The 72,089-nt window shown below is 26.9% G+C and overlaps 2 protein-coding genes across 2 annotated transcripts; both read left to right on the top strand.

Moving 5' to 3' along the window:
• Positions 1–11,727: 11,727 nt before the first annotated feature.
• On the top strand, positions 11,728–16,452 carry LOC108783458 (uncharacterized). Its single transcript, XM_018552026.1, has 6 exons — positions 11,728–11,749; positions 11,956–12,225; positions 12,623–13,091; positions 13,475–13,574; positions 13,732–13,857; positions 16,399–16,452. The coding sequence occupies exons 1-6, from the start codon at positions 11,728–11,730 to the stop codon at positions 16,450–16,452; spliced, it is 1,041 nt and encodes a 346-aa protein (XP_018407528.1).
• A 2,340-nt stretch (positions 16,453–18,792) lies between these two features.
• On the top strand, positions 18,793–38,327 carry LOC108783456 (uncharacterized). The gene is made up of 12 exons (XM_018552025.1): positions 18,793–19,241; positions 19,869–19,930; positions 24,800–25,069; positions 25,145–25,613; positions 27,333–27,432; positions 27,526–27,651; positions 31,503–31,632; positions 32,059–32,285; positions 32,415–32,876; positions 35,862–36,174; positions 36,683–36,960; positions 38,151–38,327. Exons 1-12 carry the CDS (start codon positions 18,793–18,795, stop codon positions 38,325–38,327), a joined length of 3,063 nt encoding a protein of 1,020 aa, XP_018407527.1.
• Positions 38,328–72,089: the final 33,762 nt, after the last annotated feature.

The following is a 72,089-nucleotide window of genomic DNA, read 5'->3' as shown; positions in this document are numbered from 1 at the left end:
TTTATATGTAACTTCTCGTTTTTACTCTCTTTCTCTCTTTTTCACATACAACATATTTTTTAGTTAATATCTAATAACTGTTTTATTATTTGTTTAAATAAAAGTAACTTTTTAGATACTGAAGACATCATGTGGTTACATCTCATTTTTATTGGCAAAACGTGGTTGAAGATTATATAGTTATTCATGAAAGAAGTAAATGTATGTTTGCTTTAAGTTAAGTATAATTACGAGTCTTAGACAATCTAAGTTATTACGATAAAAATAAAGAACTGTGTTTCATGGACTACTTAACATTATAATTATTAATTATATTATTAAATTTCCTGTCATATAACGATATTATCAGAAATAATCAGGATATAATAAGTAATTATAGTTACGTAACGCCATTACTGTTACGAGTTACTTTCTTTTGTATCAGACTGGTAATGACGTTACTTTTTTTTGTAACTGTAATGATAACCTAGTTACATTCTTTTTCGCTAACAAATTTTACAGTTCTACCTCTATTGTTATTTTCTATATTTTATAAACCTATTTATGGCATAAATTTTGCATATTTAATTTTCAACTTTAATCAACATTTATATAAATTTATAAATTGTTATTTTTAAAAAGTAGTTTTCCCCTGGAAAATAATTTAATAGTAATAAAATTTTTAATAAACCAATTATATTTATAATTATTATATTACGAGATAAGATTATGACGTGCATTTAGTATATAGATACGAATGTACTACACAGCTACAAAAATAAATAAACGATATCATTTATCAATAAAATTCTTTATAATGAAACTAAATCAAAAAATTTATATTTTATATATTTATTAAATATATAAAATAATTTATAATTTATATATTTATTAAATATATAAAATTTTTCATATCTTATATATTTTCATATTTACATAATTTCGTATTTTATACTTTTATTAAACAATTTCTAATGTGACAAATATTTTATTGCCCAAAAGTAACTCGATGGAAGTAGACTCCTGTGTATTACGTCCAAAGAAAAACAAGAAATCGATAGTACAAAAGTATAATACAAAATTTCGTCTTAATGTTTGTTTTTGAATAACATTTTCTTTAATATAATAATGTTTTATAAATTTTTTGTATTAATGCAATCTGTGTTTTACCAAATTAACATGGCACAATAAATGTATATGTGTGTGTATGTATGTGTGTACTTACGTTATTATATCTATATATGAGGTTTATGACTTGCTTCAATTTTGATAATATAATTTATCGACCTGCTTACACGTTCAATATTCAGATACATTAAAGAACTTGTTATTTCACTGAAAGAATACGACTTGCCTTTGAAAACCATACCTTATAAAATAACGGTATTTAAACAATAAAATTTTATCACTGGGAGAGCATGAACAATTGAAAAGTATAAATTATTATCCAATCTACACATAATATTACATTCACTCATTTTTATCACTTTTACTGCGATAATGAATATGTTTTCGAAAGAGACATTTAAAAAATATTATACCTACGTATATACTAATACAGAAAGTCTCATTAAAGATGCAGTAGCCTTATACTTCTTGTTTCGCATATATAATGAAGCAATAAAAACATGCAATTTAACTTTCCAAGTGAGTATCGGCGAATTTATAATGTTGTGCAACATTTTTATCTCTTATTTTATTAGACCAGACATAAACGATTTTTATATCTCGAACATTTATAAAATTTTTTTTCATGATATCAGTAGCTGTAATTGGTAATAGCATTCTTAATATTTAATGCCACGTTTTACAGAGTAGTTGAGTTCCTACATTTATATGGAGAGGATATGTAATGATCATTTAACATCATACCGTGGAAAGAACAAGACATTCTGTAAGTTTAGTTTTCAACATGGATATTACAAATCCTTTAGGATACAGAGGTACTGACTTCATATTACATTTTTCCCATTTATTAATCGTGTTTTATATACACTTTTCGGCAAAAAGAGCCACTAAATTCTTATTAGATTAATTTATAAGACTAATTTTTAATACTTTAAGTAGCAATAATTTAGTGATAAATCATATCAAAGTAAATTAAAGTTTAAAGTAAAACTTGTACATTTTGCTTGTTAAATGAGAAAATCGAAATTGATTCACAAAAACCTTTTATAAAACGTTGAAATAATATTTTGATAAGTAAAAAAAAATTTTTTTCTTTAAATTGTTGCACTGTTCAGGTGAATTGGCTTCTCACGATACAAAAATGTATGAGTTTTTATGTTTACTGGATTTCTAGTAAATACAAATAAGAAATTAAATATTTTTTTCTCGACTGCTGCCAACCAAAGATTTGCAAAAAACGTTGACAATATACGTTTCATCGACACGTATCGGTTGTAAGTGAATATTTCCCCGTAACTCAATAATATATTTCTTTATCAACTTTTGAATTCTTATGGACTGAGTTTGGTTTATAATCTATAATTATCATTAATTGTACTGTTAATAAATAAAAATATTTTCGTCAACACAACACACACACACACACACACACACACACATGAGGTTTTGATTGGTTAGAATGAGTTCTCGTTGTATGTTTTTTGGTTAAATCTAGGTATATTAAATCAATCAACTAATGAAATGTATTGTAAATAGTGAACTTTAGAGACTAAGGGTCATGATCTGTCACTCATGGTCGTGACCTTGTCAACATATGTCAAGGCCATTGGAGCTGGATCCATTTTGTCAATATTTACCCGATAATTTTTCATTAAGTTATCGCTATTCAAAGATATGAAAAAATTTTTTTTAATTTAGTAACTTTTTTCTCGGCGAATGTATCTATTTAATTTGGAATTATAAATCAATTCTTCACTAATTGATTTACTGACATCATTGTTTACTTTTGTTATGTAAAAATATATAATATTATAAACATTAAACATTAAATATGAATATTATTCTTACAACTTTATTATCTACGTTGCATAATAATTTATTAGATTTCATGTGGGCAGTTAATATACATCGTTTAGGATTCGAAGTGGTGGGCTTGTGGCCTAAATCTAATAAATGCACTAAGAAAAGTTTGTGCCCAAAAATTTGGATTGGCATCATTATTATTTTATTAATATTTGTCTCTAATGTTCCGACGATATGTACACTTGTACAAATTTGGGGTAATATGATACTTGTAATCGACAATTTACATACAGCATTACCCCAGATAATGGTATCAGTGAAATACGTTATCTTTCTAAGGAAACGAACAGGTATGTCCAAAATTATATAAACTAAAATATTTAACATCATACTTCGTTACTTTGTTAAATCATTTTTGATAAATAGCTGTAATTACAAATATATTTTAGATATTGTAGTAAGAAACCAGAAATTATATTTATTATGGAATTTTTGATTTAATCCTACATAGAGCAATTTATAAAAATAATTTATAAAATGTCCACACACATAATTCTCTCTTCAATGCGATAGTTTACAAACAACATAAGTCTAAATAATAAATATTTTAGCGCTTTTTTAACAATTTACATTTTATTGATAATTATTTATATTTTCAAGTTTTCTCGTCAATTATAAATATGATGGCAGAAGATTGGATGGCATTTAAGCTGGATGAAGAAAGAGATGTGATGATAAAACGAGCACGAACAGCGCGATTAATTATGATGATTGGATATGCTTTCGTGTTAACATCGTTCTTCACAGTAAATATTCTTCCTTTCTTTGGCATTCACGTATTGTCAGTAACGAATACCACGGATCGACGCAAATCATTACCTTTAGAGACGTATCCCTTCTACGATATAGATAAAAGCCCGCAATTTGAGTTAACGTTTTTTATTCAGACCATGACATCGTTTCTGGCAGCTATTATTTATATGTCGGTAGATTTGTTTCTAGTTGTAATCGCTCTTCACATTTGTGGCCAGTTAGAAAACTTTAGATATCGATTAATTAATTTAATCTCATACAAAGATTTTAATAAAATCTTAAAAGATATTGTTGCAACTCACTTACGTCTTATCAGGTATGAACTTTTATTTTGACAATATAACGTTTAACAATATTAATTTAGAAATATGTTATTAATATTTTCTTTCGCACATTTTGAAGTTTGAATGTGAAATTTTTTAATACATATGTTATCGGTATACACTAGATATACTGTAATTTTTGACAAAGCGCTCTTGTGTATATAGAGTGGACTAAACTGAGTCTAAAAGTTACCATTTTACATCTTTCATATTAAATAACGAGACATTTACTTATGAAAATAGGCAAATTCAGCCGTTTTCTCTACTGTTTAAATATACGTGCAAAAATATACTGTTTAAATATACGACGAGATAAGATCGTCCAGTAAGATGATTGTCGTCGCTAGACATGTTAATACCAATGTCACTTATAAACAATATGTTTAGCGACGAAGAACGTGCATCTCTCTAGGTTTTATCTCGTAATTGTATTTGACAATAAGTGAGGCAAATTTGGCTATTTCCAAAAATTAATTTTATATTATACAATAACTCATTATACGAAAAATGCAAAATGGTAGAAGATTCACAGTTTATAGTCCGCTCTATATATAAAGAGCGCTTTGCCAAAAATTACTGGACATTCTATATACATATCTGTGCGTGCGTGCGTGCGTGCGTGCGTGCGTACATATTATAACACAAATGTTAATGTTGTGTGACACTATGTATATTTTATTTACTTCCCAATGCAATGATCTCTCCTGTTATATTTTAATAACCCTTACACATTTGCAATTGTAAGACTTGTTAGTCAATATCATTTTTTTAGCGTATATAATTGTAATAATTATATTAATAATAAATATTAATAAGGCTTTATGATAAAACAATATGAACAAAAGAAGGGCAAAGAGCCACTAATATAACAGAAAACCTTAATTCAAATAATATCAGTATTACAAAGAACTAAAACAAACGTTTCAACACTAATCGGGTCATTCTCACAATGTTACAAAGAATATGTTACAATAACCGTTCGGTGTCGAAACGTTTGTTTTAGCTCTTTGTAATACTAATATTATTTGAATTAAAGTTTTCTATTGCATTATTGGCTCTTTGCCCCTCTTTTGTTCATATAATTTAATTATATTAAAATAAATAAACGGTCTATATCGAACTAAATGAATTTAATGTTGTTCTTAAATTTTAATTTAACGAAACGTATGTACACATCTACAATAAACTTTTTTCTATTTCACACCGACATCCAGTGCATTGACTCGACTAGGCATTATTATTTCTTCTTTGATTTTTATCTCACGAGTCTATATAATTAATAATTTATTATATCTTAAATTTTAATTTGCATTGCAGAAAAACAAGCGAAATTTACTAATTAATTATATTAATGTCAGTACAATTTCGTTAGACAAACCTAATTAGGAATTTAGCAAATTATATTGAATATTCGATAATCTATGTATTATATTTTATGTTTAACATATTTCTGAATATGTATGTACGAGGGTAGTTTGATAAGTAAAGTTAGAGATAACAATTTGAATTTTGTAATATAGTTTGTTTTTCGATATAGTCGTTCTTCTTTGATTAGTAGATCTTCTTTGCGATATCTTCGAAATCTTCAATATACTCGTTTACCTCGTGTATGACCCTTCATTTGACTCAAATTTTGATCTAGCCAGAAAAGAGTTGAATTTTGAGAGGGTCTGTTTAATAATTCTCAAACAATAAGTTACTGTCAGAATGACTTGCGACCCTACAATATTCATCCATAGATAGGAGGGACACTTTACAACTACATATACAGATGTCGCCGTTGCTCTCTATTAGTATGCGCGACCAAGTTACTTATCAAACTCATCCTCGTATATACCCAGTATGTCCCATAAGTTCCCGAACAAAATTTCTGCAAATCGTATTTTAATTAACACGATCTAGCGGAAAACGCATGAACTACGTACGTGGTATGAATTCTTGTAAAAGACCTCCCAATGTTTTATCAGTAACATGTATGATTGCGGAGAACTGCCGTTTTGCGTAATTCAAGTTTGTGTACCCTCGTCGGATTTTTGAAGATGGAAGGAAGAGCTGCGATCAAATTTTGCGTAAAACTGCGAAAATCATTTACAGAAACACTGGAGATGTTTCAAATGGTTTTTGGTGTGAATGCTGTATCTCGTACTACGATTTACACGTGGTTTCGATGTTTTAAAGACGGTCGCGAGTCGTTAGATAACGACGAGAGGTGCGGAAGGCCGGTGACACAGTGTACCGTAGCAAACATCGCAGCTGTTCGTTCTCTCCTCACCGAGGACCCCCACCTCACTTTGCGCGCAATAAATAAATGGTTAAACATTTCGAAAAACACGGTCTCGTTAATTGTTCGCATGAAGACATGAAGCGGAGGAAGATTTGCGCGCGCGTTATGCCCCATTTTTTGACAATGCAAGGCCGCACTCGGCGTACATTCTGCAGCAGTTTTTCGCGCAACAACAGATTCCTGACATCAATCACCCGCCGTATTCTCCTGATTTTTCTCCAACACTTCTTTTTATTCCCCAAGGAGAAACTTCAGATGAAAGAACGTTTTTTTGAACATATTAAAACGATCCAAAGTATCGTGACCAAGGAACTCAAGGCCCTCAAGGCGATTCTAGTTAAGATCTACTCCCACAGCTTCGATTCTCTGTTCGACCGTTTTAACGCGTGTTTAGCTTCGGAAAGGGACTATGTAGAAAACTACAGTAGGACCTCTTTATAATCACACGCTCGAAACTAAATGTGACAATATTATCTCTGCCCCAAAGCAGGACTGTACGTAGCCTTTTTAAGAACATATGTAGCACTCACTGAGAGAAATGTTTTGATAACTATTTATTTTATTGAGATGTGACTAACAAAACAGATTTCTTCAGTAAGAAAGCTTTTGACACAATTTGACGAAATACCATATTTTCTTACCACATCTTTAATTTTTTATCTGGAAGCAATTTCCTTAATTATATCTGTTGCTTATTATTATACACTTCCTCTTTTGTTTCATGTTTACACTTAAAAATAATTAAGCAACTAACAATTATGCAAAATAATTAATTTATAAGTTGTAGGTTATTCCTAAAGGTTACAATTGAACACAAAAATACGAACCTAAGTGCGTCTTATAAGTAGACAACTGCGCATTGTTTACTGGGCTGCGTTCGGAAATATTACCTAGATTTCCCTGAGTATCATCTTATCCTTGTTGTTCATTCAATGTTAAACAAGGATAAGACGATACACGGAGGTACTCGGGTGATAATTCCGAACGCAGCCTGCGCAAACAGTTGTCATGGAAACGCGTCACGTGGGTTACAAACGTGTGCTTATACGGAGGTCGACTGTGGACTATTGGGAGGTCGTAACTATAAAAAGGTTCTACTGTAAATAGAATACAATCATTTATTTTACTTGCGTATGAAATTTTGTTCGAGAACTTATGGTATATATTGTGTAGTATCTATTGTTTTGGTTTAATGTGCTAACCATTTTAAATAATTTTATTTTAGATTTGCTGACAATATCGAAAATACTTACTCCTTGTTGATGTTAACATTGATCATTTATTTTGGTGTTGCATTTTGCCTAAATGGATTTTTATTTACTTTTGTAAGATTTAATAAAACAAATACGAGAAAATGTTTAATGGCATATAATGTAAGGTAACTTTGATATGTATGCCGCATAAATATAGTAAATAAACTTAAAATTAAATATTATTTACTATATTTAAGGTAAATAATACCAGAATTGAGTGTTATTTTATAAAATTATTACAAAGGTAGTTATAAGTTATACTTTATATTTTACCTTATATATATTATATTTGTTATAAAAATTGAGTACAAAAGTATAACATAAAAGGAACAAACGACAAAATATATTATAAGAAATAAAATATTCAAACTCATTGTTACTCAAATTTTACAATAAAAAGTAACTAATAAGTAACTTCTAAAATAGCATTCCGAATCCTGAATACTAAAAATATAATAAGGTAAATAATTATTAACAGATACTTCGTGCTATTTATTATTATAAAAATATCAGAAATCCCTATATCAAAATATTCATATTTCACATAAGAAAAGCTTTTTAAAATCTTTATTTTTTTGCCATATACATATAGTATATGTATATATATAATATATACCATATATATATATATATATATATACAGGTGGAACATATAACTATTTATGAATAACAAATCTAAGCATTTGTATTTTGCTGCACTTCTTTCTTTTACTGTCCCTTTTTATATACTACCTAATAATCATTAAGCCTGTTGCACTCCCTACAGTAATCATTCTGTGTAAGTTATTATATATTTTTGCACTACTTTAACATTGACATATCATCAATTCAACTGACATTATTACTGTGAATAATATATTGCGAAGAATATTACTACGTCGACCCGCCATCAGAGGTCTATAGATATTCGTTAAGATTCTCGCAAGTGCTTTGATACGCGTATATCTGTATATATAGAATCTCGATTTAATAACTAAAACAGGCGTCTAAGGTAGGCTTCCATTACAATACCTTACTGATGAGTCCAGTAGTGGAAGCCGAGACGAAACGCCAACATTACGTGATATTCTTCGCAATATATTAGATTGATTTAAAGATTTTAATGAAAATTGGCTCATTGCCCTTATTTCATTATATTAGTTGAATACTTATTGAGCCTTATCATAAATATTTATAACATAGAGATATATTAATAGAGTGGTTGCGTTCAAATTACCCTCACTCTAAATTTTTCTGATTTCTGAGCTGTATATCTCCGCGCGGCTTAAATATCGAAGTTACTCTACGCCCCTTTGCTATCTTAAAATTTATTGACCGAATGAGATAATATAATACCATAGCGGACTAAGCTAGGTCACGGGTGCTTCTAAATAATTGTGTGTGAATTTATATACTACGAATGTAATTCTTCGATTGCACGCCGAAAATTTTCAGAATTGAAACGCAACATTATAAATAAACTACCGCGTAGTTATATCACAAGTTAAATTGACTAACAATTTAACATTGTTGATGTTGTTTACGCATCTTATATCGATCTTACTAATGTTTTATAATCTATTAAAAACTATAAATAATTAATTTTTAACTGCGAAAAATAGTACCTCGGCAGGGAGTTGAACTCTAGCATTCCGTGCGAGAGTCTTAAACTTTTAGACTATAGAGCCTCGTTTCAAACTTGCGTTTCAAGTCTGAAAATATTTCGGCGCGCAATCGAACAATTATATTCGTAGTATGATATATAAATTCACGCACAATTATTTAAAAGCACCCGTGATCCAACTTAGACCGCTGTAGCATTGTCTCATTCGATTTGAAATTTAGCATTCCAATAAGAATTGATATTGTTAAAAATTTATGTTTTAGATATTTAATGAAGTAAAAATAGATAAAACTGTTATCATACAAGGATATTTTTCAATATTTATGCTTCTTATTTTATTGATAAATACTTTTCTGTATTGTGAAGCAGGAGACCTTATAACAGAGCAAGTAAGTTATACTTATACGAGAGCTATTATATTATGTAGAAAAAAAATGCAACAGATCATTTCTCAGCTATAATTGTAATATTCTATTATAATAATATTATAAATATAATATAATATTATTATTATTTTATTATTATTTATTCAAGTTATATGATCCATTTCTGTATCCTCTACAAGAAATAAGAAGTTATTTAAATCGTTATTAAACTGTTATTAATATTTTTGGAAATAATCTTTATTAAGAGAAACTGCGTGGACATTAATGTTTTCTTATATGTATTCATTAAGTGCAATGCGGTACATCGTGCAATGTGCGATCTTGAATGGTACAAATTGGAATCAAGGAAGGCGAGAAGTCTTATTTTATTAATGATGCGAACTAAATATCCTTTTTATATAACTGCAGGAAAGATTTTCCCATTAACGATAACTACTTTTTGCAATGTAAGATTATCAAGTTTTCTCTCGTTTTAAGTTTACTTCTCATGTGTAATTCTATTTTCACATTTAATTTCTCCCTCTCTCTCCTCCCTCTTTATTCCGCCCCCTCCCTCTCTTTCTTTTTCATATCAGTTATTAGTTTATTCTTATTATTAAAATATTATTAGTAAAATGTAGTATTACAATAGTATAAGTTGTATATAGCAATGAAGTAGATAAGTAGAAACATACTAATTCCTTTATGTATGAATTTATTATTAGTCAAAAAGTCATCTAAATTTTAAGAGTACTTCTATAATCTCCAATAAAAAAATAAGTCAATACAAATTACGATATTTTACCGTATAAATGGAATGTGTATAGTAATTGATTTAGAATTTATCTTTTGGTAAATCTTTTAGTTTTGTTTTTAAAAATTTAATACTGAAAAGTTGGTCTACTAATCCCGGTCTCTCCTACATAAGAATATCGATAATAAAAACGTATATCTTAAAATAATAAATAATAATAGGCTCTGTAAGAATAAAACAAATGAGAACAATTGAAAAGCTAAGAGCCAGTTATATAATAAAGAACGTTTAATTTAACCTTTACAGTACCAACTACAATTTGGTGCCTCATCTGTACAAATATGGGTCACTAGATTTCGTTCGTTTTTTTCACCTATTCAGAATGATTGAAAAAATCTCAAAAAATTCACTAACATACTTTAAACTTTCTAGAATAAATATTAAAACTTCATTTTGGAAAATATTAAAATGTAGTATAATTTATAATTATCAAAAGCTTGCGAGAAACTTGCACGAACAGGAATCGCTCGGTCACTAGTGACCCAGATTGTACTGTAAGGGTTAAAAACATAATTATTATTTTCAGATATTGAAATCATCGATGGGCTATATATCGTTTTTATTGACAAAACATGGCATAAAATAGAAAATGATACATTAATATTTAATAATTATATAAATATATCAATGGATATGTTCGTAGTTACATACTCACAAATAAATACAATTTCCCGAGCAATAATTCTTACCTAGTCTGTATCTTTTATTGTTACTGTAGTGAAAATAAAAGTATATCTTTTCTATTGGTTATTATTTTTTATAAATTAAGTTCCATTAAACGTTGTGTAATATGACAAATATTTTCATTACACGAAAATAGTTCAATAGACGTTAGGCATTACATATAAGAATCGAGAAACCAAAAATCACACACACGCAAATTACTATATATACTCATATAATATAGTATTGTCTAAATATTTATTTTTGAATAACAGTTATTATTCGTTATTACGTATATTATAATATTAGTTTTTGTAGAAATTGTATTATTTTTTGTTTAGAAATAAATTCACATATTAAGAATTAAAATTTAGAATAAGTATAAGGACAGTATGAAACAAATGTCTCTCTAGACAAGTTTTAACAAACTTATAACGTACAATATACGAAGCAATATTTTTCTCCTTACATCAAAACTTTTTCTGTCTCTTACCAGACGTAAACAATTTTTATGACTTGCTATACACTTATAAAGTTTTTTACCTTACCAACAACTGTAATCAATTACGGATAGCATTTTTAATATTTAATACAGCGAGGGTACCAGTTCCTTGCTCTTATATAGAAAGCATGCGCAATAATCGTTTTACATTTTATGGTGGGAAGATCAGGACGATCTTCTCCAAGTTAGTCTTCAACATGAACATTACGGGATCTTCAGGTTATAGAGATATGAATTTCATATTATATTATCTATATATATATTCCGTTTTTATTACGCGTGTTCTGTATACTCAATTATAATTTTATATCATAAATCCTTATCACCGCGTTATTGTTATCTTCTGTTACAATTAGTCTTTTAATCATTTACGTATTAATTTATAATTATTTTATCTAAATCTTTTATTTTGTATAAAAAATTAGATTTTGTATGGGCAATTGAACTACATCGTTTAGGCTTGAAACTAATAGGTTTGTGGCCTTCAACCGATGAAGTTTCTAAGAAAAAATTTGGATCTAACATTCGCGTGGGTTTCATTTTCATTACCGTAATATTCGTCTCTGGTATACCGCTTGTATGCGCGCTTATACGAGTTTGGGGCGACATGGTACTTATGATAGATAATTTACGAATTACGTTACCTCTTATAGTGGTTTCATTTAAATTTATTATTATGCGATGGAAACGAAAAGGTACGTGTCATATAATTTAATATAAACTATTTAATTGAATCTTGTACATCTATTTCATTTTTATATTAAATTACATATATTTATATATTTATAAAACATCGTTACGACATCAAAGAAACAAGACGTTACATGTGATTATTTCTTCTCTTGTTCTTCCTTTCTGTCTTTTACTTTCTTTTCCTATCCAAAATAAAATTAAATTATTAAACGTTTTGGTAATTTTATTATTTCACAAGTTTACATAACTGTATTTATTTGTTAAGTACCCATCGAATTTTGAATCAAATGTCAGTGTTTGATTTGATAATTTGATAGTTTAAAAATAGTTATAATTAATTATAAATAATTTAATGTTCTTGAATATTATTAATGTTGTTTTTTTCTGTATATTTCCAAGTTCTTTTATCCATTGTGAATATGATGGCGGAAGATTGGATGTCATTAAAATTAAACACAGAGAGAGATGTAATGATAAAACGAGCACGATCAGCTCGATTACTCATAATTTTTGGATATGTTTTAATGACATTTGCCTTTATCATGTTAATTATTTTTCCTTGCTTTGATATACAAATAAGACACATAACAAATCTTACCGATCGGAAAAAACCGTTACCACTGCAGACGTATTATTACTACAATACAGATAAAAGTCCGCAATTTGAGTTGACATTTCTTGTTCAAGCCGTGACGATTTCTCTAGCAGGTATAATTTATACATCAGTAGATGCTTTTCTTGGGCTCGTGATCTTTCACATCTGTGGCCAATTAGAAAACTTCAGACGCCGTTTACCCAATTTGATTTTGTGCAAAAATTTTAATCGAGCTCTGAATAACAGCGTAGTGTATCATTTAAGACTCATCAGGTATGAATTTTAATTGGAATAATAGAATATGAAAATTGAATAACAAATAATCAACGCAAAACATTTAAAAATATTTATTCTTGTACTCTTATCTTACCCTATAAATAACGAGACTGATGCTATAAATTAAATTTATTTATATCGATTAAATTGGTATAAATAAACTTAAGTTATATATAATAACATCAGCGTTAAAAACTGTTAAGCTTACAAAACTGTTTAGAATATTTTATAATTAGCAAACGGCTAAGTACAAATTTAATTATAACAATATTAAATTAAAATTATTTATATTTTATCTTCAAATATATAACTTCGTTTAAATGTAAACTTTCATTAGCTAAAATAATATTTCTCTTTAATTTTCTGTTTTATACTTCTAGATTTGCTAGTAACATTGAAAAAATGTTCTCATTAATGATGCTTGGATTGTTAATTTATTTTGGTATCGTATTTTGTCTATGTGGATTTTTACTTCTTAGTGTAAGTTCGGTGAAGCGAATATATTAAAAACGTTTCAATTCTTACACATTTTAATTTATGCAATATAACTTATATGAATTTATGTGTCTGACATGACTGTTGTATGTCTAACGTATAATAATTTGCTTTTTATTAATTAGCGAGATATATTATCTAGGTAGTTACTGATCAAAAGATAAATAATGTGAATATCGCACAAGCAATTTATATGGCAATTGCTGCTGTTATCTTATTGACGCATACATTTCTGTATTGTGGTGCCGGGGAGCTTGTAATAGGGCAAGTAAGTTATACATTTATGCAGATATACATTAATAAAAACTGTATATATGTGGATCATTTAGAAAGTAAGTTCCGATGGCCTATTAGAAAAGAAAAACAAGTATGTAATTACAGAAAATTTTTATTGTTTTAAAGTATATACACCTTACAGTATTTTTCTACATAATTGCCGCCATTGTTGATTCACTTATCGAGGCACTAAACTTTGTATTCCTTCGTCATAGAAAGTTGGCCTCTTGAGACAAACCAGATGATGACAAATTCTTTGACGGTAAATTTCCGTATTTTACAAGTAAAGAGAGTCGTAATTTATTTAAACATTATATAAACACACACTACAATGCACTAAACCAATAATTGGAAACCGCGTCTGCAATTCCTTGCCAATGAATCAACAAAGTCGGTACTCATGCGCACCATCGCAACCACGCCGCTGCGGCGGCAAAATTTAAAAACGTAACTTACTTTCTAGACAGCTCTCTCATATATAAGTATACACTGAGAAAAAAATTTATCAAATTTTAATAAATATTTTTTTAATAGTCCTAGCAGCATATTTACTTATAGTAAAAAATATTTAAATAAAGAAGAAAATGATAATCAAATTAATGGTTCTTGTATCTAATAAATATGTGTTTATTAAATATTCCACTAAGACTATTCAAAGAATAATAATAATACACTTGGGAGGCGGCCTCCTTTCAGAACCCCACCAATCGGAACACGCAGACGAGGTCCATTGTGTCTTCTCGGCTGAATAAATTCCTAATCAGTCCAGACCTGTTTTCCTCCAGAAACAATGGAGATCCCTGACTGTACCTGCTCGGGCTCCAGAAATTCTGAGTCCAGTATAAGCCGTCTATTTCCAGCGTAAGCTGAACATTTACACAGCACATGAAGAGTGGCCTATTCGTCATACTCGCGCTTTCTGCATTGTAGGGTATCTTAAAGGATCTGTTGAAGTCACACCTTATTGACATCCTGTCTTGCCTCAACTCAAACACGATTTCTTTCTAGAGCTTCCATGATAGCCGAGTGTGAGCCACACCGGTCGTTCATTTATCTTCGCATTTCAGCTTGTAAATAGTAGCAGCGGCTGCTGCCACTATTGTGAGATAGAGTGGTTCAATGCTAAATAGCAGTCCCATTGCCGCTACTGGCATTATCCTTATTGCTCCCACAGCACCCCTTAAAATAAAGGCTTTGACGCTTTCCAGCGATGCTCGAATCTCGGATAGTTGTGTCCTAGGTCACTAGACCACCGCAGCGTAAAGCAATCTTACAATTAGTAGCGTGTAGAGAAACGAGCCTATCGGTAAATCCGAGAAAGACAAGTCTCGTGATCTTCACCCGCAAGTACAAGGTGGTTCTCGTACAGGGGCCCATCTTAAGAGCCGGAATGACTCCTGAAACGTCGGTCAAGTATCTGGGAGTCATCCTAAACAAAAGGCTAAACGGGAAGCTGCACTTGGAAGCAATGTGCAGAAAAGCCTGCATATACTTCTAGATGTGCAGGAGAATCTTTGAGCAAATTTGAGGCAGCTGGATAGGGTGTTCTGGCTGTACTCAGCAATGCTCTGGCCAAAATTGCACTATTCAAAAAAAAGTATTTATTAAAATTTAATAAATTTTTTTTACAGGGTGTATATATATACTCTTGTGTGTGTGTGTGTTCTCATCGGTATTTAGTTTATATATATATATGTATATATTGTATACACATATATATATTATATAAAAACATAATATACTTTTAACATTGTATAGCATTTATGTTGTCAATTAATTTTTATACTTTATTTTTGTATATTATAGTTGCGTTTGCATATGTCTCTTTAAACTTATTGTTATATTGCCAGGCAGCTATTAAAAATTTATTGTTATATATATTTTGATATATATTTTTGTAAGATAATATTTTTATAAGCATTAATTATCTTTTAATAAAGTAAAATTTACTTGTTTTAATAAAATAATTTAAGTTTTCCTTATTAATAATTTTTCTTTAAATGTTGATATAAAGATAAAATTAATTAAAATAAAATTATTTTATTTATATTATCGTATATTTATTATTTTTTATAACAACTTATACTATAATAATATAAACGAATATTTAAATATAAGTTACATATACATATTTAATTGTTAAGTGTGCAGCTTTATATCGTGCTCTGTGTGATCTTGAATGGTATAAATTGGAATCAAGAAAAGCGAGAAGTCTTATTTTACTAATGATACGAGCTAATGAATCATTTCACATCACTGCAGGAAAAATTGTTCCGTTAACGATGACTACATTTTGTAGTGTAAGATTATATAGATAATAATTTTTCATTTACTTATGCTTTTCCATATATTAAATATAATCTAATGTATTTTTATATATATTTAATATCTTTGATTAAGCATGCCTACTCAGTCAAAACGAAAATGCAAAAGTTATAGTTACAAACATATAATAGAAAAATGAAATTAAGATTATTTTTGGGTAAATATTTTTTCCTTCTATAGTATATTCAAATAATAAGCCTCATTTCAGCTTTTAAAAACATCTGCTGGCTACATATCGTTCCTACTGGCAAAAGGAAGTTGAAGATAGTGTTTATATATTTTCATATTATATTATATATAGAAAAAGAAATAAATGTATTTCTAATAAAATATTTCTCAATATAGAAGCTATAATAATTATATTTTACTATTGTTAGTCAAAATAAAGTATGGTGTTGCTTACTTTAATGTTTATCATTTATTACAAATTATATTATTATGTATTTCAAAATGTAACAATTTTCATTGTTCAATAGTGCTAAATAGATTGCGGATTATCGCTGTATCATGATCCATTACTAATGCCAACGTTTCGTGAACCTTACAGTTCAATTCATCAGGGCGAGGAACGCACTAATGAATTTTTATTGTTCATCAAAAGAATAATTGGATCAAGTTAAACGATGTTATTTTTGTATGTTACATTCTTTTTATTTAGAAAAAAATGCTTTTATGGCTTAAATTATTCTTTAATATTCGTATATTTTGCGTACGTGGCTAAATGTAATAAAAATTATTATTAGCAAATATATTAATTGCTCCCAAATAAAACAATAAAATAACCTATATATATGGCCTAATATATCTAATATAGATCTACTCGATAACTGGGTAACTATATGATGACTTCAATAGATAACATTAATAAGTCATGCAAATTGTTTGTCAAATTGTCAATCAGTTTATTGTTTAATTTTTTCAGTCCATTATTGTCATCAATAAAAAAAAATGCAAAATGTCAAAACGTAATATCTTGTAAGTAAACACTTGCTTTCTATAACTACCAGGAGGTAATTATTAATTAATTTCCATACTTCGGGTTATATATGTTCTATATATATATATATATATATATAGTTCCGTATTTATACTTTACAACACTGTAGTTAGTTAATATTTTGCAATAAAAATAAAGTGTATTTTTACAATAAGAGCATCTGAAACGTATAACAATGAAAATGTATAACAACGACTAAGTTTTTGAACTGCAATTGTGCTGTGTTCTCATATGTACTATGATATATGTATAATCCGATTAAAAACGCATTCCTTCTCATTTAGAAATAAATGCGTATTAAAGTTTTCAAAAAACTTTACAAGCTCTCTCTCAACAACAAAGTATTATGACAGAATATTTTCCATCTCTCGTCGTAATAGACTAGACATAAATGCTTTCTATGAACGTTTTTTCATTCGAACGTTTATCAAGTTTTTTTACGAGACGAGTAACTATGATCAATTAGGGGATAGCATTCTTAATATTTAATGTTGCTTCGATGAGGCAAGGTAGGTTGTTGTACTTGCGTCACGAGCATGCGTGATAATCATCTCTCGTTAGAGAACGGAAAACGAAGAGGAGTTAATAGTTTTCAAGGAAAACAAAGCAGATTCTTCTGTATTAATCTTTATGGATATCTCTGAACGAAGAGGTTACAGAGGTTAGATTTTTATCACGTTTTTTACTTATCCTGAAATTTATTTTTGTGTAAGAATTTTTAAATTATTATTTTGCTGAATTAAGACATAAATTATTATATAATAAAATTAATTTGTGTTGTTTGCATTATACCGTCTTCAATTCTCTATTATTTATTGTATCTTTTCATATATAATGTGTGTGTATATGTGTGTGGATATATATGTGGATATCCAATGTTATTTATTTAAGATTTTGTCTTACCTTTGACATTTTTTAACTTTCTCAAATTTAAAGGCATATAGATTCTTTAATTTTTAGATACTAAATAGCTCAATTTTTGTATATATCAATTCACATTTTATTAAGAAATTCTTTAACTCTTTAATATTAAATTTCTGTTAGACTTTGTGTGGGCAATTGAATTAAATCGTTTCGGATTGGAATTAGTCGGTTTATGGCCTGAAACAAATGAAGTAATTAAGGATAAATATTACACATCCGATCTTCGCGTCGTCATTATTTTTATTATAATAACATTTATTTCTGGTATTCCACTCGTATGTTCTCTTGTACGAGTTCGACGTGATATGATACTTGTAATAGACAACTTACAAATTACATTACCCCTAATAGTAGTTTTATTAAAACTTATTACTATGCGGTGGAAACAGACAGGTTTGTCAAGAATTATTTAAATCATTTAATTATAAATTTCTTTTTATCGAATTGTTTTGCATTTTTCATATTTATAGCAAGCTCTCTCTCTCTCTCTCTCTCTCTCTCTCTCTCTCTCTCTCTCTATCAGAGAAAAGTTCAAATTTATTTAATTTTTTTTCTAATAATGAGTACAATAAATGCTTAATAATATTCTTACTTTATGAATTAGAGAGTAAACAATTTAATATTAATTATATTGCATAATATGTTATCTTGTATTTCTAAGCTCTCTTACCCATCATAAAGATGATGGCGGAAGATTGGATGACATTGAAGCTAGATACAGAGAGGAACATAATGATGAAGCGAGCGCGAACTGCTCGGCTGATTGTAATTTGCGGATATGTATTGATGATACTAGCATTTACTGTGATCATCGTTTTTCCTTGCTTTGGTATACCATTCAGACGCTTAACAAATCTCACAGATCGAGACAAACCGTTACCGCTGCAGACGTATTATTTCTATGATACAGATAAGAGTCCACAATTTGAATTCACAATTATTATTCAAGGCATAACAATTTTCTTGGCAGCTATAACATACACATCGGTAGATGCTTTCCTTGGACTTACGATTCTTCACATCTGCGGACAGTTAGAAAACTACAGAGGTCGATTAGCCAACTTGGTATCAGGCAATGATTTTAATAATGCTTTACGAAGTAATGTGAACGCTCATCTACGACTCATCAGGTTTTTTGCAAGTTTTAATTATAACTATAAAATTATGTCACACAAAATAAAATGTTGCAAAACTTGAGGAAAAATTAAGTTTTGTACATTTATTTAATCTTAAAACATAATACATTTTCGCACATAATAATAATGATATAAATGTATTAATCTATATATAGGACAATATATAGAGCATTTTTAGCACATTTATATTCTTATACCAACAATGCAAACACTGAAAACATAGCACTCCTGCACTTGCGAAAGTATAAACATGAAGCTTGTAGTAATTAAAAAATTTAATAGAGCATAAACATCCAATACACAAAACCACTACATAATTAGACAACAGTTTGAACACATAAACTCGGTAGAACCGATAACACACGCAAGTAATTTTGTATCGATTAAGCACAATTGAGCGTAATATCGATCGAACTCACTAACAATCAGCTAATCGGCAGGAAACAGGGACAAAATCGAGGAAATGTAGTAATAGTATACATATAATAATTACATAAGATTTTCTATCAATTATCTTTTATATATATAAATATTTTTATTTTTATAATTTTTAAATATTTATTTTTTAATAATTTATGTATGTATATTAAATGTGATTATTTGCATATATTTACATTGCAGATTTGCTGATAAGATCGAAGATACATTCACGTTAATGATGTTGGGATTAGTATTTTATTTTGGTATTGTATTTTGTTTATACGGATTTCTATTGCTTACTGTAAGTTTACAAAAATTTGTATTACTTTTAGACATTAAGCTATTTAGATACCTATATGCATCTTACATATCATCGTTTACAATATATATTATATAATTGCGCTATATACTCTTTTTTGTGATTGTGATTATAATATTATTGTTTATTTAACTTATGTTAATTAGTTTTTATTAAATAAAATATATATTGTACAGGTTACCGACAATAAAATAAGTGGTAATTCTTTTTCACAAATATTGTATGCAATAGTTGGTATTACTACTCTCTTAGTACATACTTTTCTCTACTGTGGGGCCGGAGAGCTAATAACAGAGCAAGTAAGAAATATATTTATATTTGTAAAGAAATAAATTATATTAATTATTTTAATGCGTTGTGACCAATCATTAATCTATATCGTAATTATAATTTAAAAAGAATCTCTTAAAATTAAGTAATAACTGTTTTTATATAATTCATAAGCATGTTATAATTTTTTTAATTAGTTTTATTTTATAATGTATACTAATCTATAATATCAAGTAAGGCCATTTTCATAAATATTGATTAAAAAATTTAATTTTTTTATCTTCTTATAAAAGATTTACCTACTCTTATTTCCTTACAATAGAAAGGTAAACAATATTTTTTATATCGTTTCTAAATAAAAATTAAAATTAATTAATATTTATGAGAACAATTTAATCTAGTATAAAGTAATGCAGATATTTATATCTTATTATATACTTTTTTGTGTACATATTAAGTGTGAAGCAATATATCATACCTTGCATGATCTCGAATGGTACAAACTAGAATCAAAAAAAGCGAGATGTCTTATTTTATTGATGACACGAGCCAATGAGCCTCTTCGTTTCACTGCAGGAAAGATTGTTCCATTAACAATGACTACATTTTGTAGCGTAAGATATTCTGATTGCATAAGTATATAGTTAATAGTCTTAAACAAATATAGAAAATTAATATATCTCTTGCATATAAAATTTTATTAGATAAATATGCTGAATAAGGGGAAACAACTACCTTAATCTTGAGAAATGTTGTCAAAGTTACGACCCTGAGTAATCTCCAATAGGTTTTAACCGTCGCTCGTTATTCGTTAAAACGTATTAAACTTATTAACAAAAAGTTTAAAAAAAAATAATTGTATCATTTCTGCTATAACAAAAGTTATAAACCCATGTAGAATCTAGTTTTGTGTTGTAAAGTGTATGCGTAGATGCAGTATATGTTCCGCCCTTCCTACGGAGGGGCTCCATTACCGAAAAAACTAACCTAACCTATTTTTCACTTTCGCGTGGAAAGTTGAAAATTCACAAAGTAATGTTCATCATGGATTTACAACTTTCTACGAGTAGCGAGAGCTATCCGACACCAAAAGAGAATAGAATTAGATTTTCTTTTCATCGAAATGCATTTGTGTTTAAAATTTCTCTTACATAAAATTACTCAGAGTTATTATATAATCTTGATAACAAATGTCAAGATCAAGGACATCGAGACTGGATCTTTTATAACTCACAATTATCAAGCGGCGCGGTAGCGACTCTTTCAAAAGCTGCAAACAAATTCTTTGCTTTAAAACCACATTTTTTCCTTCAAAACAGAAATTCTATGCTTTAAAAAAGAAAAAATTCTCTGCTTAAAAAATACGAATTCTCTACTCCAAAGACACAAAAATTATATAAGAAATTATACAAGGAAACATTTTGCGCTGTTAAAGCAGGGAATTTGTTTTATCGGAGCGCAGTCGTAAAAATTAGGTTTTATTAATGAACTTTTTTTGTTAATAACTTTTTAACAAACAACAAGCGACGACTAAAATTTGTTTAAGATCACTCGGGGTCATGACCTTGATAATATATATCAAGGTCAAGGTCATTAGAGGATAATCCTTTATACTGCATAATTACCCCTTATTCTTATTGTACTTGCAACAAATCTTGATAGATCCAAGAGATTGGTATAATAAATGTAATATATCATTAATTATTAAAGAAGGGAAGAAGAAGAAGTCCTTATTGTATTGTATCGGTTATCTACTTGTGTATTCATAAAATAAATGTTCCAGCATTATATGAATTTCAAACGTAAAATACTTAAAAATATGTATAGTAAGAAACATTTTTACATTTGAAAACCATTTAAAATACGTATTTATCTATTTTAAATTTAAAATGGATTCGAAAAATCTATTTTATATTTTGCATTTTATATACATTTTTTAAAAGTACTTTATGTTTAGTATTTTAAATGAAATTTGAAAGATATTTTATCCAGCCCTGTTGACAACATATGGCAAGGTCAAGGTCAACGGGGCTATCTCCCTTATTCGGCATATTTACCTGCAGTTGTTGATGAGTCTTCTAAATAAAAGCCTGCTTTTTCAGCTATTAAAAACATCGGCTAGCTATATATCGTTTTTGCTGGCAAATCGAAGCTAAAGCATGAAAATTATTAGCATATAATTTGTTTTAGATTGTGATAAAAGAGTAAATGCAAAATATTTTCAATTAGATAATTACTATATAAATTATAACTTATATTTGGAAATAAAATGTTTGCAGTTTTTATTTCAATATTTATTATGTTTATATATTCTTAATTATATTGTTAATTACTTTTATGTAATAATTAGTATTTATCCACACATATATAGAACTTGCGTTCGTTGAAATTCATTGTATGTTTCCTATGATTTCATAAAAATAAAACCAAACACAATAAAAATAATAAATTAAATATATTCTATTAAAAAAACGTCTTATATTAAAAAATTTTTTAGATTATTACATATAAAAATTTATTATTAGTAAACGATGCTTTTTTCTCTGTTACTAACTGAATTTGCGTACTTGCGTATTAGCATGCTAGCTGCGTGCTGGTACTGCTAACACCACAGCCAATACGATAGCTATGTATCGTAAGAAATAAGATAAAAAAAGTGTAATACATTTTGAATTAACTAATTATAAATATAAATTAATAATTAGTTTTGTAATATCGTTATAAAACAAGAATAAATTTATTATTTATTGTAAATTAGATGTATATTACGCATTGGAGGCTTTCACAGGTATTGTCTTCAATTATACTAGAAGGTTTGCGGGTTATCGCCGTGTCTGTTTCGTGAATCATGCCGTTTACTTCATCAGGGCGAGGGGTGCACTGATATACTATATGTATATATTATGAATATTAACTGTGATGTTTAATATTAAATATTTTAAACTTGCCTTTAAATTTATGATGTGTTTTTAATAATTAATAGTGAAATCAATAATCAAACAAACAAATTTTATACATTACATAATTATTAAAATAAAAAGATATAATTATATAATTATTTATGACATAATGCAATATGCAAATTCATTTTGAGAAAGAAAAAAAAATATGTATATATTTATTATATGATTTATTATATAATTTATACGTAATTGTTATGCCTTTTTAGAGAGAGAGAGAGAGAGAGAGAGAGAGAGAGAGAGAGAAGAAATTAAGAGGGGAGAAAGAGAGAGAGAGAGATTGAGTGAATGAGTTATAATCCTTAGATACAATAGTATCTACACATTCACTTATTCACTTATATTATCAAAAAATGTCTTTTCAATCGATATTTACAGTATTACTGTAGTTTATGGCACGCTAATTTTTTTCTCCGCATCGCAGTTTTTATTTAAAGTTTTTCTGAACTTCTACGACCTTTCTGCAAAAAAGAGAGCCAATAAAACGCAACTGCTCATTACCCGTAACTACCTCTAGTTACGAAGTGAACATGTTATCATACAACACGATCGAGTATAAAGTATGTAAAAACTTTTAGCATATTATTTGACGTGTTGGTGGTAGTACTTGTACAAAACACAATATATCTCCCTTCTTATTAGCGTAAACGGTTTTTTGTTTTTTTCTTTTTAGTCGAAGTTTTTTATGTTCTCTCTTTCCCCTACATAGGTTTATTAAAAATTCAATGACACGTTATTGTCGCTGGCTACGAAGTGCTTCGCGTGCGTAAAACATTATAAAGTTAGGGGAAACTTGTATAACAGAGACGTAACGTGTCTCGACGATCATGTTGTGACAAAAAATATCTCTCTTTTTATTACTTTAGTTATCGATACACTTTATGATCAGTTCTCATGACCGTAAAGTTCTTTTACGAACTGAAAAAGTGCTATCAACTGGAAATAGTACTTGTAATATTTAATGTATCTCTCGATGAAGTAACCATCTGTTACATCATGAGCATGCGTGATGACCATTTTGAGCGCTAAAGTTGCAAGAACTGAATTCTCTGTATTAATCTTCAATATGAACGTTACTAAACATTCAGGTTATAAAGGTATCAAATATTTTTATCATATATTTTGAATTGTAATAAAAACAATTTTTGTGTAAATTTTTGAATTATTGAAACATTTATAGTAAAACCAAAAATTGTGCTAAACGTTAATATTAATTTTTTAAATATATTACACTCCAAAAAATTTTTTATCTTATATATATGAGCTTTTTTTTTATTTAACTCGCACATGAAGTTTTTTTATTTTAAATGTATATTTAGATTTAAAAATTCTTTAATTATTAATTTGACATTTGTGATCAAATTACGAAACTTTTCGACTTTTATAAATAGCTAACTCTAGGTACTTATGTAGATATCAAAATATTTAAATTATCAAATATCATTTTTATAAATTTTTTAATTATTAATTTTTTTAATTTTCAAATTATATTTGTTATATTTATATCAACATAAAACAAGTTTATCAAATTTCAATTAATTTGACAAGTATATTTTAATTTATTGACATTGAAATATCGTTAGATTTTATGTGGGCAATTGAACTAAATCGACTCGGTTTAGAATTAATCGGTTTATGGCCCAAAACCAATGGAGATGTTAAGAATACCTTCATTTCGGATCTTCGTGTGGGCGTAATTTTCTTTATAGTAACTGTCCTATCTATTATCCCTCTTTTATGCTCCCTTGTGCGAGTTTGGGGTGACATGATACTTATAGTAGACAATCTCCAAGTTACTTTACCTTTACTAGTCGTTTCACTGAAACTTATTGTCATACGATGGAAACGTACAGGTATAGCTGTCTGAAATTAATATACTTTAGTTTCATAACCGTAAATGTTTTATATGAATTCATTATATTTTTAAGCTATTGTATTGCTCGTAAAGATGATGGCAGAAGATTGGATGAAATTAAAGATAGACGCAGAAAGAAACGTAATGATTAGTCGAGCACGGACTGGGCGATTGATTGTGATCTGTGGATTTTTTTTGATGATATTCGTATTCACCGTGCTAATTATTCTTCCTGCTTTCGGGCTACACTTCAGATATATAACAAATCTTACGGATCAGGGAAGATTATTACCCTTTCAGGCGTACTACTTTTACAACACAGATATGAGTCCGCAATTTGAGCTCGCGCTTATGATTCAAGCTACGACAATGTTTCTAGGTGCAACAACTTATACCTCGGTAGATGCTTTTCTTGGACTCTTGATCCTTCACATTTGTGGTCAGTTGGAGAACTTTAAACATCGATTGATCAATTTGACATCCTGCAAAGATTTTGATACCGCTCTGCGTAACAATGTACAGACGCATCTACGAATAATAAGGTTTCTCAATAGTTTAAAATATAATAACATCGCAATAATTATAAAATTAGATGTACGTGTATTATAGTAAAACTTTTGTGAAATTTATCTTTGCATAATTTAATTAATTTTTAACTGTTAATTACTTTTTTCTCTAATGGTCTGAAATACCCGGTATATTTGTTATCTGAGTGATCTTCCAAGTAGCATAATTCATTAGCAAAAAATTGATTAAACATTGGTGCGTATAAAGATATATTGGACCAATATTACGACAATAAATTATACTACTAAGGCTTCAGAAGTTTTAGCCGTCCTACATTATTCGTTAAACAGTTTTTAACTAATAAAATGAATTATTTTCTCTAACATTTTAAAAAATAATACAGTATACATGGAAAGTTATGCTTATATAAAACTTCACTTTGTATTGTATAGTGTATATGTGAATCCTACTTCCCATACTTACTACAAAAAAACTAGACATATAAATTTGAATTGTAAATATATGTAAAATCTAGCTTTGCATTGAAAGTTGTAAATCTATATAAAACCGCGCTTTGTATGGATTTACAATTTTCCACGCGAAGTTCAAACCAGTGATGTGCTGTCCATGGGATTTTTCCCGATGGGAGCGTTTGTGCGTATTTGTAAAAAACAACCATTAATTATTATTAATTAATTTGCACATCCATTACTATTAAAAAAAAAAAGCAGATTATGGAATAAAAAATATTGATGCTTTTGGCTACAATATTTTTTACTAGATATATTTACTACAAATAATTTGTAGATAAAAATGTAAGATAATATAAAAAAATAAATATCAATATATTGTATCTATTTATAGATATACGTCTGTTCCACAAGAGCATGCAGTTCCATATTTCATTAATAGATGACGCACAAATGTTAAATTTGATTTTTCCAATTCTCTGAACAGTTCGAAAGAATGCTTTGATGTTCCAGTAACTTACTTGATTTCTAATAGAGCAAAATAAACACAATGAGTGCTGCGTACGCAAGTTATTTTGAAACAGTGTTTCTTTGCACACATCTGAAAGGACCGAAAATGTCGTATGCAGCTGCCGGCTGCTACATGAAAAAGTCAGAAAGATTCATTAGAAAATGGGTGAAACGTTATAACGAAACAAAAAGTGTTGACGATCAGCCGAAATGTGGCACCCGTCGCGGCGTTCAACCGACAAAAATGAACGACACAGCTATCATTAAGATATGTTGAGAAGAATCCTGGGTGTTTGTTACGGCGAAGAATCTTTTATTGAAAAAGGGTGTAGAAGTGAACCTTAATCCTATTAGACGATTGTTCGATTCCGAATACGGCTGACGGTCCACAAAGAAATAGTCCGTACGCTTTTGTGGAACAGACTGTAATAATATCTATTAAATAACGTCCCAGCAAACAAACCGACATTATTTGTCGCCATTTTAACGTCAAAATATCGTTTTTAAAGCTGGATTACCCTATTTATATCTAAATAGTATAAAAATATGTTCAACAAAAATAAGAGAGAGACTTGAGAGTAAAGATGCGCGGCTAATCTCTTTCTCAAAGGTATTGTGATTGCTAATTATTCAATAGAAAGAGGGATAAAGATTGGCCATTTTCGCGTTTTATTTTTCTCATTGTTGTTTACCAATTTTACACACAGCGCAGTCCATATGTTCTATATCTTTAATTTTAACATATAATCTATCTAAACATGTTCACATTTATAGGTTTGCCAGTAACATTGAAGATGCATTCACCTTAATGATGTTGGGATTAGTATTTTATTTTGGTATTGTATTTTGTCTATTTGGATTTCTGTTTGTCACTGTAAGTGTAAATGAGTAGAGCGTATAAAATGTAAATTAATTATATAATTAATGAAAAATACACTTTTATTAATTAGCAAGATATATTATCCAGGTGATTACCGGAAACGAGATAGGTCACATGTCTCTTACAAGAATATGCTTTTTAGTGATTGGAATTTTTACATTATTGGCGCATACGTTTCTCTACTGTGGTGCAGGGGAAATTATAGCAAAGCAAGTAAGCAATATTTCTATTTACTAAATAACTAAAACAAATAAATGTTAATTAGTACTTTTTAATTTATTTTAAATTTACTTTGTAACTTTGTATTTATACATGTATATGTAGACATACTCTTTAAAATTTGTAGAGTAAATCTTACTCTTTAAAGTAAAATTCCGCTCCAAAAAATTTAGAGAGCAAAATTATTACATGATCGATGATCGAATTGAGAGGAGTCTGAAGCAAGGCAAGAAATCCGAATTTGCATTTCGGCAAGAAATCCGAATTTGCATTTCGGTTTTTTTTACAAAAAATTACTTACAATTTTTTAAGATGTTTATAGCATTGAATTATTAACAGCTGTCTAATTTATTAAGATGCTTAATTACAGCCATAATATTGTATTAAATTACTTGTTAATTTAATTTATTACTCCAGCTTCACTTTTGGACTATGTTTCAAGAACAATAAATAATCGGCACACAGTGTTAGCTTGAACTGGAAATTTATAAAACGTATTAATAGATACAAAAAACTACCAAATATGATGTTTTTTTACTTATGTAAATTTAGAGAGTATGTATGCATTATAAAAATTTCATGTATATCTAATTCGAAAGCGTCTTGTTTGACCACGTTATGATTGACCACAGCTATTTACAGCGACAGATATACATATACCTAAACTTTTTCCACTGGACGAGCATTATGAATAGCTTATGGTCAATTATAACATGGATTAAATAACTTCCATCCATCTAATTCCTTGTATCTCATAAATTTTGTTTTTGATTATTATAAACATTAATTAACATTGGAACATACTTTTTTCTTTATTTGTTTTTATCTTTGTGCTCTTAAACAAAAATAGAAAATTAATTAAAAACCCTAATAGATGTTAATTCATGTTTATGGAATATCTACTGAATATTCAGTTTCATCGAATATAATATAATATATAATGAATACAATGAAAAGTAATGCAGATGTATTTATATATATGTTTATACATGTTCATATGTGTTTATATGTGTCAAGTGCGAAGCAGTATATCGTGCTATATGTAATCTTGAATGGTATAAATTGGAACCAAGGAAAAAGAAATATCTTATTTTATTAATGATACGTGCTAATGAACCTTTTCGCATTACCGCGGGAAAGATATTTCCATTAACAATGACCACATTTTGCAGCGTAAGGTTATCAATAATTTAAATTTTACTATAACTCTTTGCATGTACGAAATTGAGACATTATTAACTAAAGAAATTCTAACTGAAGATTAAATTTCGACGGAATTACTGTTTTATCAATTCAATGAGACTTACATATGATTTACGATATAAAGATGATTTAAAATAACCTTTTGTCCTAAAAAAGACATATTTCTGACTGTATTCTAAAACGATTTTTCCTTTGCAAAAATTTGTCCGAAGCTTAGTTTTTAAATTATAAAGAGAAATAGTCAACATATCACAAGTTGAGTACGGAATGTAAGCAGGGGTGGCGCGCTATTACCGATGCATGCGGGGCCTTAAAACTATCGCACGCACATTCTCCGTAACAGTAAACGTAAGACGTACCGTAAGAATTAACCAATAATAATCAAGAATTTTCGAAAACTTTCAGCTCTAATTGGCTAATTCTTACAATCGTCTTACAACGTCTTACGTTTACTATTCTGACGAGTGTGTGCGGGCCCCCTTATGCGCTTGCGCCCGCAGTATTGCGATGGTACGCACGTCTACAGTAATGCATTTGAATTCTCTTCCATCCTCTCTATCTCACACGCGCACGCGCGCGCGCACACATACACACACACACACACACACACATCTATGCTCTTTAAATGTATGTTTAATAACTGTATAATAGTTTTAACCTGAATATGATATGTAAAAAATCTGATATCTGCTTAAAATGTTTGTCATAGAAATTCATTGCAATAAATTACCTCTATTTTGGACAATATATATATATACACCTATAATCCGACGTAAAATTGTTTATCTGTTTTTCTCCAGAAGTTGAAAAGTGAAATTATCGAATCTCTGTACAATGTGTTTAATAGTTCATAACCTTTAACTCGTAATTGATTTTGATTTTGATTCCATATTATTAACTGGTTCAGAGTTAAGAAGCACAATTGCATTTCTTACGAAAATTTACGCATTCTTTCGAAAAGTATTACGTTTGTTTTTTAAAACACGATTTGTAAATACCTATGTCAACTTCGCGCTATTATTTTGTCTGATTTTACATTTGTACTAACAAAAAATTCTGTAACACTTAGCTTTTTACTAGAATCATATAAAGCAAGGTGACAAATGCTTCGATATCATTTTGAAGTTAAAGTTAGTAATAATTAATGTAGATAACTCAATAAGTGAATAAATGCGTAGGAATGAAGAAGAGAGAGAGAAAGAAAATTCGAATGCATTATCTTAGGCATATGTACTATCGTGTGACGTACTGTTGGTCTGACACTTCAGGCGCAGGCGCGAGCGCGTAAGGCCCCACCTCTGTGAAGTTGACACCACATTTTTAAAAAAATGAAACTTTCGACGAAGTTCTGAATGCACCTCGAAGAGTTCTGAAGTTCCTGCCTAAAATAAAAAATAGTTCTGACGAATTAACACTAAAAATCGAAAATTTAAAATTTGGGGTGCTAACTTCACAAAACGCACAACGAAAAATTGCGATATCTTCTAAATCATTAGTCATAGCGCTTTAAATGCTAATAACTTTTATTAGAACTCTTGGGGTGCTATCCAGAACTGTCAACAGAACTGCCATAAAGTTAAAATTTTGTATTAATGCCCTTTTATACTTTATAGCATTTTTAAATAAAGAAATATTTTTTAGCTATTAAAAACGTCGGCTGGCTACATATCATTTTTACTAGCAAAGCGCGAAATTGAATTATGAGAAATGTGCTATATTAGATACTTATTCAAAAGTAAGATGAGAAAATATTAGTATAGATATTAAATTAATAATAAATTAATATAATATTAAATTAAATAATTATAAATATCAATAAATAATTATGTTAGTATCCTTTTAAGAATAAGTTTGTTATTTATTGTAAATTATATAATATGAATATTTATTATAACGTTTAGTATTAAATATTTAAACTCAGAACATGCCGTTAAACTTATGACGTGTTGTTTTTCATCAATCAATAATTAAATAAATATATTTTATACGTATAAGAATTATAATAATAAATATAATCATAAAATCGTTTATAATAGAATACTATACAATATGCAAATTTACTAGAAAAAAATGTAAATATATACATTTATTAGTAATTATTGTGATTTTTCTTAAAAAAAGATAATCTATGTACAAAGATTTTTCTGATAGGAAAATCTTTGTATATAGATTATCATTAAATCAATATATCTATTATAATTCTTTACATACGTAAAAAATATGCATTTATTTATATATATTATCAAGAAATAAATTTTTTCAATAACTATTTACATTATTCGTACAGCTTATGGAACATTTTTTTTCCATTACACTTTTTGTCCGAAGTTTTTCTAAATATTTACGGCCTCTCTGCAAAACGCACCCAAATGGACATCTCTAGTACGAAGTGAACACGATCGTCGTATTACAAAGTATAAAGAGGCTCTTAGGATATAGTTTGAGCGTTAGCTTTGATAAACTATATCGCTAACACGATATAGTTTATCGTGTTAGCGATAATAGATGTCGTATACAACACGGTGAACCTTTCTTCTTAGAAACATGAACGTTACTTTTTTATTCGTGAAGTTTTGGAACGAAACGAAACAGCTGTTATCAATTGGAAGTAGCATTTGTAATATTTAATGCATTCTTCGGAGAAACAACCAGGTTGTTGCACTCGTATCGTGGACATGCGTAATAATCATAGTTTGCCTAGTACAACAAGTGGTGTGAGCGTGTTCGCATTAGTCTTTGGCATGGACATTGCCAAACATTCACAATATAAAGGTATCGAATATTTATTATATATATATTTTTATAAAAAAGAGTGAATGTTTCTTAAAATTTTTTTACTGTATTTTATTTTAAAATAAATATAGTTCGGAATTACATGTAAATATTTTTCTAAACGTTTATAATATTTAAATTGTAATATTCTTTAATATTATCATTACAAATTCATAGCATTATTTAAAGGCATTACGATTCAGACATAATCGCAAAAATATTTACAAATAATCTCGACCTATTATAAACCCGTATGTAAAAATACAGTAATTTAAGTTGTTACATTTTTGCAATATTTGTTTTGTGTAATCCTAATTATTACACATATTCATAAAATTAAAAAATCCTCTATCGATATTCTAAATTTTTTATTTTAGTAAATCATAAAATTTTTTAATAAAATCTTTAATCTTAATATGTAACTAGATTTTGCGTGGGCGATTAAATTAAATCGCTTGGGTTTAGAACTAATTGGATTATGGCCCAAGAATGATGAAGTACCTAAAAATAACTTCTCTTCTGATCTCCGTGTGGTCATTATTTTCGTTATAGTGACATTTATTTCTGGTATACCTCTCACCTGCTCCCTTATACGAGTTTGGGGAGACATGATACTTATGGTAGACAATCTCCAAGTTACATTACCTTTACTGGTAGTCTCATTGAAACTTGTTATTATGCGGTGGAAACAAACAGGTATAGGTGGAATTATATCTGTATGACACGAAGATATCAAGAAAATTTATTGTACAAAAGATATGAAACTTAATGTATATTTAAAGGTACTTGCCATTACTTTAAAACAAGGAACAATATGTGACGGTTCAACAAGTGATTTTCTATATTTCAAAGCACTTTTATCCATCATAAAAATGATGGCGGAAGACTGGATGGAATTGAAGACAAGAAAGGAAAGGGATGTAATGATGAGGCGAGCACAGATTGCTAGAATTATTGTCATCAGTGGATACATTCTCATGGTATTGGCGTTCATTTTGGTCATCATTCTTCCTTATTTTGGTTTATCGTTAAGACGTTTGACAAATCTGACGGATCCGGGCAAGCCATTGCCGCTGCAGACTTATTATTTTTATGACATAAATAAGAGCCCACAATTTGAACTAACGTACATTGTTCAAGCTATTACAATCTTCTTAGCCGCTGTAACTTATACTTCGGTAGACGCTTTTCTTGGATTCTCGATTCTTCATTTCAGTGGTCAACTGGAAAACTTCAAAAACCGTGTAACTAATCTGATTTCATGTCAAAATTTTATTTATACTTTGAGTCACAACATAATGAATCATATACGGCTTATCAGGTATTTGCATATATATATCTAATTATATTCACCATTATAATTATACATTTATAAGTGAAATTAAATCACAAATAATGACCCTGTAATAAAAAATTATTTAATAATTTGTTAGTAAAATTAATTTAATAATAAACGATAGAACATTTTAAATTTTACCATCATTTTTTTAAAATTATAAAAATTAGTTCTATGGAACACTGCAGAAAACATCGTATTTCGATAATTAATATAACTTAACATATTAAAATTATTTATACTTTTTTACGTTAAATTATAAAACAAATATTTTTCGCATTATTTTATTAAAATTTTTTTATATATATTCCTTCTAATTTTACATTTATTGTTACTGTTGTTAAATCATGTCATTTTTAAAATTGTTATGTAGATTTGTTGGTATTATTGAAAATACTTTTACCTTTATGATGTTAGGCTTAGTATTTTATTTTGGCATTGTATTTTGTCTACATGGATTCTTATTACTTACTGTAAGTTTAAACATTTTGCTAATTAAGAATATTAGCACACACGTTATATAATTTTATTTTATAATATTTTTTTATTTCAACTTGTGCAGATTGTTGAAGTACCATCTAGAATTTATTAATTTTTACTAATTATATCAAGGTATATTATTCAGGTGATTACCGAAAGAAATGATTTTTCTTTCGCACGATTATGTTTTCCATTAATTGGTATTACCATTTTGCTTTCGCATACTTTTCTTTATTGCGGTGCCGGGGAGATTATAACAATGCAAGTAAGTTACAAATTTAATTTCTTAATATAATTTATATAAATGTCTTGTAACTATATACATATAGTATGTATATACATATAGAATGTATATACATACAATATGTTAATACGATATATATCAATATATATATATATATGTTAATACAGTATATCAATATATGTATATCAATATTTACGTTAAGTGCGAGGAAATATATCGTGCTTTGTGCAGTCTTGAATGGTACAAATTAGAACCACAAAATGCAAGAAGTCTTATTTTAATAATGATACGAGCTAGTCAGCCTGTCCGCATCACTGCAGGAAAAATATTTCCACTTACAATGACTACATTCTGCAGTGTAAGATTATTAATTAATATAAAATTTATTATTTTTATTATTTATTATTTATTAACTTATATAAAATTTATAAATTATTTTTATAGTTAATCTGAAAAATATTTGTATTACATAATTTAAAAATAAATTTAAAATCAAGGCATTTTCTTGGCATTAACAATTTAATGCTGTATTCATTTATTTACAAATTAAATAAATATTTAATTATTAACAAATATAAATATCAAATTATAAACGATAACAAAACAATTATATAAATAAATATTTCTAATTATTTTAACAAGATGTAATACTTCTATGTTTTTAAATATTCAATTATACAACCATTTACCAATTAATATTTATCAATTAATAATTTTTTTCTGTTATTCATGTTATCTGCATAAAAAATATGTTATAGATGTTAAAAACATCGGCTGGTTATATATCATTTCTATTAGCAAACCAAAGATGAAGAAGACATCAAATTTTTCACTAGTACATTTACACCAGAAAATTTATGAGAAGCGTAAATGTAAAAATTTTTAGTTAAGTAATTATGAATAGGACGTAAAAGAGACATGTTTTTTTTAAATTATTATATATATTTTATTATATAATAGAAATAAAATATTTACATTATTCAATTTAATGTGTCTTATTTTATATAATATTTTAAATTAATATATTAATTATATATGTGTTTATATACATAGGGAAAAAATAATATTTTTAATATTAAACATTAAATGTATATTTCAGATATAATGTTTAAATATTAGATTTATTATTTCATACACTCAAAAAAGTGATCTTGTAGTTGTAGCGAAAATTATCTAGGTATGAAAATTACAGCAAAGGTGCAACCGGAGCGTGGGACATAGCGGGTGTATATAAACACGCCTTTTTGCTAACGCGAGAAAAAAACTTACCTGTTATTTTGAATTTTTTTTATCCTTAAGTGTTTTGCACTATGTTCAGTGCAGAAAACTTCTGAGAAAATGAGGGTCGTGCGATGTAGAATATTTAAAACACTTCGCTACTAGTTGATCGTTCAGTCCTTTCAAGAATTATTGAAAGCATGCGCAAGCAATACTTTCTTGTTAAATAGAAGGTAACGTTGTTGCATGAAAAAGAAACAGCTGTCAGTCTGCAGATAACATTCGACATGGATGATTCAAATCGAGGTGTTCGTCATTGAAGTCGTTGTAATAGTTGTAATCGTTGTGCAATTTGAAAGAAAGATCTGCAATTTGAAAGAAAGATGTTATAAAAATATATTTATTTATAATATGTGCATATGTGCAAATAGTAGTGGCACTTAATATAAATTTTATTTTATTAATAATAGTTTTTTGTATTTTTTTATATAATATTATATTGATTACAAACTCGTTGAAAAGTAGTAAATTAGTTAGTCTGACTAGTAAACTAATGCTTTGTTATGATTTATATTTACTATTCTCTATGAAAAAACACAATGTTGTACTAGTAGCTTTATTAGTTTAATAAGAATTAATTTTGTAAATTAATGATACTCTTATTTTAGAACGGGTATTTATTTTATTAATAATGTTGTTAAATTAACAAATTAATTTGTAATCACAGATCTAATGTAGTTAATAGATTATTTTTGGAAAATAATCTTCGATTTTGAATAATCAAACCATTATTGATAAATATCTACATTTATAATTAATAATTTATAATTAATAACATACAAAATTATTTTTAAATATTTTATTTATTTACATCCATTAAATAATATTTTAACTGTTTTGTTCTATTGTTCATCTAATTGTGGATTTATTTGTGCGTGTTTATGATTATAGATATTTTACATGAGTTCTAATTTACTAAAGTTTCTACAGGTAGATTTCGAATGGGCGGTAAAATTAAATCGGATCGCTTTAGATATTATCGGACTTTGGCCTAAAACCGCAAAAAACACTCGACAGAAGTTAATGTGCAATTTTCGGGTGCTTATGGTATTTCTGGCCGTAACGTGCGGCGTACTAATACCTTCTATACATTCATTGATAAAAATTTATGGAGACATAATGCTAATGCTAGACAATTTACAATTTACCTTACCGGCTATAAGTTGTTCGATAAGAATCATGATTTTTTGGTGGAAGAAGGAAGGTAGACAAAATTAGAAACAATATCCTTAACCTATAAAATTATAATATAATGTCATAAAGAATATTTTATAAATTAAGTATGTATATATAAATAAGAATAATTTATATGTAAAATAAATATTTAAATCTTGTTTGAAAATAATCGATAGACTTTCCAGACAATCTAGTAATTTCATTAATATGCATAAATAACGAATGAAATCTATTTAAATTATGATTACTGTGCAATAAAAACCTTAGATTATTAAATCTTTTTATTATGCCATTTACTATTTATTTTTATTATTTACTTCGGTTATTTTTGTTATTAAAATTAGCATGAAAATAATATTATAGTTATATTATTTATTTATTTCTATTTACTTATTTTAAACTTTCTATTGCTTAGGATTAATGTTGGCATAGTTTTACCTAATTTTAATTCAAATATATATCTACTGTTAAGTATTTAAATGTATGTACCGTTAAGTATTTAAACATTTAAATATTTAATATTGACAATTTTGAAGCCATCATACCGATCATGAATATGATCGCGGAAGATTGGACAAAATCGAAAAATATACAAGATAGAAACGTTATGATTAGAAGAGCATACACTGCACGCATTATTATTACTTGCGCCTATTGCATAATGGGAGTAGCGTGTTTTTTCATTATCATTCTCCCAAGCTTTGGAATATCGATGAGATTAACGCCCAATATCACTGATCCAGGCAAACCAATGCCTCTACAAACGTATTATATTTACGATATAACCAAAAGGCCGCAATACGAAATAACGTTTGTTAGTCAAGCTGTTTACATTCTTCTTGCCATTATGTCTTATACTGGAATCGATAATTTTCTTGGATTACTAATTTTTCACATATGCGGCCAATTGGATATTCTCAAAAATCGTTTGACACGTTTGGATAAATATATCATTTCTCGCAATATGCTGAAAAGTTGCGTGACAAAACACATTCGTTTACTTAGGTTTGATATTTTTATGAATAATCTGTAATAAAATATGTTATTAATCAAATGCATACAATACAGAGAATATATTTCATATAGAGCTATTGACGTTATTGAAGATACGTATAACATAACACTTCTAGCGTTATTTGTATACTTTGCAATACTTTTTGCTTTCTATGGCTTCCGAATAATTACCGTAAGTATTTAATTACAGATAAAAATTTCTTTTTCTTCTTCTTCTTCTTACGTTAGGCCTCTGACCTGTGTTACACCTCTCTCATATACTTGTGGTGCACATGCTACTTATTCAATTGTCACAAGCATATGTATATATAAAAGCATATATAGATAAAAATTTGCTTATGTAAATTAGATATTGATTATTTATAAATTAAAAACATGCATTACCTGTTATTAAACATTACGAACATCTAAAGTATTGTTAATGCTAAAATAAGTTATGAGAATATTATATCTTTACCACGTATCATGAATTATTTAGCTATTCAACGAAGGAAATAATCTATCAGTCACTCACTTGATATATTTTACATGCAATGTTTTCACTATATTTTCGCATATGTGTCTCTATTGTGCCCTGGGAGAAATTTTAATGACTCGGGTAAGTTTTATCCTTTTTATTATAAAAGCAATGCTTATACGTCACACATGTAATATTATATGATTTATTTCAAAATAATTACCTACACAAAGTTAAAATAATTAGTGACAATTTAATTTGCTTCCGTTTAAACTCATTTAAAAGTAAATATTGATAAACAAAGCTCTTGATGTCAAAACACTAACAATAAGAAAAATGTAGAGGGCAATTACGAGAATCGTCTATATAAAAGATATATAGTAGATCTTTGCATAGTAGAGATAATTTTTGCATTTAGTATCTTCGTACTTGCATAATGTATGATTGACTATATAATCTGCACGTGAATCTCACAGCGGTCTTAACTACACATAATAATTGGTATATAAAAACATTCTCATAATATCTTTAAGTGTAATGAAATATATTATGCGGCATACAATAATGAATGGTATTCTGTGGATCCAAAAATTGCGAAAGATTTATTGCTTTTATTGGTAAGAGGCGCTAAACCAGTCTATCTTACCGCTGGAAAAATATTTCCTATGACAATGGCTACATTTTGCGGCGTAATGTATTTTAATATTTAATTACATTTATGGCATTATATTAAATATTTAATTGTTATTGATATTTTCCATGCAATGATCTATGTTATGGAAATTTTATATATCTTATATATTTTTATTTTATTGCATTTGTATGCAATGTTAGACTTTGATCATAATGTGTGTTATTAATTATATTACTCATAAATATATATTTTTCAGTTAATAAAAACGTCAGCCGGTTATATATCTGTTTTACATACAACAAAGGGTTATTAAATAAAAAAGATAAATCTAAATATTTTTCAACATTATACATTTTTTAATAGAGCATGACAATTTAAAAACTGTACAAGTATTTATATATTAATTGCAAATAAATTATGAATTTTTTTGCACGAGTTAGCGAAGTTAGAATATGATATAAATACGGATTTTATACTATATTTAAATTATATATATTTGGATTTAGATTAAAATTTATATCAATTTTTAAATTCACGCTTCTTGTAAATTGAATCATTTAAAAAATATATGATAATTACATAGTAAGGGGATACTGTCTTAATGTTGTCAAGATCATGATCAAGAACACAAATTATGTTGCCTGAACAATTAGGTGGCGATCTCTTATTGTTTCTGGGATAATTAAAGGTAAAATTTCAGTATTAAATTTTTATTTTGGGTAACAAACTTCGACAACCTTAATATATGTTACCAAAATTATGACCCTCAACAGATTTCAGCTGTCGTTCGTTATTTATTAAAAAGTTATTAAGAATTAATTAAGTTTATTATTGTCCATAATATTTTAAACTGTAATACAGAATTTTACACATAAATATTTAAATTAGTTATATTAAAAAAAAAAAATATGTAATTTAAATTATAGTTGTACAAAGAAAATCGGACACTTATGCAGAGAGTTATGGAAAGGACGTCACTTCGCATGGAAAATCGAACGTTCCTACACAAAAAATATATAAAATATATGTCTTGAATTTAAAAATTACATTCATTTGTTTTATATGTTAATTTTTTAACAAATATAATCGACTAAAACATATTGGAGATCACAACCTTAACAACATATGTCAAGATCAAAATCATTTGGACAGCTTCTTCAATATAGCATATAATTACCATTTATAGTTAACTCTTCTAGTAAATGAGATTCAACCTCGTCTATTTTACAATGCTCAAGTGCTATTTAAAGCTTCTGAATACTCCACCTCAACCATATTGAATCGTGACGTCATAAGCGAAACATGACACGTTGATTTTTCTTACCATTTAATTACATTACACTGCAAATAAAAAGAATTTGGATAAAACAAATTATTGAGATCACTTTAAAACACTTATGAAAATAGGCCGAGACTTTCTATGACAGTCAGTATATAAAATATATAGTTATAAATATATGGTTATAAAAGGCACGTAAAATACATCTACTAGTCTTTATTCAATGCGCATACGTAGCCTATTTTCATTTCACAAACCTTTTTATATTATTTATTGACTGTCAGGGGAGCTAAGGATAATCTATTTTTACAACTGTTTGAAAAGGCTATCTCATCACTTCGTTTCATCCAAATTATCTTTACTAAGTGACATGCAAGAAAAATCAACGTAATACATATTTCTCGTTTATGATGTTACAATTCAATATAGTTAAGATGACTACTTAGGAGCTTTAACGGAGAAAGAAGTTTCGTGATATATATCATTTACTACTTTTTACCCATTTTGTTATATTGGTGGAATGAAATATGAACACACATAAACAGCATTGGGGTAAATCCAATCCTACATTCTGAACATCTTAAAAATTCATTAGAATATATGAAGGATATTGTGTATCAATTTACGTGTCCAGTTGTCCCCTAATTGTAAGTAGTAATCATACACAACCGATCATGCATGCGTGGGAATATATCACATGTATGACATTGTTTTCTTGTAATTCATGTTATTCTGATAATGACTACTTCGGCAAAGATATAAAGAGAAATAAGTATAAATATGATTTAACTCTTCTATGACGTCATAGGAGGGTCAAATCACATTTATACTTATCCCTCTTTATATCTTTGCCGAAGTAGTCATTATCAGAATAACATGAATTACAAGAATACAATGCCATACATGTGATATGTTCCCACGCATGCATGATCGGTTTTGTGTATGATTACTACTTATTAGAGGACAACAAGACACGCAAGTTGATACAAAATTAATTATAAAAACATATGTCTGTACAACGCACCTATCGGTAATAATACATTTGCTAAATAGTACGAATGTTATGACGTCTTATAACTTCATTTTTAGTAATCTCGTTTTCACAAATTGAATTACTGCAATTATATAAGAAAACTCTATTATTAAAATTAGAACTCCTTATTATTCTTATATCTTAGTAATACTATTATTAATTTTTCTATATTCTAAATATTTCATTCTTTATATTTTTACTTTTACACTTTTGTTCATATTTTCCACATTTGATCAAGTAATTATCACGTAGTAATGTAATGTATAAAATAAAAATATTGATTAAAAATATATATAAGATGTGTACTTATTATAATTTATCAATAATTTTACGATATTATTGTTTTGCACATGTGTATTAAAATAAGAATAGGGATTGAAAAATAGTTTTAAAAAAGTAATTTAATTCTAACTATGAATTAAAAAGTTTATAAATGAATAAATGTACGCACACGCGCGCGCACACACACATACAAAGTATCCCACCTAACATGATCACTCTATATACATATATGTATTTGTATAAAAAGGTAAAACAAATACGTGTATATAAAAGTATCAAATTAAAGATAAAAACTCATATAGTTTATGAAATATTTTACACTTTATGTCAAAACTATGTACTATAGAATAAAATATAATAAAATATCTTGTAAACCACATAATGTTTTTACAAATATACGTTAATACTTTTGCTCATAAAATAATACAACGAATTAATTGGTAGAACAAAAATATATAGTTGATTGTAAAAGTGAGATACTTTGTACATGCGACAGATATTTATTACTGAATGAAAAATAATTTAATAATAATTGAATAATTGTATTAAAATAGAGATTTTGGTTTAAATTTCCTCTTCAGTACTGCAAATTAAAATTATACTCTTGTATATTGAAACATATAGCACATTTAAGAGATCTTCAATAAAATAATTCATTTTAATAACTGTTATAGTAATAAACAATTGCAACAAATTGATTACTTTGAAAGTAGCAACTGAATCTTCACAATGACATTATCTAAATATAAAAAGAAGCGAGATTTTTATTTGGATATCTGCATCACGCAAGTAAGTCATGTGTATATGATATGTAAATTTTTTTTACAACACTATATATTATAGCATAACATATGTATTATACATGTATGTAGATACAAGTATTACATCTGCAATGTAATCATTAATTATTTATTTAATAAATTATTATCTATTATTACTTGTTACTAATCAAGAGAAATATACAAATATTGACAGCTTATATTTTAAATAGATTCAAAAATTTTTCAACTCATGATCAATCTAATTTTTAATATTTGTAGCTTATGTCTTAAAAAAATATTTAATAATAATATAACATTAATATCTGTGGATTATTTAATTTATAATTTAATGTTTACATCTTATTTTGAAATGATGTGTTTGTTAGTAAGTATTGTTAGTATTATTTCTTACATTATATATATTAGTCACATATAACAACGTCAACAACAAAATTTATTTATTTTGAAAGACGAAAACCGTACGATACAAGATTCTATCCTATGCAGCTTATTACTAAAAGTACAGTATCATTGTAAGCTATAACTGAATAACGCTTTGTAAAAACGTGTGAACATGATGGATGTGCATCTTTCTAACTAACATGGTAATACACGGTAACAATATAACCTGTTATTACGAAAACTTTTTTACTAGCCACTTTGCATGATGTTTTATCGTTGAAATACTGAAAACTCGAAACGAGGGGATGCAGAATATTTAAAATACTTCGTCGCAAATTGATCGCTCGATACTTCTAAACAGTATAAACAGCATGAATTGCACGTAAAACTTTTGCTGAATAGTAGAAAACGGTGTTTTCTGAAAAAGAAATAGATACCAGTCTTTAAATAATATTCAACATGAACAGTTCAAAACTCGGTTCAAAATATACGGCATATCAAGGTGCTTCTTGTGATCATTGTAATAATTGAAATATATGAATAATTGAATAACTTTATAAAATATACGTTTATTTTTAATATTTATAATGACATTTAATCTTTTCGTTGTATTTTGTTGTCAATGATATAGAATTTCCTTACAATGTTGATTATTAACTTATAACAATTGTAATAAATATTAGTCATTTATCATCATAGATATTTGAAATGAGGATTGATATTGTCCGTTTGTTCATATTTATTATTTTTTAAATAATTTACACGGTTTATATTAATTGTTAGTTTACATATGTATATATATATACAAGATTTTACACACTTTTCATAAGTTATAACTTATTAAAATTTCTATGGGTAGATTTCGAATGGGCAGTGAAACTCAATCGTATAACTTTAGATTTTATTGGACTTTGGCCTAAATCTGCACAGAATCCTCGACAGAAGATAATGTGCAATTTTCGAGTTCTCATTGTTTTCATAGCGATAACATTCGGCGTCCTGATCCCTTCTATACATTCCTTTACAAGAATTTATGGTAATATTATGTTAATGATAGATAATTTACAATTTACTTTGCCGGCAATAAGCTGTTCGATAAGAATCGTGATTTTTTGGTGGAAAAAAGAAGGTACAAACATTTTCTGCACTACTAAATGTAATAAATATTTAAGCGATATACTTACAATAAAGTCATAACAAATTTAAAAAAAAAAATTATAAAAAGATTATTTATCTTTTTAAATTATTTAAATTTATATGTACAAAATTAATTTTTTAAACGTTTACACATACATATGCATATCTGTATGTCTAATTTATTAATATTGTGTTAATTACTTATTATGAAACAAAATCTTGTATATATTGTTTCGATATTTATATTTATATCCTTTTTTTTATCATTTTTCTTAAAAATATAAAACAATTATTTTTTCTTACATTCTATCTCATTAAGCTTATCAAACTTTTTATTGCTTAGGATTAAATCTGTAATGTATAATAATTGTTTTTTCAATAATGCACTACTCAACAAAATTAAAAAATCATTTATTCCACCTTGCAAAAATAGACAAATTTCGAGATAAAATAATTCGTCAAAAATCATCGTATCGAGAATTTTAAAAAAGCATTTTAAAACTTAAAATCTCTACATTTCAGACCTGTACTTTAAAGAACCGTATTACTGATATTTCATAAACCAAGGGGGTAATCACTTAATGTAATCGTGGGACAGAGTCCCTGAAATCGTTATAAAATTTATATGAAATTCCGATAATTACATATGCAACTACAAAAAGTAATTGTGTAATATTAGAAAAAATCATTTATTTTACCAAATGACCGCATATATAGTGAGGAAAATTATTTGTCATCAAATAAAATTATATAAAATCAAATGTAATCTGTGGGACAATATTTCAGATAGTGGTTACCCCCTCGTTATAAATTGCATTTGTGCACAATTTTTACTTGGCTCCGTGAAACTTTGCAAATTTCGTAAAAGATTTTGCATTGAAACTTGATGTATCTTCATTTATGTTTGTGTAACTTTATGAAATATCAGTAATACGGTTTTTTCTCGATACGTTGATTTTTTTTATGAAATTATTCTATCTTGAAATTTGCCTATTTTTGCAAGGTGAAACTGTAATGATCTCCTTCAATTTTATTGAGTAGTGTATTAAGTATACATTAAAATGTATAATTAACAAATATTAACATTTTTGAAGCTATCATACCAATCATTGATATGATTGCGGAGGATTGGATAAAATCGAAAAATATCCAGGAGAGAAATATTATGATCAGAAGAGCGCAGATTGCACGTAATATTGTTACGTGCGCATATTGTGTCATGGCAGTAGGATGCTTATTTGTTATCGTTCCTCCTGGATTTGGAATGCCGATAAGACTAACAAGCAATATCACTGATCCAGGCAAAATAGTACCATTACAATCTTATTACATTTATGATGTAACAAAACGGCCTCAGTATGAACTGACATATATTAGTCAATCTATCTATGTAGTTCTCGCAGTTATTACTTATACTGGAATTGATCATTTTCTTGGGTTGCTAATTTTCCATATATCCGGCCAATTTGACATTCTCAAAAATCGTTTGATATATTTAGATAAGTATATCAATTCTCACGATATGTTAAAGAGATGCGTAGCACGACATATTCGTTTACTAAGGTATAGTATTACATTTTTGGAAAATATTTGTATATGTGATAATAATTCATATAACGTCTACAATTTATTTTCGTTTTATCTCTAATAATAGAATATTTTACATAGAGCCATTGCTATTATTGAAGATACATATAATATAACACTTCTCTCATTATTTCTATACTTTGCAATTCTCTTCGCTTTCTATGGCTTCCGCATAATTAACGTAAGTGTGCAAATACTAACAATTTATTTATTTTAAATACAAAATTATTAACGAAAATAATGTGTTTAAATTATATTTAGGAGATATTTTTTTTGAAATGTCTTAAATTTAATTACAAAGAATACTTTTTTCACACATCTTATAAATTTGTACAGCTATTCGAAGATGGAAATGATCTATCACTCACCCATTTGGTATTTTTTATGTCCACATTTTTCAATTTATTTGGACATATGTGTCTATATTGTGCTCTTGGCGAATTTTTAGTAGCCCAAGTAAGTCGTTTTCCTTTTTTATTTTTATGAACGTTATATGTACGATATGATTTTAATACAATATTAATACATATTTTTCTTATGTAACAAAGATATTATTAATAATGAACAATAAAGTTTAATATTTCTTACATGCAAATAGCAAAAATTAACATCAGAAATATATTAATGGTACGTTTTATATTAAAAAATTAAATATTATGAAAATTTAATGTAAGCTTTTAAAACAAAATTAATACAGAATTTATATTGCATTTATTATTCATATGAATACATTAATTTACATTTTAAATAACAGTATAAATTGATTTATAATTAATAAATTAATTTTGCAATATTATTAAAAAATAATATACATGGATACAATTTTTATCTAAAAATGTTTTCAACATTTTTTAGTGTAATGGAATATATTATGCAGCCTACAGTAATGAATGGTACTCCGTGGATCCCAAAATTGCGCAAGATTTGTTGTTTTTATTAATAAGAGGTGCCAAACCGATTTATCTTACCGCTGGAAAAATGTTTCCTATGACAATGACCACATTTTGCAGTGTAAGATATTTTTGTGTTTAATCATAGTTATTTCAAAAAGTATTTAAAAACTTTTTAAATATTCTATTTTTTAAATACTTCTACATTCTATTTTTTTATCATATGCATGTATATTTTGTGTATACATTATATACGTTTAAATTTCATGATTGCATATTCGTAATATTAATTATTACTAAAAATTTTTTTTTCAGTTAATAAAAACATCAGTCGGATATATATCTGTTTTGCATACAACGAGAAATTATTAGAAAAATAAAATTAATTTAAATGTTTTTGAAAATATTTTTATAAAATGCCATAAACTAAAAATTGTGTAAACATATTAAAATATTATAGGCAATAAATTATAAATTTTACTGCTTGATTTAATGGAAATGTGTGAGAAATTATATTAGATAATATAAGAAACAAACACTCTGGAATTAAATTTAATTCCATATTGTAATACAAAAAGTTTATATTTTTCAATTGAATCAATAAATATCAACTGTCGATATTAATTATAGTATGAAAATATAACATAAATAGAAAGGTAAGCTATGCTAATTTATCTGTTTCAAATTTTTAACGGTTACAAGAACTAAACTATTGTAAATAACAAAGAAAAGTATTACAAATTTTTAAATTACTTTATTGCAAAATAATACAATTTTATAATTTCAAATTAAAAAAGTATCATAAGTATATATACATATGTATTACATACAGTGTCCCATTTTAAATAACGCATTAAGATTTCTCGAAAACTATGGTAAATACAGAAAAATATTTTAAACAAAAGTTGTATGATTCGGAGAAGGACATCGAAAGGTACTATTGATTTGACCATGGATGGCGTTGTTAAAGTCAGATCAAGGTTACATCAATTTTTTTAAATGGAACACCATATTTTTGATTCCAGAATCTAATATCTGATAGCAAGAGTTTTTCAAAACACTACAATGAAGTTTATTTTTATTAAGTACTTTCTAAGTTATGAGACTTGGCAATATTCTTGTAATGCTAATAATGATCACGCATACTCGTTTTCGTGAAATTCGTTGATACGAAATAATCATAAATAATTTTGCCAAAGAAGCCGAAGAGAGAATTTTTTTCTTCTTATGTCCCCCTCCGAACTATACAACTTTTATTTGAAATATTTTTCCGTATCTACTGTAACTTTCGAGAAATCTTAATGCATTATTTAAAATGGAACATCCATTATACAATATGTGGATTGTTTGATAAGTCTCAGAGTCTAAAATATGGCACTACCAGTACGTATCAAAATTATCTTTAATATTCGGTAACTTTTTGGAGGATCACACACCAAATTTCAGTAAGATAGATCTATTACCCTATATTTGACGTTCATTTGAATTAATCAAGTACCGCGGTTTGGGAAAACGGATCAGATAGAATTTCGTGTAGAGTGACCAGAAAATTGTTCGATTTACACCACAAATTTGAAGAATAAGGGATATGTGAAAAGACAACAAATAAATGAAATGCAATTTGCAAATATATTTTTTCTATTCAAAAATGAACACCATAAGTATTGTGATACTTAATATGAATTCTTCTTAACTACTGTTAGAATTTTAAAACCTTTTCCAGACGCGTGGAACATAACATATGTATGGGTGCTTTTTTCATGAACATGACCAACATGCAATTTTTTATTCGCAAATGTCTCACGCAAAGTTCTTGAAAATTTGATGAAAATTTGAAACAAGAGTTAACGCAGTAAACTCTCTGTTACAAAGTTGATCGTTCGATACTTTAGAGAAGAAGTATTAAAAGCATGCGCACGCGAGAAATGTTTTTGCTGCTCAAGAGGTAACATCGATTCATGAAAAAGCAAGAGACATCAGTCTTTAGATAACATTGGACATGGAAAGTTCGAAACATGACCGAGGTGCTTATAGTCTTGATCACTGTAGCTAAATAAAAATTTGAAGGCAGTATTTTGCTTATAATATGTGTAAAAAGTGGCCGCATAATAACAATTTAAGTCTTATTATATTATTATTAACAGAAATTATGAATTATCGCTTTTTATAGTATATTGTGTTTTTTTTATTAATATTTACTTATTATTACCTTAATATATGTAAATAGGTAGATTAATATCTGTATAACGTTATTAAATAACATATTGATACCACGTTATTATCTACTTACGACAGAACTAAGCTCAATCATTTTTATGATTAGTTATTTATTTCTTCTTGTGAATAATTTTAAACGTATACGATTAAATTTCTAAGTAAAAATTGTTATTTGAACATATTCCATTAAATAACTTATATTGTAATGTATTATGTAATAATATATATTTGGCTCTAATTACGATTATATTATAATATGTTTTAAATTATGTAATTATTTAACGATCTTCGAACTTATCAAGGTTTCTGCAGATTTCGAATGGGCGGTGAAATTAAATCGTTTCACATTAGATTTCCTTGGACTTTGGCCTAAGAACGTACAAAATCCTTGGCAAAAGTTAATGTGCAATTTCCGAGTGCTAATAGCTTTTTTGGGAATATTGGTCTGCCTTCTTATTCCTTCAATACATTCATTGATAAAAGTTTTTGGCGACAGTTTACTAATATTAGATAATTTACAAATTACTTTACCAGTTCTAAGCTGCTCGATTAGAATTATGATTTTTTGGTGGAAAAAAGAAGGTAAATAACGTGTTTTTCGTTTATAAGCTATAAATATGGTAAATAATGAAGAAATAAAATATTAAAAGTTAAATTTTAATAAGATTACATATTTTTTAATTCTTCATATTTATTTATAAATATAGAGATTCAGCTCAAAAATAGATAGATCTTATTTATTATATACACATATGTATATATATTATACATCATCATATTAGTATGCTTTTTAAAAAATTTATGTGTACATTAAGTAATTTTTATATCTCACAAATTTATACTATTATGAATATTTGGAAGAATAAAATTAAAATAAAATCTTTTAAACAAGATTCTCATCGCTAATTTTTTGTATATAACAATATTATGTAAAGTTATAAGAAAGTATATATTATATCCATTTTTTCAATATAAACACATATATACATACAATTAATCGATAAAAAAGATTTAAAAATATACATATATAAATAATATTATGGAATTTATATGAATTTCTACTTTCGCAGATTAATTAAAATTTCCGATGTTAAATTATATTATTATTATGTTTCAAATTAAAAAATAATATATTTACAATTTTGTTTTTTATAAGCTTTTAATAATTTAAAATTGGTTTTAATACATTTCTATTCAGCAATGCTGTAAAATTTATATAAAATTATTTACTTTTTAAGCTGTTATACCGATTATAAAAATGATTACGAAAGATTGGATAAAAACAAAAAATGATGAAGAAAGAAATTTAATGATACAGAGAGCGCAATCTGCACGAATAATTATTATTTGTTCCTATTGCATAATGGGGTTACAATGGTTTTTTATTGTCATGCTGCCGATTTTTGGAGTGACAATAAGACTGACCCCTAACATTACTGATCCAGGGAGGACACCAATGCCTGTACAAACTCATTATATTTACGATATAACAAAAAGGCCGCAATATGAACTAACATACATTAGTCAAGCAGTCTATGTAGGTATCGGCATGATGGCCTATACTGGAGTAGACAATTTTCTCAGTCTCGTAGTTTTTCACATATGCGGACAGTTAGAAATTCTTGAGAATCGTATGCAACATTTGGATAAGTACATAAACTGTCACAAAATACTAAAACGCTGCATAGAAAAACATATCCGTTTGCTTAGGTTTGTTACTTATAAGAAAATATATTTTAATGTATGTGGTAATCTATACAAAATATATGATTGAATATATTATATATTTAATACACACATAAAATGTCTTTTATAGAGCTATTGAAATCATTGAAGATACGTATAATGGAATTCTTCTCTCTTTATTTATATATTTTGCGATTCTTTTCGCTTTCTACGGATTTCGAGTAATTAACGTAAGTATTATATCTGAAAATTGAGTTTAAAAAAACATTTTATGTCTAAATTAATCTGCTAAATAATTATCAACGTTAATAATTATGTTCAATAAGTTGTTTAATTTACATTATGTACATTTAATTTACCTTATTAAAAAATAAAATTTATATTATTAATACTAATAGGAATAATTAGGTTTTATTGTTCATACTTTTTCATAATTTAATTAGCTATTTGATGAAGGAAATGATATGTCAATCACTCACTTAATCTATTTTATATCCACTATTACCAATATATTTATACACATGTGCCTATATTGTGTTCTTGGTGAAATTTTAGTAGCGCAGGTAATTACATAAATATTTTATTTTATTTCAGAATTACGTAAATTGATGCTGTATACTTTTGCATGTTAACTATAAACTACTGTACATATATAATGTATACATACTAATTTTTATTTATGTATAAAACAGTACGTATATAATAATTGATATCTAAAAATAAAACTTTTAATATTTTTAATATTTTTAAGTGCAATAAGATATATTATGCAGCGTATAATAGTAAATGGTACACCATGGATCCAAACGTTGCAGGAGATTTGCTGCTCTTAATGACTAGAGGTTCTAAACAGATTTGTCTCACCGTTGGAAAAATGTCTCCTGTTACAATGGCCACATTTTGCAGTGTAAGATATTTTAATGTTTGACTATAATTATTACATTAAAATATTTATGAAAATTTAGGTAAAATCTATTGTATCTAAATAAAATTTAAATTATTCGTTTTATGTACATACATGTACAATTGTAATCAAACTTTATATACGTTTTAGTTAGTAAAAACATCCGTTGGTTATATATCCGTTTTGCATACAACAAGAAGGTGATAGAAAAAGTGTAAAAATGGAAACTTTTTGCTAATCTTATTTAATTTTTATATAGAATACGATAGAATTGTGTTGATATTAACATGTTATTTGCAAATAAATATATCTTAATGCATTATTCATGTAAAATATACCCAGCATTTTATTAAATAATGTGAAACTGTGGCAATAATATGAAAAAAAAATGTTAGAAATTTTAATTAATTGAGAAAATCATATCCTGCTAAATTGTAAGCCTTTCTTTGTAAAGTTTTTCTTTTACATTTAACTATTTATTTTATATATTACATATATAAATAAATTTATAATCATGCAATAAAAATGGATAGATATAATTAAAGTTACTTGGAAAAATATCAAAAGTTATTTGTTAAGAAAAATCAATAAATAAATATTTTCCTCAAAAATATATCTTTATAATAAAAACTTTTATATAAACTATTTAAAACTTGTGTTTCACAAATAATTACTTTACAAAACAATAACAATGATAATGTTTTTAAGGCTTTTTTATTGGTATTTTCTTCAAGGCAGATTTGCAGATTATCATCGTATCCATAATGCCAACGTTTCGCGTCATACTTTTGTTTAATTCATGAGGGCGATACATTGATACAGTATCAGTGCGCTCTTCGCTCTAATGAAATAAACAGTAAGGTTCACGAAACGTTGGCATTAGTAATAGACAAAGACACGGCGATAATCCGAAAATCTTCTATTATGGTATTTATTATGATGATAATATATTTTAGTACTATGATAATTATATTTCAAAATTTGATAGTTTAATTTATTATAAAATGACAGAAGGTTATATACAATTACAAAAAGGAGAAGATATGAAATAGTGAGCACTAATTGCTACAATTCTTATCAATGGATATATTTTAATGTATATAAGCCTATAGCTATTACTAACTATAGTTATAAACTACGGCTGATATTATAAAAGTGCGAGAAAATAGATGGAGACAATGGATATATACATGCGTTATTTTTTGCAGTTATGATACATATCTCTTATTAAATTTTCTGTTCGCGAATGTCTTGTGCGATGTTCGATATTGAAATGATGGTAACTTCAAACGAAAGTACAGAATATTTAATACTTAATACTCTGTGCGTCTGTCTTAGGAATTATTATTGAGAGCATGCGCAAAAAATATTTTTCTCTAATACGAAGTAACATCGATTCATAAAAGAGAAGCAGACGTCAGTCACTAGACAACATTCAACATGGAAACTTTAAAATATAGTGGATACCAAGGTGTTTATTTTCTTAATTATTGTAAATAGCTGTAATTAAGAAAGTTAATAGAAATATTTTTATTTTAATTTGTGAAACTAATAATAATCTTAAAAATTTCCAAATTATTGCATTTTATGATTATATTTGTGCTAATTTAATGAAATATTAGTTACATCTAACTTGGAATTTTAAGTGATTCTTATTGTTGTTATCTGACTACTTTACAACTTTAATAATAAGAAAGAAAGTGATTATTAGATTTGTGATTATTAAAAAGTGAAGTGTTTCTAAATATTCTTTGTTGCTTTCAAATAACTAATATTTTATATTTACATATTTAACTATAACCTTACTTAAGCGTATTTAAAAACAACGCAGGTGATTCTTTAAATAAATTTCGGACTTATTAAAATTTCTATAGATAGATTTCGAATGGGCGGTAAAACTAAACCGTTTTACTTTAAATTTGATTGGACTTTGGCCTAAAACTGCACAAAGTTTTCGACAGAAATTAATGTGCAATTTTCGAGTGCTTTTCGTTTTTTTGGGTGTAACACTGGGCCTCCTTATTCCTTCTATACATTCCTTAACAAACATTTTTGGAGACATTATATTAATGCTAGATAATCTACAATTCACTCTACCAACCATAAGTTGCTCGATAAGAATCGTAATTTTCTGGTGGAAAAAAGAAGGTAGACTAATTTTCTGTATTAGTATATAATGCAATATAGTTTATAATGCAATCAAAATTGTATATTTTACCAATCTAAAGCCCATAATGCAACACAATTGAAAAGAATATAGCAATAGTGATAAGAAATAAAAAACAGATTTCAATCAGAAACCTTGTATTTTGATATACACTGTTTCTGAATAGTTGAAATATATTATTCCCTATTCTTCTATAGTTTGTGCTTTTTATTTATGCATTAAACTTCATATTTCTTACATATTCTATAAAATTATTTGTTTTTTAAAATATACGAAAAATTTTTTTTTCTTTTTTAAATTCTTTATCTTTTATGATTAAATTTTTATAGTAGTCTCTTTCCAATTCCATTATTTGTTAAGTAATTAAAATTTTTAATATTATCATTTTTTAAGCTATTGAACCAATTATGAACATGATCGTGGAAGATTGGGTAAAATCGAAAAGTGCAGAAGACAGAGGTATAATGATTCGAAGGGCACGGAGTGCACGTTTAATTATTACATTCGCGTACTGCATAATGGGAATAGGATGCTTTTTTCTTATCGTTCTACCTAGCTTTGGAATATCAATGAGAGACACCACCAACATTACTGACCCAGGCAGACCAATGCCTCTACAAACTTATTACATTTACGATGTAACAAAAAGTCCACAATACGAACTGACATTTATTAGTCAATCCATTTATATTATTATTGCCATGATGTCTTATAGTGGAATCGACAATTTTCTCGGACTATTGGTTTTCCATATATGTGGTCAATTAGATATTCTGAAGAATCGTTTGGCAAGTTTGGATAAATGTAAAAATTCTCACGAGATATTAAATAGTTGTATAACAAGACACATCCGTCTGCTTAGGTTTGATTTTGTTAATTTATTCTGTATGAAATACATCAATATTCTCCTATAATATATATTATATATATGTACATATATATCTAATACACAATCATTTTTTATAGAGTTATTGATATTATTGAAGATACATATAATGTAATACTTCTTTTTTTATTCGTATATTTTGCAATTCTTTTCGCTTTTTATGGTTTTCGGATAATTACTGTAAGTATGTATTTTTTATTAATATAATTTACTCAAATAAAATGTGATTTTTAATTTTAAGAAAATAACTAAGAAATATACTAAAAACGTATACATGGTATTTATCTTAAATTTTTGAATTAATATACAAAAAAAATTATATCTTTTGTCTTATTCTATAAATTAATTAGTTATTTGACGAAGGAAACGATATATCGTTTTCTCATTTGGCATATTTCGCATCCACCATAATCAATATATTTGCACATATGTGCTTATATTGCGCTCTTGGTGAGATTTTGTTTGCCCAGGTTAGTTGATTATTTATTTATATTTAATAAAATTACTTTAAAATTTACACAAACAGCTAGTGTTGGCTTATAGTATAGTATTAATTTTACATAAATATAAATTAAGTCTGCAATAGAACAATGTAAAAAAGTTATAATATAAGTACTATTAAAATATATTAATTGATTTATAATTAACAATTAACTTCTATTACTAGATAAACCAATTACTAGATAAAGTATAATAATATTTGTCTAAAAATATTTGTCTAAAAATATTTGTCTAAAAATATTTTTAATACTTTCAAGTGCAATAAAATATATTATGCAGCATACATTAATAAATGGTACAAGATGAATCCTAAAGTAACACAAGACTTGTTGATCTTAATGATTAGAGGTTCTAAACCGGTCTATCTTACTGCTGGAAAAGTATTCCCTGTAACGATGGCAACATTTTGCAGTGTAAGTTATCAATATTTAACAGTAATTATTATATTAAAATTTATTTGGTATATAATATATTTTTTAAAATATATTTTACACAAAGTTTTTATTATTTTTTATAACATAAAATTAGAATCATTTGTTTTAATTCAATTTTGCTGTATTAAATTTTAATATCAATTAATTATTAAAATTATATGTTATTAATTATATTTTTTAAATATGTTTTTCAGTTAGTTAAAACTTCAGTTGGCTATATATCCGTTTTACATACAACTAGAAATTAAAAATAAAGTAAAATATATTTAAATTTTCTTTGATATTATAACTTTTTATAAAAAAGATAATGTAAAAATTATACAAGTGCGCGCGCTCGCATATTATTACTAAATATAAAAAAAATTATAAATTTAGTGTAGAATTCTCGATAGAAAATAATTGAATTTTATTAAATATGCAGTATGAAATCTGAAATTAAATTCTGTAATCTAAATCGTAATCCATAAATACCCATCTTTCTCCTAAAGTCCTAAAACATAAAATTAATCATGTTAACTATTTAATTTTAAATAATGTTATATTATGATTAATTCAATAATTAATTATCTTAAATATTTAAAAAAAACCATATATTTAATGTAAAAATAAAAATTTAAATAAAATTTTTTTATTTTGTGAAACAATATTTTATAATTAACATTCTATACATATATAGATCGAAATACTTCTGTAACTTTGATTTTAAAATTACTTTACCTCTATGTTTAACAAAAATATGTTTATTTAAATAATTCAATTTTATGCATTATTTTACATAAAAAAATACTTGGTACAGTTATCATAAAATAACTAATGTAAGAGACTCCTTGGGAGGATAACTCACAGTTACAAGCAGAGGTTTCACAAAATAATCTCTTTAGTTTTCGCTCGACCGTTACACACGTGCCTTTCGCTCTATATTCGATCCTCACGCTCTCGCTCGCTACATCCTCGATCGGTACTTTTTCACCGTCGGTGTATTCTATTCACTACACTAGTTTATATATAAAATATAAATCTATAATAAACAATAATTAAGTTGTTGGTCAATTTGAATATCGACTTATAACAAAAAACAATTAATTTTTATCCATAATAATAGTTACTAAAAATATTATGTAGAATTAAAAATGAATAATCTGATTTTAGCAACACATGTGTTTTGTATTTATCTTGAAAAACATAATATAAAAATAATAAAATTTATGCCAATTTATTTAAAACATTGGAAACAACCAAAACACAATGCACGATAAGTTTTATATTATAGCACATTGCTATAAGTAACGGTCATAGACAGAAGATTATACAGTAGTATGGGAATATAATTGATACAAATACTAATGCGTTTTTTTTTTCATCACAATATCATCAACTGATACTGTGTAATATTTATTCGCAATTGTTTCCCACAATAATCGGTGGCAACTAGAAACTTGATGGAAATTTGAAATAGAATAGAAGCAGAATATTTAAAATACTTTGTTCCAAGTTGGTCGTTCGATACTTTCAAGTAGTATTATAAAGGTGCGTAAAAAAAAGCGTTTTTTCCTTGCACAAGAGGTATCATCGATTCACGAAAAAGAAATAGACATCAGTCTTTAGGTAACATTGGACATGGAAAGTTCGAAATATATATATGATGGATACGAAGGTGCTTATTATATATATATATATATGTTTTTTAATTATTCTATATAATTGCATATGAAAAAGACATTAAGGAAATTCGTTAATAGAAATATGCAAACAGTAGTAACATTAACTTATAATTTTTTATGTCTTTACCGTTAAAAAAAAGCTCAGATTATGTCAGTAAATTTGTTTCTAATGAACGTATTGAACGTCAAACTCTCTCTTTTGTTATAACAATGTTAATTATATCTTATAAGTACACAACATTTCCAGAATATTATATGAATTTTATATACGTATTTTAATATTTATATAAGAGAGAGAAAAGAATGAGAGATATATGTACACGTAATAGATAAAAATTGCAGTTTTCTATCCTAAATGATTTTATCGTCTGTCTTATGTTAACAGAGGATGCAATGTCGTGAAGCGTAACTTTATCTGCTTTTAATTCTATTTAAGTAAGAAGCGTAATAAATATTTAGAGCGCGCACGAACTTATTAAAGAGAACGACAATAGGAAAAGTGATTTAACGTTGCATCTCTACTAGTCGACTACTAATATTTTAGAAAGAAAAAGAGAGCAATACACATTAAGCTATCTATGTCTTTCTAAACTGATAGTGACAACTTTATTGAAATATATAATTATGCACCTCCCAAAAATGGACTTTGGTGGCTCGGGATAAGAGACTTGTAGCGTTCACAGTTTTTTTGAACATGGCCGGAGACGCTACCGCGTCTCCTGATCTACACTTATTACATCCATAATTAATTACATCTAATTGGAACGATTGAAACCAATTATTCTTCTTCTTCTTATTATTATTATAGTTATTTATTATTTCCTAAATAATCTTTAGACTTCCATGATATTGCTACAAAATATTTAAAAACATCTCATTCTAAACTGGAAAGTGCGTTTAACTCAATTATTAACACACCTGTGTATGTTTGGAATTATATCCTATTATTTTATAAGCATTATTTATCAAGGCTCTTGCAGGTAGATTTCGAATGGGCAGTGAAACTAAACCGTTTCACTTTAGATTTGCTTGGACTTTGGCCCAAAAACATACAAAACCCTTGGCAGAAATTAATGTGCAATTTTCGAGTGCTGGTGGTTTCTCTGGGACTAACGGTCTGCCTTGTTATTCCTTCTATACATTCCTTGATAAGAATTTTTGGAGACGTTTTGTTAATGTTAGATAATTTACAATTTACTTTACCAATCATAAGCTGCGTAATTAGAATTATGATTTTTTGGTGGAAAAAAGAAGGTATACATAATTTTGTTCATATTTGATAATTTATGGTTAGATATACATATACATAGATTACACAATTCATTACAATAAAATCAATACATAAATAAATATATTTTTTATATACATATAGATCATTTTTCAATAGTAACAACACGCTGAAAAATATAAATAAAATTCCTTACCTTTTAAACCATTTTAAGCTATTGTACCAATTATAAATATGATTGCGAAGGATTGGATAAAGTCAATAAGTAATCAAGAGAAATGCTTCATGATCCAAAGAGCGCAAAGTGCACGAATAATTATTATTTGTTCCTATTGCTTAATGGGATTACAGTGCTTTTTTCTTGTTATACCACCTACTTTCGGTATTTCAATGAGATTGACTCCAAACATTACTGATCCAGGAAGAATACCAATGCCTATACAAACTCATTATATTTACGATATAACGAGAAGGCCGCAATATGAACTAACATATATTAGTCAAGCAGTCTATGTAGCTATCGGCATAATGAGCTATACTGGAATAGACAATTTTCTCAGTCTTTTAATTTTTCATATATCTGGTCAGTTAGACATTATCAAGAGTCGTTTAACACGTTTGGATAAATATACAAATTATCACAAAGTGCTAAAGTGCTGTATAAATAAACATCTTTGTTTACTAAGGTTTGTTATTAGGTTTCTTCAGAAAATATGCGCACCTGCCTAAAATATAACCGAATACATTTATGATACGTTTTGCAGAGCTATTGATGCAATTGAAGATACGTATAATACAATACTCTTGTCTTTATTTATATATTTTGCGATACTGTTCGCTTTCTACGCATTTCGAGTAATTAGCGTAAGTATCAAAACGTTTAAAAATTAGAATTTATGTACTTAATTCTTAATATTAAAAAATTATTAATGTGTACAATATTTAAATTTTTACTATACGTACAATATATTTTATTATGGACATCAACTAAAATAATTTTAATTATAAGACACTGCATATTTATGCACATCTCATAAATTAAATAGGTATTCGACGAAGGAAACCATTTACCAGTTATTCGTTTGATATTTTTTACATTAACTATTTTAAATTTATTTGGACACATGTGTCTATATTGCGTTCTCGGGGAGATTCTGGTGGCTCAGGTTAGTTACACATATGTACACATACTTTTATTATAAAAGACATAAAATGAATATTGCATAATTAAATTTGTAAATTGTTATATAATACAATGTTTACTTTCTATTTAGTCGAGGAACTATTTAAACAGTAACTTATTTAAAAGTATTTTTAACATTTTCAAGTGTAATAACATATATTATGCAGCATATAATAACAAATGGTACACTCTGGACCCAAAAATCACAAACAATTTGTTAATCTTAATGACAAGAGGCTCTAAACCAATTTATCTCACTGTTGGAAAAATATTTCCTGTTACGATGACTACATTTTGCAGTGTAAGATGTTTTAGGTGAACTTCTGAAAACGTTGACTGCCTGATTGTCATAAATTTGAGCAGAAATAGTCTAAATGACGTCAAATAAATGCACTCAAATAGATTTTTACCAACAAAGAAGTTTAATGCTAGAAATGTTTGAAGTTATATTATAGAAGTTTAGTGGCTCTTCCACTTCATCTCCCCTCTGCTAAGAGTCGCACAACTTTCACTCCACCTGCTCCACATCTAAGAGAGTACAACTTTCACGCAAAGTGATTTCTACTTCATTCCTCCTTACCTAGGGGCAAACGAATTCCATGCGTAATAATTTATTCTAAAGAAGGGTAAATGCCAAATATGCTTGAGAAAGTATATAAATTTATTTAAATATAATATATTTTTGATATTATAAGCTTTTTTATTTGTAAAAATTCATATTCATGTGAATGTTTCTGCTAATAAAAATTAAAATCGGGTGGTCGATATTTTCAAAAATTCATCCAATGTTTTAATACTTAATTAGAAGTATTATATTAAAGTATTGTTTAGTAAACATCCATAAAAATTTTTTTATATAAAAAATTAAATTTTACGTTTAATGTATATCTTACATACTTATATTGATATTAGTAAGTTTATAAAATATTATTAAACATATTACCGTCAAAACTTTGTTTTTTAGTTAGTTAAAACATCTGTTGGGTATATATCCGTTTTGCATACAACAAGAAGATAATTAAAAAAATGACAGATATGTAAAATTGTTTCGAACACTATGCAATTTTTTATAGAACACCAATTCAACTATGTTAATACTATATTATTTACAAATAAATATATTTTAAATCATCAATTATATAGAATAAGAAATTAGCTCTTATTAAATAATGACACAGATATCAAATAAAATTTAATTTTAAAAAAATCATAATTTAAAGAAGCCCATACAGCAAATGTGTCTAAAATACAGGAATATCCTAAAAATATATTTAAAATATATAATTTCTTTAGAATATTTTCTTTTATGATAAATTTTGGTTATTTCTGCTAAATGAAAACGTTTTTTGTTCAATTTTATAAGCTAAGATTGCTTTCTAAACTTAATTATTTATTTTATAATATATCAGTAAATATAGATAAGCAGTTTTATAAATAATGATAAAATGTTTTAAAAGTTAATTTTCTAATAAAATTGTGTCAAAGAATTGTATAATTCCTATAACAACTTCTTATTATATATGTTCAATTCTTTTTATTAAAATTTCATAAAATTAACTGAAATGTTATGATTACATTCAATTAGATCATGAAATCATGTGTTTTCATACATTATATATAATTAAAATAAAATGTTACAAAACAACCTTCTACTTTACAGCATAATTTAACGTCAATTGAATTACAAAATCCAATACATAATTGTTTATAATGCAATGATTTGTTTATATATATATATATATATATATATATATATATATTAACAACCAAAGATAGCCAAAGAAATATGTTTTGTCGTATTCGGATTCCTTGTTATTCTCACAAACTTATAATTACTTATTATTAATTTTTATATTTCAAATGATATTTTAGTTTTAAAATTTGTGAAGTTAATTCTATTTTCTTGTTCCTTAAATTTAAATATTGTATTTAAATGTGTTGTTACGCGTATGTAAAACTAAATTATAAAAGTAGCTATTTAGTAAGAATTATAATGCTAAAATTACAAAAGTTAAAGAGAGAGAGAGAGTATATAACAAATCAATATGCATGAATTAAACATAAATTAAGTTGCTGGACAATTTTATTATTTGCTTATTACAAAAAAAACCATCTCAACTTCTCAAAACACGTTATAATTATATTAAACATTTTTCTTGTATCGATAATAATAAATATTATAAATAATACTAAATATTATAATTAATAATCATAAATATTATAATTAAAATTTATGATTGGAATCATAAATATAATGAATACAATTACACAAATAAATTATCTGATCTAACAATACATTTTCATGATTTGCATTTATCTTAAAGAACTCGATATATTATAAAAACAATAAAATTTTAATCAATTTATTTTAAAAATCAAAAACCGTATAATGCACGATAAATTTCATACTATAGTACATTACTGTAAGTAACAGTTAGAGACAATAGAGGATTATACAGAAGTATAGAAATATGGTATAATTGAAACGCATATACCTGTTTTTTTTTTTTCATTACTGTATCACCATATGACATTGTGCATTTTTTTTATTTGCAACTGTTTCTCGTAATAATCGGCGATAACTGGAAACTTGATGCAAATTTGAAATAAGAGAAGTAGAATTTAAAATTTTTTGTTACAAGTCAACCGTTCGATACTTTCAAGAAGTAATATTTTAAGCATGCGCAAGAAGAGCTTTTTTCTTATACAGGAGGTAACGTCGATTCACGAAAAGGGGATAGACGTCAGTCTTTAGATAACACTGGACATGGAAAGTTCGAGATATAATGGCTACCAAGGTGCTTATAGTTACGATTGTTCTAATTGTATGTGAAAAGAACCTTAAGAAATATCTTTAATAGAAATGTGTGCAAACCATGTTGCCATTTACAATCTACTGAATCTATGTTTTAAGTTTTTATCATTAATTAAAAAGCATAGATTATTTCAACAAATTTGTGTTCTAATGACCGTATTGATCATCAAACTTTTATCGTAACAGCGTCAGTTATATTTTATAAGTACATAACATTCCTAGAATATTATATAAATATTATTTACTTTTTTCAACATTTTTATATAACATTTTGAGATCTTTATGCCTTGTGTGTGTATACATATAAGAATAGACGTAATAGATATAGACTGCAATTCCATATCCTAATTGATCTTAAGGCATCCGTGTTATATTAAAAAAAAACGCAACATTGATGCATAATCGTATCTCTTTGTAATTCGCTTTGGCTGAAACGCCGAATGGAGATACGGAGCACATATATTTTTGTGAGAATAGAGAAAGTGATATATAGGGTACGCGAATTAATCATATATGTATTGACAAGCCCTAATATTATACTAATATTTTAAAATGAAAGAAAGACAGAGAAAGAAAAAAGCGGTACGCACTAAGCTATTTTAATTTATCTTTCTAAACTGATAATAATAACTTTATTGGAATGCGCATCTATACTTAATACGCCTTTATTCAGTGTATATGTATCTGTGACAAATAAAAAGTTATTTTTGTTATTAGTATTTTTCACTTTGTGAATAAACTTTAAACTTGGACGCAATTAATATGAAGTGTTCAAAAATATATTTTTTATTCTAAACTATACTATATGCAGCGCATTTGATTCAATTATATGAATACGTTTGTGTCTGTTTGGAATTGTGTAATACAAATCCTATAATTATAAACACTGTACTTATTTAGATTTCTGAAGGTAGATTTCGAGTGGGCAGTGAAACTAAACCGTTTCACTTTAGATTTGCTTGGACTTTGGCCAAAAAACGTACAAAATCCTTGGCAAAAGTTAATATGCAATTTTCGAGTGCTAATAGCTTTTCTGGGAATAATGTTCTGCCTTTTTATTCCTTCAATACATTCATTGATAAAAGTTTTTGGCGACAGTTTGCTAATATTAGATAATTTACAAATTACTTTACCAGTTTTAAGCTGCTCGATTAGAATTATGATTTTTTGGTGGAAAAAAGAAGGTAAATAACGCGTTTTTTGTTTATAAACTACAAATATGGTAAATAATGAAAAAATAAAATATTAAAAGTTAAATTTTAATATAATTACATATTTTTTAATATTCGTCATATTTATTTACAAATATAGAGATTCAGCTCAAAAATAGATAGATCTTATTTATTATGTATACATATGTATATATATTATACATCATCATGTTAGTATGCGTTTTAAAAAATTTATGTGTACATTAAGTAATTTTTATATCTCACAAATTTATGAAATTATACTATTATAAAAATATTTGGAAGAATAAATTTAAAATAAAATCTTTTAAACAAGATTCTCATCGCTAATTTTTTGTATATATACAATATTATGTAAAGTTATAAGAAAGTATATATTATATCAATTTTTTCAATAAAAACACATACATACAATTAATCGATGAAAAGATTTTAAAAATATACATATATAAGTAATATTATGGAATTTATATATGAATTTTGTACTTTCGCAGATTAATTAAAATTTCCGATGTCAAATCATATTATTATTATGTTTCAAATTAAAAAATAATATATTTACAATTTTGTTTTTTATAAGCTTTTAATAATTTAAAATTGGTTTTAATACATTTCTATTCAGCAATGCTGTAAAATTTATATAAAATTATTTACTTTTTAAGCTGTTATACCGATTATAAAAATGATTACGAAAGATTGGATAAAAATAAAAAATGATGAAGAAAGAAATTTAATGATACAGAGAGCGCAATCTGCACGAATAATTATTATTTGTTCCTATTGCATAATGGGATTACAATGGTTTTTTATTGTTATGCTGCCGATTTTTGGAGTGACAATAAGACTCACTTCTAACATTACTGATCCAGGAAGGATACCAATGCCTGTACAAACTCATTATATTTACGATATAACAAGAAGGCCGCAATATGAACTAACATACATTAGTCAAGCAGTCTATGTAGCTATCGGCATGATGGCCTATACTGGAGTAGACAATTTTCTCAGTCTTGTCGTTTTTCATATATGCGGCCAATTAAAGATTCTTGAGAATCGTATGCAACATTTGGATAAATACATAAATTGCCACGAAATATTAAAACGCTGCATAGAAAAACATATCCGTTTGCTTAGGTTTGTTACTTGTAAGAGAACATATTTGTATGATGTGAAAATCTATATTATATGATTGAATGCATTATATATGTGGTATATAAAATGTCTTTTATAGAGCTATTGATATTATTGAAGATACGTACGATGGAATACTTCTCTCTTTATTTATATATTTTGCGATTCTTTTCGCTTTCTATGGATTTCGGGTAATTAACGTAAGTATTATACCGGAAAATTGAATTTAAAAAAATATATTATGTTGAAATAAAATTAAAGTTTTATGTCTAAAAAGTCTTGCTGAATAATTATCAACATTTTAATGATTATGATCAATAAGTCATTACATTTAATTTACTTTATTACAAAATTAAATATTAATACTAATAGGAATAATCATGTTTTATTGTTTATACTTTTTCATAATTTAATTAGCTATTCGATGAAGGAAATGATATGTCAATCACTCACTTAATCTATTTCATATCTTCTATTATCAATATATTTATACACATGTGCCTATATTGTGTTCTAGGCGAAATTTTAGTATCTCAGGTAATTACATATATACTTTATTTTATTTCAGAATTAATTAAATTGATGCTGTATACTTTTGCATGTTAGCTATAAACTACTGTACATATATGATTGTGACCAATTTTTATTTATATATAAAGCAGTACGTATATAATAATTGATATGTAAAGTAATACTTTTAATATTTTTAATATTTTTAAGTGCAATAAGATATATTATGCAGCGTATAGTAGTAAATGGTATACCCTGGATCCAAAAGTTACAGGACATTTGTTGCTCTTAATAACTAGAGGTTCTAAACAGATTTGTCTTACCGTTGGAAAAATGTCTCCTGTTACAATGGCCACTTTTTGCAGTGTAAGATATTTTAATGTTTAATTATGATTATTACATTAAAATATTCATTGTCCTGAATATTTGAGTGAAATCTATTATACCTATATAAAATTTTAATTATTTATTTTAATACATAGGGTAAGACCGCCCAAGAATGCGCACTTTTTCTTTGAGACTATATAACCTATATAAGGATCTCAGTAAAATGGTGCTTAGATTATTCTTTACATTTTAAACTAAAAGTTTATCAAGTGTCAATGTAATACTATGACTCGTTTTTACAGGAGATTAATTTTACTAAGAAAAGAAAATTACGAATTCTTGAACAAGTGTCTTCTCAAGAGTTCGCATTAGTTCGTGATTTTCACTTTTTGCTTTTAATATAACTATATAAAAATTATTACAGATATTAAGTGAATATATCACTAAATACGAAGCAGAACATGCATGCACACAATATATAAATAGTACGGATTCATTAAGCAACGATTTATATATACACATATATATATATATATATATATATAATGTTGAAATTGATCAATTCATCCTTGAAAAACGCATACTCCTCCTTTTTGTGCCAACCTTCGGTTGGCAGCAGTCGGTCATACAAATAATAGGAAGAAAATGGTCAAAATCACAAAATTTAAAATATCACGTTTATCGCTGAAACGATCACAACGATTTTTTATGCACAGATCAGCAAATCAAAAAGGCACATTCTGTGTGAAATACAGTTCTTACGATCAAATAATTTCGTCGTAAAGCTCAGTGCGAACTCTTGAACGATGCGCACTTTTAGACGGTCTTACCCGACGTGTACAATCTTAATCAAACTTTATATATGTTTTAGTTAGTAAAAACATCCGTTGGTTATATATCTGTTTTGCATACAACAAGGAGATAGAATGTGTAAAAAATGGAAACTTTTTGCCAATTTTATGCAATTTTTAATAGAATACGTTAGAAATGTGCTGATATTTACATGTCATTTACAAATAAATATATCTTAATGCATTTTTCATGTAAAACATGCCCAGAATTCTACTATATAATATTAAAAATATGTAATTAATGTGAAGAAATGATGTTGAAAAATTTAAATTATTGAGAAAATCGTAATCTGCAGTTACTTATTAAATTGTAAGTCAGTCTTTCTTTGACATTTAACTATTTATTTTATATATTACATAATTAATTAAATAGGTTTTTAGATATAAGTTAACTAATTTTATATTACAGTATTATGTAAAAATTAAAAAAATTATTTATTTCTTAAAAGTTATGTTGAACATAATATATGCTTAGTTTCTATGACAAATTTTTTTATTCAATTTTGTTGTAAGTATTTTTGAGATATAATACTTTATTAATAACAATATTAATTATATTTTATTATATTTTACCAGGATTGGATAGTAACTAGTTAAAACGTTAAAAGTTAAAAAAAAAGTTAAAAAGTTAATAACTTTTAACTTAACTTAGTTAATTTTAAATGCATTAAATATAGTTGAAAAATATAAATTCTTTAGTTTTTAGACCATTTTAAGTTACTGAATCAATTATAAATATGGTCGCGAAGGATTGGATAAAGTCAATATGTAATCAAAAGAAACGTTTCATGATCCAAAGAGCGCTAAGTGTACACATAATTGTTGCTTATTCCTATTGCCTAATGGAAATACAACAGTGCATTTTTCTTCTTATACTACCTACTTTCGACATTTTAATGCGATTGATTCCCTACATTACTGATCTAGGAAAACCAAGCTTTTACGAAACTATTACATTTATGATATAACAAAACGACCGCAGTAATTTATTTATTAAAAGTATTTATAATATTTTCAAGTGCAATAATATACAAATATTGCGGTATATAATAACAAATAGTACACTCTGGGTCCAAAAATCACGAACAATTTGTTAATCTTCTTAATGACAAGAGACTTTAAACCAATTTATCTCACTCTGTTGAAAAAATATTTCTTGTTAAGGTAACCACATTTTGCATTGTAAGATGTTTTGGGTGAACTTCTGAAAACGTTGACTGCCCGATTGTCATGAATTTTAGCAGAAATAGTCTAAATGATGTCAAATGAATGCACTTAAATAGATTTTTACCAACAAAGAATTTTAATGCTGAAAATGTTTGAAGTTATATTACAGAAGTTTAGTGAGACACTTCCACTCCATCTCCCCTCTGCTAACAGTTGCACGACTCCACTCTACCTCCCCCTGTCTCTAAGGGCGCACAACTTTCACATAAAGCAACTTTCACCCTATCTCTTCCCTATCTAGGGGCACACATTGGAATCATAAATGTAATAAATACAATAACAAACGAATTATCTGATCAATAGATTTTATCTGAGCAATAGATTTTTACGATTTACTTTTAACTTGAAGAACTCAATATAAAAACAATAAAATTTTAGTCAATTTGTTTCGAAAATCAATAAGTTTTATACTGTAATACATAACTATAAACGATGGTTACAGAAAACAGAGGATTATACAGAAGTACAGAAATATGGTATAAATGAAACGCATATACTTGTTTTTTTTTTTCATCACCATGATACTATGCATTCTTTTTATTTGCAACTATTTCTCGCGATAATCGGCGATAACTGGAAACTTGATGGAAATTTGAAAAGAGAAAAGTAGAATTTAAAAGTCTTTGTTATAAGTCAACCGTTCGATACTTTCAAGAAGTAATATTTTAAGCATGCGCAAGAAGCGCTTTTTTCTTATACAGGAGGTAACGTCGATTCACGAAAAGGGAATAGACGTCAGTCTTTACATAACACTGGACATGGAAAGTTCGAAATATAATGGCTACCAAGGTGCTTATAGTTACGATTATTCTAATTGCGTATATGTGAAAAGAACCTTAAGAATTATCTTTAATAGAAATGTGTGCAAACCATGTTGCCATTTACAATCTATTGAATCTATGTTTTAAGTTTTTATCGTTAATAAAAAGCATAGATTATTTTAATAAATTTGTGTTTCTAATGAACGTATTGATCATCAAACTTTTATCGTAACAGCGTTAGTTATATTTTATAAGAGTACATAATATTCCTAGAATATTATATAAATATTATTTTCAACATTTTTATATAACATTTTGAGATCTTTATGCTTTGTGTATGTGTGTATATATAAGAATAGACTGCAGTTCCATATCCTAATTGATTTTATGACATCCGTGTTATATTAAAAAAAAAACGCAACATTGATGCATAATCGTATCTCTTTATAATCCGCTTTGGGTGAAACGCCTAATGGAGATACGGAGCACATATATTTTTGTGAGAATAGAGAAAGTGATACATGGGGTATGCGAATTAATCATATATGTATCGACAAGCCCTAATATTATATTAATATTTTAAAGTGATAGAGAGAGAGAGAAAGAAAACTAACGCACTAAACTATCTCTTTCTAAACTGATAATGACTTTATTGTAATGCGCGTCTATACTTCTTACGTTGTTAATCAGTTATATCTGGCTGTGGCAAATAAAATCAACTATCTTTGTGTTGTTAATTTTCATGAATAATCTTTAGATTTGCATGCAATTAATACAAAGTGTTCAAAAATATCTTATTTTAAACTATACTACGCAGTGCATTTGGTTCAATTATGTATACATTTGTGTGTATGTTTGGAATTATATATATTATAAATCCTATAATTATAAATTATATAAATACTGTACTTATTTGGATTTCTGCAGTTAGATTTCGAGTGGGCAGTGAAACTAAACCGTTTTACTTTAAATTTGATTGGACTTTGGCCGAAGACTGCACAAAATCCTCGGCAGAAGTTAATATGCAATTTTCGAGTGCTGATAACATTGATGGGATTGCTTGGCCTTGTTATTCCCGCTATACATTCCCTAATAAACATTTTTGGAGACAGTTTACTAATGTTAGATAATTTACAATTTACTTTACCAGTCATAAGCTGCTTAATTAGAATCACGATTTTTTGGTGGAAAAAAGAAGGTATATATCGTTTTGTGTGGACCAGGTATAACATTTTTAGTAATTTGAAATTTTGTGTGTAGTAGTATTTTTCTTTAGAAAATATTTCAATATTTTCTTTTTTAAGTCTTTTTTACAGATTAAAATTAAACTTAAACATATTTTAATTTAGCGACGCTGTAAAATTAATGGAGTTAAATTGTTTACTTTTTAAGCTATTATACCAATTATGAATATGATCGCAAAGGACTGGATAATGTTAAAAAGTAATAAAGAGAGGAACATGATGATTCGAAGAGCGCAGTATGCACGTATAATTATTATTTGTTCCTATAGTATAATGGCATTAGCGTGCTTCTTCATCGCATTGTTACCTATTTTTGGAATGTCAGTAAGACTGACATCTAATATCACTGATCCAGGAAGGATACCAATGCCTTTACAAACTCATTACATTTACGATATAACAAAAAGACCTCAACATGAATTAACGTTCATTGGTCAAGTCATCTATGTAACTATCGCCATGATGGCTTATACTGGTGTAGACAATTTTCTCAGTCTCGTGATTTTTCATATATGCGGTCAATTAGACATTCTTGAAAATCGTATGCAATATTTGGATAAATATATAAATTATCATAAAATACTAAAATGCTGCTTAACAAAACATATCCGTTTGCTTAGGTTTGTTATTTGTCAGAAAACGTATATATAAATAATATAATTTATACAAAATTATTTGATTAAACATATTTGGTATATAATATATTTTTTATAGAGCTATTGATATGATTGAAGATACTTATAATGGAATACTTCTTTCTTTATTTATATATTTCGCAATACTCTTCGCTTTCTATGGATTTCGAGTAATTAGCGTAAGTATTATATCTAAAAATGAGTAAAAGGACATCTAAATTGTTTTGCTGAATAATGATGTACATTTTAATGATTATGATTAATAAGTTATTACATTTAATGAAGAAGATTTAACAATGCCGTTTTTGTGCTCTCTACGGATACATATTAGAAAATTATTTATTATTATAATGTAAACTTTTATTACTAATTTTTTTATTAACTATCTAGACACACCAAAACAAATGGCCTCATCATTTGATGGGTATCCATATGAATTGAATTGTTTTTATCTTCATCGCAGGTACAATAGATAGTTTAAAATAACGTTAACATGATAGTAAAGCGGTGTAATGGAAAAAAATATTTTATTAATTCATTTATTAGTTATAACAAAAGCTTAAATTTCGGTAATAGAATAATATATTTAAACAAATAACTAATTAATTAGGACTTTAGATTAAGTTTTTCCTCATATAATGATTATTTTTAACATTTCTAATGATCATATAATACAATATAAAAGAAAATTGTCTAATATATGATAAGTTGGCAGGGGCACAAAAATGACTTTATTGACCTATCTCTTTACACATTATTATAAAATTAAATACTATCAGTAATAGAGATAATTATATTTTTTTGTTAATACTTTTCATGTATTAATTAGCTATTTGATGAGGAAAATGATATATCGATCATTCACTTAATCTATTTCATATCCACTATTGTCAATATATTTACACACATGTGTCTGTATTGCGTTCTTGGCGAAATTTTAGTATCTCAGGTAATTACATATATATTTTATTTTATTTTAGAATTACATAAATTGATGTTGTATAATTTTGCATGTTAATTATAAGCTACTGTGTATATAACAGCAACTAATTTTTATCTAAATATAAAACAGTGTGTAAAAAATTGATATATAAAAGTATTTTTAATGTTTTTAAGTGCAATAAGATATATTATGCGGCTTATAGTAATAAATGGTATACCATGGATCCAAAAGTTACAGGAGATTTGTTGCTCTTAATGACAAGAGGTTCAAAACAGATTTACCTCACCGTTGGAAAAGTGTCTCCTGTTACAATGGCCACATTTTGCAGTGTAAGACATATTAATGTTTGAGTATAAGTTACTACATCAAAATATTTGATATTACAGAAATTTTATTAAAGTTTATAATAGCTATATAAAATTTAAATTATTTATATTAAGTACGTGTGTAATTTTATATTAATTGATCTCTATATTTATTTAACTATTAAGTTTATATTGTTAATCATATCATCATTAAAAATATGTTTTTTAGTTAGTAAAAACATCTGTTGGTTATATATCCGTTTTGCATACAACAAGAAGGTAATAAAAAGAATGTAAGCGAGCAATTTTTTTAATGTCATGTAATTTTTTATAGAAAATCAATTTAACTATGATAATATTTATATTGATATATCATTTTCAAATAAATATGACTTAATGCACTAATTAAATAGAACAAGTTCAGAATTCTCTTAAGTATAATAATACAGATGTATAATACAATTTAATTTTAAGAAAATCATAATTTAAAGAAATGCTTTTCGTAATTTAAACAATTACTTTTAAATTTAGCAATTTATTTTATATAATATATGTATTATTAAACATGAACGCCGACAGAATTACTGGTAAGTAATGCACACAAAAAAATTCAAATTTGAGCAGTAACTAACGTAAGTATAGATAAATTCATTGACACTGTGACGAAAAAATTCAAACAAAGCCAAAATAAACATTTTTCTTTTATCCATAATAATGATAATTATAAATACTAAATAAATGTAAAGATACATAATTTAATCTAGCAATATACACTTTTTTGTTCCTCGATATAAGAAAAAACATTTTAGCAAACTTATTTAAAAAATTAGAACCATAAAAGAGATGCACGATAAGTTATATACTATACTGTATAAAAAGCTATGGTCACAGACAGCAGAGAATATTATAGAAGTGTGGAAATATAATCGATACACATATACTCATACACGTGTTTTTCATCACTACATCACCATTTCATATTCTGCAATTTTTTATTGCAATTATTTCTCGCGATAAACGGTTATAACTGAAAACTTGAAAAAAGTTTGAAGTGACAGAAGAGAAGAATATTTAAAATACTGTGTTGCAAGTTGATAGTTCGATACTTTCAAAAAGCAGTACTATAAAAGCATGCGCAAGAAGCGCTTCTTCCTTGCGGAAGTAACGTCAATTCACGAGAAAGGAACAGACGTCAGTCTTTAGATAACACTAAACATGGAAAGTTCAAAATATAATGGATACCAAGGTGCTTATAATATATAAATTTCAATCATACTTATTGTATGTGAAAAAAACCTTTAAAACATTTTTTATTAAAAATATGTACAAACAGTGGTATTATTATTACAGTCTATGTTTCGTTTCCATCGTAAAGAAAAGTCTCCATTATCAATAAATTTGTGATTCCTATAAACGTAGTGAAAATCAAACTTTTGTTGCAACAATAACATTAGTTACATCCTATAAGTACACTCCTATAATGTCATATAAATATTATTTGCATTTTAATATTTATTTGTCTTTTAATATATTCATGTTTAATAATATTTATATGTATAACATTATAAAGTTATTATATCTTATAGGAATAGACGTAATAGATATAGATTGCAGTTTCATATTGTAACTGATTTTAGCATCTGTGCTTAATAACAGAACGC

The sequence above is a fragment of the Cyphomyrmex costatus genome, unplaced genomic scaffold, assembly GCF_001594065.2.
Source record: "Cyphomyrmex costatus isolate MS0001 unplaced genomic scaffold, Ccosl1.0 scaffold152, whole genome shotgun sequence".
Taxonomy (NCBI): Eukaryota; Metazoa; Arthropoda; class Insecta; order Hymenoptera; family Formicidae; genus Cyphomyrmex; species Cyphomyrmex costatus.
This window is presented reverse-complemented; position numbering and strand designations above follow the sequence as displayed.

What these genes read in the sequence shown, in the direction of transcription:
- LOC108783458 (XM_018552026.1), top strand. Translation starts at nt 11,728, where the DNA reads ATGAACATTACGGGATCTTCAG. An exon ending in TATCATTTAAGACTCATCAG is followed by an intron (nt 13,092 to 13,474) that starts GTATGAATTTTA and finishes TTATACTTCTAG; the next exon opens with ATTTGCTAGTAACATTGAAA. An exon ending in GTGGATTTTTACTTCTTAGT is followed by an intron (nt 13,575 to 13,731) that starts GTAAGTTCGGTG and finishes TATATTATCTAG; the next exon opens with GTAGTTACTGATCAAAAGAT.
- LOC108783456 (XM_018552025.1), top strand. Translation starts at nt 18,793, where the DNA reads ATGATGGCGGAAGATTGGATGACATTGAAGCTAGATACAGAGAGGAAC. An exon ending in GCTCATCTACGACTCATCAG is followed by an intron (nt 19,242 to 19,868) that starts GTTTTTTGCAAG and finishes TTTACATTGCAG; the next exon opens with ATTTGCTGATAAGATCGAAG. An exon ending in TGGAAAACTTCAAAAACCGT is followed by an intron (nt 32,877 to 35,861) that starts GTAACTAATCTG and finishes TTATGATTATAG; the next exon opens with ATATTTTACATGAGTTCTAA.